We start from the raw sequence: 67,489 nt of genomic DNA, 5'->3' as shown, positions 1-67,489 counted from the left end.
CTCATCATCATCCCTCAAAACTCCACAAAATTCCCACAAAATTCCAGAAACATCCCACAAAATTCGTGAAATCTTCTCAAAACCCTAACAAATTCCAGAAACATCCCACAAAATCTTGACAACTTTCCACATAATCTCAGAAAAATCCCTCAAAATTCTTCAGGTCGCCTCAAAATTCCACAAAAATGCCACAAAAATCCCTCAAAATTCCAGATACATCCCACAAAATCTTGACAACTTCCCCCACAAATTAGGAAAAATGCATCAAAATTCATCAAGTCATGTCAATATTTCACAAAATTCTACAGAAATCCCACAGAATTCCAGAAACATCCCACAAAATCTGCCCAAATTGACACAAAATAAGAAAAATCCCTCAAAATTGTTCAAGTCTCCTCAGTATCCCAGAACATTGCAAAGAAATGCCACTAAATTCCAGGTAAATCTTGCAAAATTATTAAATTTTTTTCAAATACCCACGAAAATCCCACAAAATTTCTCAAACATCCCACAAATTGTGATAAACCTTGTGAAAACGCAACAAAATTCCAGAAACATCACACAAAATTCCCAAAATCTTCTCAAAACTCTTCGAAATTCCAGAAACATCCCACAAAATCTCAACAACTTTCCACACAATCTCGGAAAAATCCATCAAAATGCCTTAAAATCCCACAAAAATATTCCACAAAATTCCCGAAACATCCCACAAAATCTTGAGAACTTTCCACACAGTCTAGGAAAAATCCATCAAAATTCTTCATGTCTCCTAAAAATCAAAAAAAATTCCACAAAAAATTCCCACAAAATTCCAGAAACATCCCACAAAATCTTGAGAACTTTCCACATAATCTCTGAAAACTCCCTCAAAATTTTTCAGATTGCCTCAAAATCTTTCAAAATTCCACAAAATTACATGAAATTCCAGAAAGATCCCACAAAATTCTCGAAATTTTCTCAAAATGCTACCAAATTCAAGAAACATCCCACAAAATCTTGACAATTTTCCACACAGTCTAGGGAGAAGCCATCAAAATTCTTCATGACTCTTCAAAATCCCTCAAAATTCCACAAAGATCCCACAAAATTCCAGAAACATCCCACAAAATTCCCAAAATCTTCTCAAAACCCTACCAAATTCCAGAAACATCCCACAAAATCTCTACAATTTTCCACACAATCTAGGAAAAATCTCACAAAATTCCTTATGTCTACTCCATATCCAAAAAAATTCCACAAAATTCCCGAAACATCCCACAAAATTGCCAAAATTTTCTCAAAACCCTTCGAAATTCCAGTAACATCCCGCAAAACCTTGACAACTTTCCACACAGTCTAGGAAAAATCCATCTAAATTCTTCATGTCTCATCAAAATCCCTCAAAATTCCACAAAGTTCCCACAAAATTCCAGAAACATCCCACAAAATTCTATGAATCGTCTCAAAACCCTACCATATTAAATAAACATCCCACAAAATCTCGACAACTTTCCACACAATCTAGGAAAAATCTCACAAAATTCCTTATGTCTACTCCATATCCAAAAAAATTCCACAAAATTCCCGAAACATCCCACAAAATTCCCAAAATTTTCTCAAAACCCTTCGAAATTCCAGTAACATCCCGCAAAACCTTGACAACTTTCCACACAGTCTAGGAAAAATCAATCAACATTTTTCATGTCTCATCATCATCCCTCAAAACTCCACAAAATTCCCACAAAATTCCAGAAACATCCCACAAAATTCGTGAAATCTTCTCAAAACCCTAACAAATTCCAGAAACATCCCACAAAATCTTGACAACTTTCCACATAATCTCAGAAAAATCCCTCAAAATTCTTCAGGCCGCTTCAAAATTCCTCAAAATTCCACAAAAATCCAACATAATTCCAGAAACATCCCACAAAATTCGTGAAATCTTCTCAAAACCCTACCATATTCTAGAAACATCCCACAAAATCTTGCGAACTTCCCACATAATCTCGGAAAAATCCCTCAAAATTCTTCAGGTCGCCTCAAAATTCCTCAAAATTCTACAAAAATCCCTCAAAATTCCAGATACATCCCACAAAATCTTGACAACTTCCCCCACAAATTAGGAAAAATGCATCAAAATTCATCAAGTCATGTCAATATTTCACAAAATTCTACAGAAATCCCACAGAATTCCAGAAACATCCCACAAAATCTCCACAAATTGACACAAAATAAGAAAAATCCCTCAAAATTGTTCAAGTCTCCTCAGTATCCCAGAACATTGCAAAGAAATGCCACTAAATTCCAGGTAAATCTTGCAAAATTATTAAATTTTTTTCAAATACCCACGAAAATCCCACAAAATTTCTCAAACATCCCACAAATTGTGATAAACCTTGTGAAAACGCAACAAAATTCCAGAAGCATCACACAAAATTCCCAAAATCTTCTCAAAACTCTTCGAAATTCCAGAAACATCCCACAAAATCTCAACAACTTTCCACACAATCTCGGAAAAATCCATCAAAATGCCTTAAAATCCCACAAAAATATTCCACAAAATTCCCGAAACATCCCACAAAATCTTGAGAACTTTCCACACAGTCTAGGAAAAATCCTTCTAAATTCTTCATGTCTCCTCAAAATCCCTCAAAATTCCACAGTGTTCCCACAAAATTCCAGAAACATCCCACAAAATTCTATGAATCTTCTCAAAACCCTACCAAATTCTAGAAACATCCCACAAAATCTCTACAACTTTCCACACAATCTAGGAAAAATCTCACAAAATTCATTATGTCTACTCCATATCCAAAAAAATTCCACAAAATTTCCGAAACATCCCACACAATTCACAAAATCCTCTCGAAACCCTAACAAATTCCAGAAACATCCCACAAAAATCTCGACAACTTTCCACACAATCTAGTAAAAATCCGTCAAAATTTTTCATGTCTCCTCAATATCCCACAAAATTCCTAAAACATCCCCCTAAATTCTCAAAATCTTCTCAAAACCCTACCAAATTCGAGAAACATCCCACAAAATCTTGACAACTTTCCACACAAACTAGGGAAAATCCATCACAATTATTCATGTCTAGTCAATATCCCCCAAAATTTTACAAAATTCCCAAAAAATTCCCAAAATATTCTCAAAACCCTACCAGCTTCCAGAAACATCCCACAAAATCTTGACAATTTTCGAAACAGTCTAGGGAAAATCCATCAAAATTCTTCATATCTCCTAAAAATAAAAAAAAATTCCACAAAAAATTCCCACAAAATTCCAGAAACAACCCACAAAATCTTAAGAACTTTCCACATAATCTCTGAAAACTCCCTCAAAATTCTTCAGGTTGCCTCAAAATCCTTCAAAATTCCACAAAATTACATGAAATTCCAGAAAGACCCCACAAAATTCTCGAAATTTTCTCAAAACGCTACCAAATTCAAGAAACATCCCACAAAATCTTGACAATTTTCCACACAGTCTAGGGAGAAGCCATCAAAATTCTTCATGTCTCTTCAAAATCCCTCAAAATTCCACAGTGTTCCCACAAAATTCCAGAAACCTCCCACAAAATTCCCAAAATCTTCTCAAAACCCTACCAAATTCCAGAAACATCCCGCAAAATCCCTACAATTTTCCACACAATCTAGGAAAAATCTCACAAAATTCCTTATGTCTACTCCATATCCAAAAAAATTCCACAAAATTCCCGAAACATCCCACAAAATTCCCAAAATTTTCTCAAAACCCTTCGAAATTCCAGCAACATCTCGCAAAACCTTGACAACTTTCCACACAGTCTAGGAAAAATCCATCTAAATTCTTCATGTCTCCTCAAAATCCCTCAAAATTCCACAAAGTTCCCACAAAATTCCAGAAACATCCCACAAAATCTTGAGAACTTTCCACATAATCTCTGAAAACTCCCTCAAAATTCTTTAGGTTGCCTCAAAATCCTTCAAAATTCCACAAAATTACATGAAATTCCAGAAAGATCCCACAAAATTCTCGAAATTTTCTCAAAACGCTACCAAATTCAAGAAGCATCCCACAAAATCTTGACAATTTTCCACACAGTCTAGGGAGAAGCCATCAAAATTCTTCATGTCTCTTCAAAATCCCTCAAAATTCCACAAAGATCCCACAAAATTCCAGAAACATCCCACAAAATTCCCAAAATCTTCTCAAAACCCTACCAAATTCCAGAAACATCCCACAAAATCTCGACAACTTTCCACACAATCTAGGAAAAATCTCACAAAATTCCTTATGTCTACTCCATATCCAAAAAAATTCCACAAAATTCCCGAAACATCCCACAAAATTGCCAAAATTTTCTCAAAACCCTTCGAAATTCCAGTAACATCCCGCAAAACCTTGACAACTTTCCACACCGTCTAGGAAAAATCCATCTAAATTCTTCATGTCTCCTCAAAATCCCTCAAAATTCCACAAAGTTCCCACAAAATTCCAGAAACATCCCACAAAATTCTATGAATCGTCTCAAAACCCTACCATATTAAATAAACATCCCACAAAAATCTCGACAACTTTCCACACAATCTAGGAAAAATCTCACAAAATTCCTTATGTCTACTCCATATCCAAAAAAATTCCACAAAATTCCCGAAACATCCCACAAAATTGCCAAAATTTTCTCAAAACCCTTCGAAATTCCAGTAACATCCCGCAAAACCTTGACAACTTTCCACACAGTCTAGGAAAAATCAATCAACATTTTTCATGTCTCATCATCATCCCTCAAAACTCCACAAAATTCCCACAAAATTCCAGAAACATCCCACAAAATTCGTGAAATCTTCTCAAAACCCTAACAAATTCCAGAAACATCCCACAAAATCTTGACAACTTTCCACATAATCTCAGAAAAATCCCTCAAAATTCTTCAGGTCGCTTCAAAATTCCTCAAAATTCCACAAAAATCCAACATAATTCCAGAAACATCCCACAAAATTTGTGAAATCTTCAAAAAACCCTACCATATTCTAGAAACATCCCACAAAATCTTGCGAACTTGCCACATAATCTCGGAAAAATCCCTCAAAATTCTTCAGGTCGCCTCAAAATTCCTCAAAATTCCACAAAAATCCCTCAAAATTCCAGATACATCCCACAAAATCTTGACAACTTCCCCCACAAATTAGGAAAAATGCATCAAAATTCATCAAGTCATGTCAATATTTCACAAAATTCTACAGAAATCCCACAGAATTCCAGAAACATCCCACAAAATCTCCACAAATTGACACAAAATAAGAAAAATCCCTCAAAATTGTTCAAGTCTCCTCAGTATCCCAGAACATTGCAAAGAAATGCCACTAAATTCCAGGTAAATCTTGCAAAATTATTAAATTTTTTTCAAATACCCACGAAAATCCCACAAAATTTCTCAAACATCCCACAAATTGTGATAAACCTTGTGAAAACGCAACAAAATTCCAGAAGCATCACACAAAATTCCCAAAATCTTCTCAAAACTCTTCGAAATTCCAGAAACATCCCACAAAATCTCAACAACTTTCCACACAATCTCGGAAAAATCCATCAAAATGCCTTAAAATCCCACAAAAATATTCCACAAAATTCCCGAAACATCCCACAAAATCTTGAGAACTTTCCACACAGTCTAGGAAAAATCCATCTAAATTCTTCATGTCTCCTCAAAATCCCTCAAAATTCCACAGAGTTCCCACAAAATTCCAGAAACATCCCACAAAATTCTATGAATCTTCTCAAAACCCTACCAAATTCTAGAAACATCCCACAAAATCTCTACAACTTTCCACACAATCTAGGAAAAAACTCACAAAATTCCTTATGTCTACTCCATATCCAAAAAAATTCCACAAAATTCCCGAAACATCCCACACAATTCACAAAATCCTCTCGAAACCCTAACAAATTCCAGAAACATCCCACAAAAATCTCGACAACTTTCCACACAATCTAGTAAAAATCCGTCAAAATTCTTCATGTCTCCTCAATATCCCACAAAATTCCTAAAACATCCCCCTAAATTCTCAAAATCTTCTCAAAACCCTACCAAATTCGAGAAACATCCCACAAAATCTTGACAACTTTCCACACAAACTAGGGAAAATCCATCAAAATTATTCATGTCTAGTCAATATCCCCCAAAATTTTACAAAATTCCCAAAAAATTCCTAAAATATTCTCAAAACCCTACCAGCTTCCAGAAACATCCCACAAAATCTTGACAATTTTCGAAACAGTCTAGGAAAAATCCATCAAAATTCTTCATATCTCCTAAAAATAAAAAAAAATTCCACAAAAAATTCCCACAAAATTCCAGAAACATCCCACAAAATCTTAAGAACTTTCCACACAGTCTAGGAAAAATCTCACAAAATTCCTTATGTCTACTCCATATCCAAAAAAATTCCACAAAATTCCAGAAACATCCCACAAAATTCCCAAAATTTTCTCAAAACCCTTCGAAATTCCAGCAACATCCCGCAAAACCTTGACAACTTTCCACACAGTCTAGGAAAAATCCATCTAAATTCTTCATGTCTCCTCAAAATCCCTCAAAATTCCACAAAGTTCCCACAAAATTCCAGAAACATCCCACAAAATCTTGACAACTTTCCACATAATCTCTGAAAACTCCCTCAAAATTCTTTAGGTTGCCTCAAAATCCTTCAAAATTCCACAAAATTACATGAAATTCCAGAAAGATCCCACAAAATTCTTGAAATTTTCTCAAAACGCTACCAAATTCAAGAAGCATCCCACAAAATCTTGACAATTTTCCACACAGTCTAGGGAGAAGCCATCAAAATTCTTCATGTCTCTTCAAAATCCCTCAAAATACCACAAAGATCCCACAAAATTCCAGAAACATCCCACAAAATTGCCAAAATTTTCTCAAAACCCTTCGAAATTCCAGTAACATCCCGCAAAACCTTGACAACTTTCCACACAGTCTAGGAAAAATCCATCTAAATTCTTCATGTCTCCTCAAAATCCCTCAAAATTCCACAAAGATCCCACAAAATTCCAGAAACATCCCACAAAATTCTATGAATCGTCTCAAAACCCTACCATATTAAATAAACATCCCACAAAATCTCGACAACTTTCCACACAATCTAGGAAAAATCTCACAAAATTCCTTATGTCTATTCCATGTCCAAAAAAATTCCACAAAATTCCCGAAACATCCCACAAAATTGCCAAAATTTTCTCAAAACCCTTCGAAATTCCAGTAACATCCCGCAAAACCTTGACAACTTTCCACACAGTCTAGGAAAAATCAATCAAAATTCTTCATGTCTCATCATTATCCCTCAAAACTCTACAAAATTCCCACAAAATTCCAGAAACATCCCACAAAATTCCCAAAATCTTCTCAAAACCCTACCATATTCTAGAAACATCCCACAAAATCTTGCGAACTTTCCACATAATCTTGGAAAAATCCCTCAAAATTCTTCAGGTCACCTCAAAATTCCTCAAAATGCCACAAAAATCCCTCAAAATTCCAGATACATCCCACAAAATCTTGACAACTTCCCCCAGAAATTAGGAAAAATGCATCAAAATTCATCAAGTCATGTCAATATTTCACAAAATTCTACAGAAATCCCACAGAATTCCAGAAACATCCCACAAAATCTCCACAAATTGACACAAAATAAGAAAAATCCCTCAAAATTGTTCAAGTCTCCTCAGTATCCCAGAACATTGCAAAGAAATGCCACTAAATTCCAGGTAAAACTTGCAAAATTATTAAAATTTTTTCAAATACCCACGAAAATCCCACAAAATTTCTCAAACATCCCACAAATTGTGATAAACCTTGTGAAAACGCAACAAAATTCCAGAAGCATCACACAAAATTCCCAAAATCTTCTCAAAACTCTTCGAAATTCCAGAAACATCCCACAAAATCTCAACAACTTTCCACACAATCTCGGAAAAATCCATCAAAATGCCTTAAAATCCCACAAAAATAACACAAAATTCCAGAAACATCCCACAAAATCTTGAAAACTTTCCACACAGTCTAGGAAAAATCCATCTAAATTCTTCATGTCTCCTCAAAATCCCTCAAAATTCCACAGTGTTCCCACAAAATTCCAGAAACATCCCACAAAATTCTATGAATCTTCTCAAAACCCTACCAAATTCTAGAAACATCCCACAAAATCTCTACAACTTTCCACACAATCTAGGAAAAATCTCACAAAATTCCTTATGTCTACTCCATATCCAAAAATTTCCACAAAATTCCCGAAACATCCCACACAATTCACAAAATCCTCTCGAAACCCTAACAAATTCCAGAAACATCCCACAAAATCTCGACAACTTTCCACACAATCTAGTAAAAATCCGTCAAAATTCTTCATATCTCCTCAATATCCCACAAAATTCCTGAAACATCCCCCTAAATTCTCAAAATCTTCTCAAAAAACTACCAAATTCCAGAAACATCCCACAAAATCTCAACATCTTTCCACACAATCTAGGGAAAATCCATCAAAATTCTTCATGTCTAGTCAATATCCCCCAAAATTTTACAAAATTCCCAAAAAATTCCCAAAAAATTCCCAATATCTTCTCAAACCCCTACAAAATTCCAGAAACATCCCACAAAATTCTCTAAATCTTCACAAAACCCTTCGAAATTCCCGTAATAGCCCACAAAATCTTGAGAACTTTCCACACAATCTAGGAAAAATCCATCAAAATTCTTCTTGTCTCCCCAAAATCCCACAAAATCCACAAAAATCACACAAAATTCCCAAAATCTTCTCAAAACCCTACCAAACTCCAGCAACATCCAAGAAAATTAAAAAACTCTTCTCAAAACCCTTCGAAATTCTAGTAACATCCCACAAAATCTCTACAACTGTCCTCACAATGTCGGAAAAATCCCTCAAAATTCTTCATGTCGCCTCAATATCTCAAAAAATTCCAGAAACATCCCACAAAATCCTCGAAATCTTCTGAAAATCTTTCCAAATTCCAGAAACATCCCATAAAATTCTCTAAATCTTCTGTAAACCCTACCAAATTCCAGAAACATCCCACAAAATCTTGACAACTTTCTACACAAACTAGGGAAAATCCATCAAAATTCTTCACGTCTAGTCAATATCCCCCAAAATTTTACAAAATTCCCAAAAAATTCCCAAAATCTTCTCAAAACCATACCAGCTTCCAGAAACATCCCACAAAATCTTGACAACTTTCCACACAATCTAGGAAAAATCCATCAAGATGCCTTAAAATTCCAAAAAAGTCCCACAAAATTCCAGAAACATCCCACAAAATCTTGACAGTTTTCGACACAGTCTAGGAAAAATCCATCAAAATTCTTCATATCTCCTAAAAATCCAAAAAAATTCCACAAAAAATTCCCACAAAATTCCAGAAACATCCCACAAAATCTTGAGAACTTTCCACATAATCTCTGAAAACTCCCTCAAAATTCTTCAGGTTGCCTCAAAATCCCTCAAAATTCCACAAAATTACATGAAATTCCAGAAAGATCCCACAAAATTCTCGAAATTTTCTCAAAACGCTACCAAATTCAAGAAACATCCCACAAAATCTTGACAATTTTCCACACAGTCTAGGAAAAATCCATCTAAATTCTTCATGTCTCTTCAAAATTCCAAAAAATTCCACAAAGATCCCACAAAATTCCAGAAACATCCCACAAAATTCTATGAATCGTCTCAAAACACTACCATATTAAATAAACATCCCACAAAATCCCTACAATTTTCCACACAATCTAGGAAAAATCTCACAAAATTCCTTATGTCTACTCCATATCCAAAAAAATTCCACAAAATTCCCGAAACATCCCACAAAATTGCCAAAATTTTCTCAAAACCCTTCGAAATTCCAGTAACATCCCGCAAAACCTTGACAACTTTCCACACAGTCTAGGAAAAATCAATCAAAATTCTTCATGTCTCATCATTATCCCTCAAAACTCTACAAAATTCCCACAAAATTCCAGAAACATCCCACAAAATTCCCAAAATCTTCTCAAAACCCTACCATATTCTAGAAACATCCCACAAAATCTTGCGAACTTCCCACATAATCTCGGAAAAATCCCTCAAAATTCTTCAGGTCACCTCAAAATTCCTCAAAATGCCACAAAAATCCCTCAAAATTCCAGATACATCCCACAAAATATTGACAGTTTTCGACACAGTCTAGGAAAAATCCATCAAAATTCTTCATATCTCCTAAAAATCAAAAAAAATTCCACAAAAAATTCCCACAGAATTCCAGAAACATCCCACAAAATCTTGAGAACTTTCCACATAATCTCTGAAAAATCCCTCAAAATTCTTCAGGTTGCCTCAAAATCCCTCAAAATTCCACAAAATTACATGAAATTCCAGAAAGATCCCACAAAATTCTCGAAATTTTCTCAAAACGCTACCAAATTCAAGAAACATCCCACAAAATCTTGACAATTTTCCACACAGTCTCGGAAAAATCCATCTAAATTCTTCATGTCTCTTCAAAATCCCAAAAAATTCCACAAAGATCCCACAAAATTCCAGAAACATCCCACAAAATTCTATGAATCTTCTCAAAACCCTACCAAATTCCAGAAACATCCCACAAAATCTCGACAACTTTCCACGCAATCTAGGAAAAATCTCACAAAATTCCTTATGTCTACTCCATATCCAAAAAAATTCCACAAAATTCCCGAAACATCCCACAAAATTGCCAAAATTTTCTCAAAACCCTTCGAAATTCCAGTAACATCCCGCAAAACCTTGACAACTTTCCACACAGTCTAGGAAAAATCAATCAAAATTCTTCATGTCTCATCATTATCCCTCAAAACTCTACAAAATTCCCACAAAATTCCAGAAACATCCCACAAAATTCCCAAAATCTTCTCAAAACCCTACCATATTCTAGAAACATCCCACAAAATCTTGCGAACTTTCCACATAATCTTGGAAAAATCCCTCAAAATTCTTCAGGTCACCTCAAAATTCCTCAAAATGCCACAAAAATCCCTCAAAATTCCAGATACATCCCACAAAATCTTGACAACTTCCCCCAGAAATTAGGAAAAATGCATCAAAATTCATCAAGTCATGTCAATATTTCACAAAATTCTACAGAAATCCCACAGAATTCCAGAAACATCCCACAAAATCTCCACAAATTGACACAAAATAAGAAAAATCCCTCAAAATTGTTCAAGTCTCCTCAGTATCCCAGAACATTGCAAAGAAATGCCACTAAATTCCAGGAAAATCTTGCAAAATAATTAAAATTTTTTCAAATACCCACGAAAATCCCACAAAATTTCTCAAACATCCCACAAATTGTGATAAACCTTGTGAAAACGCAACAAAATTCCAGAAGCATCACACAAAATTCCCAAAATCTTCTCAAAACTCTTCGAAATTCCAGAAACATCCCACAAAATCTCAACAACTTTCCACACAATCTCGGAAAAATCCATCAAAATGCCTTAAAATCCCACAAAAATATTCCACAAAATTCCCGAAACATCCCACAAAATCTTGACAACTTTCCACACAGTCTAGGAAAAATCCATTAAAATTCTTCATGTCTCCTCAAAATCCCTCAAAATTCCACAAAGTTCCCACAAAATTCCAGAAATATCCCACAAAATTCTATGAATCTTCTCAAAACCCTACCAAATTCTAGAAACATCCCACAAAATCTCTACAACTTTCCACACAATCTAGGAAAAATCTCACAAAATTCCTTATGTCTACTCCATATCCAAAAAAATTCCACAAAATTCCCGAAACATCCCACACAATTCACAAAATCCTCTCGAAACCCTAACAAATTCTAGAAACATTCCACAAAATCTCAACAACATTCCACACAATCTAGGGAAAATCCATCAAAATTCTTCATGTCTTGTCAACATCCCCAAAAATTTTACAAAATTCCCTAAAAATTCCCAAAATCTTCTCAAAACCCTACCAGCTTCCAGAAACATCCCACAAAATCTTTACAACTTTCCACACAATCTTGTAAAAATCCATCAAAATTCTTCATGTCTCCAGAATACCTGAAAAAATTCCAAAAACACCCCATAAAATCCCCGAAATCTTCTCAAACCCCTACCAAATTCCAGAATCATCCCACAAAATTCCACAAATCTTCTCAAAACCCTACCAAATTTTAGAAACATTCCACAAAATTCTATAAATCTTCTCAAAACTCTTCGAAATTCACGTAATAGCCCACAAAATCTTGAGAACTTTCCACACAATCTAGGAAAAATCCATCAAAATTCTTCTTGTCTCCTCAAAATCCGCCAAATTCCACAAAAATCACACAAAATTCCCAAAATCTTCTCAAAACCGTACCAAACTCCAGCAACATCCAACAAAATTCCAAAACTCTTCTCAAAACCCTTCGAAATTATAGTAACATCCCACAAAATCTCTACAACTGTCCTCACAATCTCGGAAAAATCCCTCAAAATTCTTCATGTCTCCTCAATATCTCAAAAAATTCCAGAAACATCCCACAAAATCCCCGAAATCTTCTGAAAATCCTACCAAATTACAGAAACATCCCTCAAAATTCTCTAAATCTTCTCTAAACCCTACCAAATTCCAGAAACATCCCACAAAATCTTCAGAACTTTTCACACTCTCTTGGAAATATCCCTCAAAATTCTTCACGTGTCCTCAATATCCCTCAAAATTCCCAAAAATTCCCACAGAACTCTTGAAACATCCCACAAAATTCCTAAAATCTTCTCAGAACCCTACCAAATTCCAAAAACATTCCACAAAATTTGGACACCTTTCCACACAATTCAGGAAAAATCCCTCAAAATTCTTCATATCTCTTCAATATCCCCAAAAAATATTCCACAAAATTCCCACAATATTCCTGAAACATCCCACAAAATTCGCGAAATCTTCTCAAAACTCTTCGAAATTTCAGTAACATCCCACAAAATCTTGACAAATTTCCACACAATCTACGAAAAATCCGTCAAAACTCTTCATGTCTCCTCAAAAATCCCTCAAAATTCTAAAAAAACCCAAAGAAATTCTGGAAAATTCCCTCAAAAATTCCCAAAATCTTCTCAAAACCCTACCAAATTGTAGAAATATCCCACAAAATCTTGAAAACTTTCCACACAATCTCGGAAAAATCCATCAAAATTCTTCAGGTCTCCTCAAAATTCCCAAATAATTCCAGAAACATCCCACAAAATCCCCGAAATCTTCTCAAAACCCTCCCAAATTCCAGAAACTTCCTACAGAAACGAGAAAACTTTTCAACACAATCTAGGAAAGTCACTCAAAATTCTTCATGTCTCTTCAAAATTAAACAGAAATTCCACAAAATTGCAGAAAAATCCGACAAAATTTCTGAAATCTTCTCAAAACCCTACCAAATTCCAGGAATATGCAACAAAATCGTGTCAAGTTTACCCACAATCTCGGAAAAATCCATCAAAATTCTTCAAGTAAATTCAATATCCCACAAAAATCCAGAAACATCAAAGAAAATTCTTGAAATCTTTCCAAAACCCTACCAAATTCCAGAAACATCCCACAAAATCTTGACAAATTTCCACACAATATCGGAAAAATCCATCAAAATTCTTCAAGTCCCCTCAACATCCCACAAAATTCTAGAAAATCACACAAAATTCCAGAAACGTCCGACAAAATTTCAGAAATCTTCTCCAAACCCTACCAAATTCCAGAAACATCCCACAAAATCTTGACAACTTTCCACACAATCTCAGAAAAATCCATCAAAACTCCAATTTCACAGGCCTATTTAACATTTTATCCATCAAAATCAGTCCTTTGATTTGTGTTTTGGAAACTTGTTCATCTTGGGGTATTTGTCATCTCCTCAGGGTATTGAAGGTCCATCAAATGCTGCAGGTTTCATTCTTCCTTTAATATGGTCTATGTGCTGGAGTTTGACTCTTAAGCAGAACTCATTTTTTATTTTGCAGCCTAGCAGTTCTACTGTGGGGCTCTGGGCAGGTGAATTCACTTGAGAACGATGGGTAAATCAGCTCCTGGGAAGCTGTGCACGGCCTGGCCCCGATGCTTCAGCATGCTTGAGGTCAGCTTGGCTGTCTTGGACTGTCTAATAATAATGCAGAATAATAGAATTAAGTATTCATTTTAATTGCTGATCAATAAGATTTGTTTTCATCTAAATCTGCGTGCTAGTTTCTAAACCACTACAGTCTGTTTCATCAATGACCTTCCTGATTTTTGCTTTCTAGTTTCTGCCGATCTCATTTTCTCGCCTGTCCCTGGAAGAGGAAGGGATGATGGCTGGAGGTTTGGCAGTCAGCGAGGGCCTGGCCACCACTACAGTTCTGGACACTCAGCCTTGGAGATGTGATCAGGAATCTGCTCTTAGTTCCCAGTTTTGTATTGCAAAGACTGACCATGCTGCCAGCACTGTGTTTTATGAGTGAATTTTCATTTGGTCAAACTCCAAAGCAGCCTTAATTTTAAGGTGGAATTCTTTGTGGATGAGGCTGTGAAGAATATGGTGTTTATACTCCCATCCTACCGGCAGTACAGTAGAACAACTCCTAACGGATTTGGTAATAAAGACCTAGTTTTTCTTAACTAAACCTGCCCTAGCAAAATTCATAAGCTGGTGATAGCTATCTCTGGAGTGGAAAATCTTTATTGAGTTTATGGACAATTTAATATACTTTGTCAAGCTTTGCTGCTTAGTTTCTGTTTATCCAGAGACACCTGGGGCTACCTTTGCTTCCTAAGGGATTAAACTAGCAAGCACTTAGAATCAGATTTTGGGAAGATGGGTGCAGGAGACTTGGTAATTCACTTTAGAAAAATATAACAATGATGAACACTTCAGATGGAAATGATAGTATTTGACATACTATGTGAAATGCTTTTAAGTTATTTTTTAGTTTTTCTTTAATTTTTAATCCTGGATAAATTAAATGAGGCTTTTGGGGAAAGCATGAGCTGGAATTTATATTGTATTTATATTGCCCCGCCGTCACCGAGGACAGGGCTGTCCAAAGAAGTTGATGCAGCTGCTGAGGCAGAACCGTGACCTGATGCGGCTGCACCTTCGTTACTGCTCTCAGCCGAGGCCAAGAACCAAGTCAGCGGCAAAAGTGGGCATTGGGAGGAGACTCCGCATCTCCCCTCAGTTCTGACCTCCAGAGCATCAAATCAGCTCTTTGACTCACAGCTCACCACAGACCTCGAAACAGGAGGCAAAGATCTACACCAGTTGGCCTTTCACAACTTCTCACCCATCTATTACCTTTCTGTGGCCAGCTTCAGAAAATGGGGGGGAAGCCATTCCAAAGAATACGACCAAGGAAATCACACAGCACTCAGGACTTTTTCCAGACATCAAATTTTTAATGGATGATGTGAAGTATCACAGAAGCAATTCCTGTCCACAGAAAAAAAGATTTCAAATGGTTTTGTCTCAAAGACAATCACTGGATGTTGAAAATTTCTGCTGCTGAAAGTTACATTAGGTCCTCAACACTGAGCAATCAATATCCCCACAATCTAAACCGTGAAATTACCACCTCGGCAAGGAGAAAATTTTCAGGATTTGCAACTCATCTCAAAACTTCAGTAGAACTGAACCAGCAGAATTTCCCTGAGATGCCATTGTGTTCTGGAACCCCTCAAATACTCACTAAAACAGACTTTACTTTCAGTAGGACAGCTGTTGATGAAAATCTGCGGTAAAACCTATGAGAAGTGGCCATGTGCACGCATCTTCCTTCCCACAGCAGGCACAATCAAATCCTCCTTTGAATGGCCTCAAAGTTGAGCAGCACTCATTGGCACAGCCTCTTCTCCCACAGACAGGCCAGTGAGCAACACGGCAGCGCCAGCCAGATGGGCAAGGACAAGAGCAGATGCCAACAAGGCTTTGAAGCTGTGCCAAGGGAGGTTTACGCTGGGCGTTGGCAAGAACTTGTGCCCAGAAAGGGCCATTAGATCCTGCAATGGCCTGACAGGGGGCTGCTGGAGTCATCCTTGTGGCAGGTGGGCAAGGCAAGCCAGGCCGCAGCGCTTGGGCCCCGCTCTGCTGGCCATGCTTGCCGCCATGGCTCACAGGTTGGACTCAACATTCTCTCAGGGCTCTCTGAGGCCAGGGCGTTCTGTGCTTCTGTGACATCACAGCCTCTGGCGACGGCACGGTGCCTGGCAACTGTCGCCAGCTGTTGCTGCGCCCCAGAGCCCAGGCAGACCTGCTTGCAGAGAGATGCCCAGAGCCTCTGTGCTGCCGGCAGAGCTCTATGGCTGCTCACGGCTCTTCCTCGCTGCTGCAGCTTTACGTGCTGCTGCTCTTGGCCCATCCCCTCGACCCTTCCAGCAAACTTGAGCAGAGCACGGATGCCTCTCCTATGCTTCCGGAGGATTTCTACCCGGAGGAGACGGACCCTGAGCAGATCCTGTGGGTGTCCTGGGCAGTCCTGCTGGTTGGCGTACTCATCATAGGCATGGCCATGGGATGGGCCCTTGAGAGAAGATTTCGGAGATGCCGGGGAGAGGTGAGGCGGGGCTGGGGGGGTCAGGGAGGCGGGATGGGGCAGACCTTGAGGGCCTCTTGGGCACCCTTTGGCCAGTGCCCTGTGGCAGAAGGGGCCTGAGCTCCTGGCTGGGGAATCCAGCACAGGGGCTGAGCCCCATGCACAGCACCAAGCAGAGGCGGCCAGAGCTCTGCATGCTGCAGCCTCTTCCCCGGGGCAGCCCAGCCCAACTGAGCCCGAGTCTCTGTCTCCGAGGCCAAAGGCAGCCCCACTTTGTGGGTGCCGGCCCCGCTCTTCCCCTCTGCCTCTTCCATGGGGATCCCTGCGCTTTGCCTTGCAGCGGAATCTCCGGAGCCCTTCAGGCCGTGCAGGGCCCCGCCGCCATCGAAGACACGGCTGTCCAAAGAAGTTGATGCAGCTGCTGAGGCACAACCGTGACATGATGCGGTTGTGCCTTCGCTCTCAGCCGAGACCAACAACCAAGACGGCGGCAAAAGAGGGCATTGGCAGGAGACTCCGCACCTCCCCGCAGCTCTGACCTCCAGCGTGGCACTCCGAATTCAGAACCTTACGGGGAATGTGTGACCAGTGCCCAGCCCAGGCACTGCGACGTTCCCCATCTTAGAAGTTAGCCACACCCCTATTGTTAGTTGTAGGATTCCCCACCACGTTTCCCCCAAGAAGTTGACCTTTCCCTTAGTGTTCAATTCTAAACAGTTGAAGTATTGAAGTATTTTAGGCTTAAGATTCTTACCCCATAGTCTTCAAGTAACGTTGTAGTGTAGATTTTAGAAGTAGTCAAGTGAATAAAGTTCACGTTTTCTACACGTTGCTGTGTCATTTTCTTGATGTTGCACCTGAGACCTGGGGACTCCTTGAGAGATGGGTTTGCATGGCAGCTCCAGACTGCCTGCAATGGAGAGCCCGAGTGCCCCAGCAGGGTTTGCAAGAGTATGGAGGGCAGCGGGAAAGAAGAAGGTGGCCAATATTCACCTGCCTCCACCTTCCAAGGAAGCTTGGAGTCAAACCCTGTCTGCACGTCAGGGGGGACCCTAAAGGCCCCGGCAGGCATCAGGATGGCCCCAGGACGGGGGGCTCGCAGGACTCTGGGGCACCATGAAAGGAGCAGGATCATCCCTGGAATGCTGGGAGAGAAATGCAGAGACGTCTCCCCTGGGATCCAGGCAAGGGCTGAATTCAGGCAGGCAATTAGATCCACAGGCTGCCTGGGCTATGGCAGCTATCAGTCCTGCTTCATAGATTTCTGGGGGGAGTTTATCTATATAGATCTGTATTTAGTTCTTTCTATTTATCCTGTTGACCCTCCAAATAGGATTAGATTTCATTTGCCTACAAAACATCCGTTTTTTGATTTGTAGGAATCAACTATCTGTGCTCCCAGTTTCAATGACTTCTCTCAAATTCATTCTGCATCTTGCTCCTTTACAGCACCATCAAATACCTCTGTTAAATAAAAGGAGTATCAGTGGAAGGACGACAGTCTTGTTGCTTTCTGAAGAAAGTTAACTTTGATGACATATCTACTTTTAAAAATCCCATAGGAATAAAACTTACAGATCAGCTTTAGAATTTCAGAAGCTGGTTCCTCAACTCTTCCACACCACTTTACTTTTTGGGGACATTCAGCAGCAATAGCAAACAAGCACAGCAAAGAAATGGAAGAAGAAATGCAGATCATCAGCAGCAGACCACCTAGCAAAATCCATTTTAAATACAGCTCCAAGTTCTCAAAGAGCAAGTGTGAAGTGTAAATGGAGACACTCACACCAAATTACTACCAGTTGGTACTTTTGGCATTTCCACTGGCTTTCCTCTTCACTTTTTTATCTCTCACCTAAGGGAAGAGAAAAAAACCCAAACAAACACAACCTTTCAGGCAGAGAAAAGATGTGGTTGCTCTTGAAGAAAGCATTTGATTCTGCCTGTAGAAGAACCTGTTGGGAAAAATAGTAGCTTTTAGCAAAATGCCACTGTGCTCTTGCACTTGTTCTACCACTGTGAGAAAGAACAGGCACGTCTGTAAGGCTCCTGCAGCTCACCCTGGCTGAGGGTCATTGACCACTTATCACTGCAGGGGTCACTGGCAATAACGATGGTGGAAAATGTGGAGGGAGCTGGATAAATAAATGCTTGCCATTGCCTTAGCAGAAAAAAACCCCATCAAAACCAACCCACCCTCAAAACAAAGCAATGAAAATAGTTTGCCTCTGAATGAAAAGAACTTTAATTAACTATATGATGTCTGCTTTTGGTTCAGCATTCATCAATCTGAATTTGAATATGCATAGGGTAATTCAAGGTAACGGAAGCTTAAAGATCATGTCTATTTACTTGTGCATAGCCCATACTGAAGCACATTAGAAAGCCGTGTTTTGCTTGAAATCTGCGCGGTATTAACTTCATTCCCTCTTATACTCACTAGGTAATTAAATACATGAAGAAACAGATTTTTTTTTTTTTTATTAAGAATGCATTATAAATTAGGAAGGCATGGCTTTATCAGTCTGCTGATACCAACATTACTCAGCTAAGTTGAAAGTATTAACACAAGAACTTGATGACAGAAGCAATGTTCATCAGAGCCTCAACAATAAAGTTGCAGTTCCAAGTTTTTCAGATGTCCTACACTTGCTAAGGCATCTCCAGAAAGAAGAGTCACCAGAAAATAGCAGAGGAAATTTGAAACCCATTTCTCTTTTGGTTTTTTTTTTTTTCAGAACTTTCTTGTGGGCAACAGAAAACTCCTAATATGTGGAATGAAACGTAGTTTTTTTGCCTGAGTCATGAGTCATCCCCTCAGTTCCAACCTGATCCAGTGGTCACTTGAATCTTGGAAAGGGTCAAATCAGCAATATGAAATTTCAATTGTATTCATGAAAGTAGCTCTTTTTTCTCCATTCCCCTCCCTCTCCCAAATATATCAACACCAAGTGAGAAAGGCTTGATTTGAAAGATAATTATTACAGAATTAAACATGGACATAGCTAGTTTGCTACAAGTCCCAGCAGATAGAGAAACGAGAGCAGAATCAGAGGTTATCAAACTCAATATAAAATCCAGCTCATGCTTTCCCCAAAAGCCTCGTTTAACTTATCCAGGATTAAAAATAAAAGAAAAATGAAAAAATCATATAAAAGCATTTCACATAGTATGTCAAATACTATCATTTCCATCTGAAGTGTTCATCATTATTATGTTTTTCTGAAGTGAATTACCAAGTCTCCAGCACCCATCTTCCCAATATCTGATTCTAAGTGCTTGCTAGTTTAATCCCTTAGGAAGCAAAAGTAGCCCCAAGTGTCTCTGGACAAACAGAAACTAAACAACAAAGCTTGACAACATATATTAAATTGTCAATAAACTCAATAAAGATTTTCCACGCCAGAGATAGCTATCACCAGCTTATGAATTTTGCTAGGGCAGGTTTAGTGAAGAAAAACTAGGTCTTTATTACCAAATCAGTTAGGAGTTGTTCTACTGTACTGCCGTTAGGATGGGAGTATAAACACCATATTCTTCACAGCCTCATCCACAAAGAATTCCACCTTAAAATTAAGGCTGCTTTGGAGTTTGACCAAATGAAAATTCACTCATAAAACACAGTGCTGGCAGCATGGTCAGTCTTTGCAATACAAAACTGGGAACTAACAGCAGATTCCTGATCACATCTCCAAGGCTGAGTGTCCAGAACTGTAGTGGTGGCCAGGCCCTTGCTGACTGCCAAACCTCCAGCCATCATCCCTTCCTCTCCCAGGGACAGGCGAGAAAATAAGATCGGCAGAATCTAGAAAGCTTAAGCTAAAATCAAGAAGGTCATTGATGAAACAGACTGTAGTGGTTTAGAAACTAGCACGCAGATTTAGATGAAAACAAATCTTAGTGATCAGCAGTTAAAATGAATACTTAATTCTATTATTCTGCATATTATTAGACAGTCGGAGACAGCCAAGCTGACCTCAAGCATGCTGAAGCATCGGGGCCCGGCAGTGCACAGCTTCCCAGGAGCTGATTTACCCATCGTTCTCAAGTGAATTGACCTGCCCACAGCCCCACAGTAGAACTGCTAGGCTGCAAAATAAAAAATGAGTTCTGCTTAAGAGTCAAACTCCAGCACATAGACCATATTAAAGGAAGAATGAAACCTGCAGCATTTGATGGACCTTCAATACCCTGAGAAGATGACAAATACCCCAAGATGAACAAGTTTCCAAAACACAAATCAAAGGACTGATTTTGATGGATAAAATGTTAAATAGGCCTGTGAAGTTGGAGTTGTTAGGTTGCACATGAAAGAAGGGAAAAAAAACACACCCCAACCCTCAAATGCAATTTTAGATCCCTCTTGGAAAATTTGCTTTAAAAAGAGAGGAATAGATACAATCTTCCCCTCACCTGGAGATTTTAATGAATTCAAGCGAGAAAAGAACCTCTTTTGACACCAACCATCCTTAGTAGCAACATTTTGCAGCACGCAATTTGCAAAAGTTAACCTGCCAGGCAATAATACAGAAAAGAAAAATGAAAAGGAGGGCAAGGAAAATCATCTTCTGCTGAAACTGCTCTTCTACAAAAACAAAGTGATATTAAGATTCAGCCCGTGAAGAACACATACCTCAACCATGAGAGAAAAACACAATTCTTAAAAATTTCTTTGCTACATTAGAGATAGAAAATTGACTACAAATCAGGTGTTCAGTACTTGTTGCTTGTTCAGTACTCAGACATCATAATTACTACCACAATATTAGAAGAATAATCCAATAGACATATCTCAGGGATGCATTTTAATTCATTTGCTGGTGCCAGCCATGCTGTGCTTTGGTTCTATCCATCCATCCTGCTGCAAAAAGGTTCAATTTTGTTTTCACCAGCTGAGACAAATCAGCTCTTTGACTCACAGCTCACCACAGACCTCGAAACAGGAGGCAAAGATCTACACCAGTTGGCCTTTCACAACTTCTCACCCATCTATTACCTTTCTGTGGCCAGCTTCAGAAAATGGGGGGGAAGCCATTCCAAAGAATACGACCAAGGAAATCACACAGCACTCGGGACTTTTTCCAGACATCAAATTTTTAATGGATGATGTGAAGTATCACAGAAGCAATTCCTGTCCACAGAAAAAAAGATTTCAAATGGTTTTGTCTCAAAGACAATCACTGGATGTTGAAAATTTCTGCTGCTGAAAGTTACATTAGGTCCTCAACACTGAGCAATCAATATCCCCACAATCTAAACTGTGAAATTACCACCTCGGCAAGGAGAAAATTTTCAGGATTTGCAACTCATCTCAAAACTTCAGTAGAACTGAACCAGCAGAATTTCCCTGAGATGCCATTGTGTTCTGGAACCCCTCAAATACTCACTAAAACAGACTTTACTTTCAGTAGGACAGCTGTTGATGAAAATCTGCGGTAAAACCTATGAGAAGTGGCCATGTGCACGCATCTTCCTTCCCACAGCAGGCACAATCAAATCCTCCTTTGGATGGCCTCAAAGTTGAGCAGCACTCATTGGCACAGCCTCTTCTCCCACAGACAGGCCAGTGAGCAACACGGCAGCGCCAGCCAGATGGGCAAGGACAAGAGAGAGCAGATGCCAACAAGGCTTTGAAGCTGTGCCAAGGGAGGTTTACGCTGGGCGTTGGCAAGAACTTGTGCCCAGAAAGGGCCATTAGATCCTGCAATGGCCTGACAGGGGGCTGCTGGAGTCATCCTTGTGGCAGGTGGGCAAGGCAAGCCAGGCCGCAGCGCTTGGGCCCCGCTCTGCTGGCCATGCTTGCCGCCATGGCTCACAGGTTGGACTCAACATTCTCTCAGGGCTCTCTGAGGCCAGGGCGTTCTGTGCTTCTGTGACATCACAGCCTCTGGCGACGGCACGGTGCCTGGCAACTGTCGCCAGCTGTTGCTGCGCCCCAGAGCCCAGGCAGACCTGCTTGCAGAGAGACGCCCAGAGCCTCTGTGCTGCCGGCAGAGCTCTATGGCTGCTCACGGCTCTTCCTCGCTGCTGCAGCTTTACGTGCTGCTGCTCTTGGCCCATCCCCTCGACCCTTCCAGCAAACTCGAGCAGAGCACGGATGCCTCTCCTATGCTTCCGGAGGATTTCTACCCGGAGGAGACGGACCCTGAGCAGATCCTGTGGGTGTCCTGGGCAGTCCTGCTGGTTGGCGTGCTCATCATAGGCATGGCCATGGGATGGGCCCTTGAGAGAAGATTTCGGAGATGCCGGGGAGAGGTGAGGCGGGGCTGGGGGGGTCAGGGAGGCGGGATGGGGCAGACCTTGAGGGCCTCTTGGGCACCCTTTGGCCAATGCCCTGCGGCAGAAGGGGCCTGAGCTCCTGGCTGGGGAATCCAGCACAGGGGCTGAGCCCCATGGACAGCACCAAGCAGAGGCGGCCAGAGCTCTGCATGCTGCAGCCTCTTCCCCGGGGCAGCCCAGCCCAACTGAGCCCGAGTCTCTGTCTCCGAGGCCAAAGGCAGCCCCACTTTGTGGGTGCCGGCCCCGCTCTGCCCTTCTGCCTCTTCCATGGGGATCCCTGCGCTTTGCCTTGCAGCGGAATCTCCGGAGCCCTTCAGGCCGTGCAGGGCCCCGCCGCCATCGAAGACACGGCTGTCCAAAGAAGTTGATGCAGCTGCTGAGGCACAACCGTGACTTGATGCGGTTGTGCCTTCGCTCTCAGCCGAGACCAACAACCAAGACGGCGGCAAAAGAGGGCATTGGCAGGAGACTCCGCACCTCCCCGCAGCTCTGACCTCCAGCGTGGCACTCCGAATTCAGAACCTTACGGGGAATGTGTGACCAGTGCCCAGCCCAGGCACTGCGACGTTCCCCATCTTAGAAGTTAGCCACACCCCTATTGTTAGTTGTAGGATTCCCCACCACGTTTCCCCCAAGAAGTTGACCTTTCCCTTAGTGTTCAATTCTAAACAGTTGAAGTATTGAAGTATTTTAGGCTTAAGATTCTTACCCCATAGTCTTCAAGTAACGTTGTAGTGTAGATTTTAGAAGTAGTCAAGTGAATAAAGTTCACGTTTTCTACACGTTGCTGTGTCATTGTCTTGATGTTGCACCTGAGACCTGGGGACTCCTTGAGAGATGGGTTTGCATGGCAGCTCCAGACTGCCTGCAATGGAGAGCCCGAGTGCCCCAGCAGGGTTTGCAAGAGTATGGAGGGCAGCGGGAAAGAAGAAGGTGGCCAATATTCACCTGCCTCCACCTTCCAAGGAAGCTTGGAGTCAAACCCTGTCTACACGTCAGGGGGGACCCTAAAGGCCCCGGCAGGCATCAGGATGGCCCCAGGACGGGGGGCTCGCAGGACTCTGGGGCACCATGAAAGGAGCAGGATCATCCCTGGAATGCTGGGAGAGAAATGCAGAGACGTCTCCCCTGGGATCCAGGCAAGGGCTGAATTCAGGCAGGCAATTAGATCCACAGGCTGCCTGGGCTATGGCAGCTATCAGTCCTGCTTCATAGATTTCTGGGGGGAGTTTATCTATATAGATCTGTATTTAGTTCTTTCTATTTATCCTGTTGACCCTCCAAATAGGATTAGATTTCATTTGCCTACAAAACATCCGTTTTTTGATTTGTAGGAATCAACTATCTGTTCTCCCAGTTTCAATGACTTCGCTCAAATTCATTCTGCATCTTGCTCCTTTACAGCACCATCAAATACCTCTGTTAAATAAAAGGAGTATCAGTGGAAGGACGACAGTCTTGTTGCTTTCTGAAGAAAGTTAACTTTGATGACATATCTACTTTTAAAAATCCCATAGGAATAAAACTTACAGATCAGCTTTAGAATTTCAGAAGCTGGTTCCTCAACTCTTCCACACCACTTTACTTTTTGGGGACATTCAGCAGCAATAGCAAACAAGCACAGCAAAGAAATGGAAGAAGAAATGCAGATCATCAGCAGCAGACCACCTAGCAAAATCCATTTTAAATACAGCTCCAAGTTCTCAAAGAGCAAGTGTGAAGTGTAAATGGAGACACTCACACCAAATTACTACCAGTTGGTACTTTTGGCATTTCCACTGGCTTTCCTCTTCACTTTTTTATCTCTCACCTAAGGGAAGAGAAAAAAACCCAAACAAACACAACCTTTCAGGCAGAGAAAAGATGTGGTTGCTCTTGAAGAAAGCATTTGATTCTGCCTGTAGAAGAACCTGTTGGGAAAAATAGTAGCTTTTAGCAAAATGCCACTGTGCTCTTGCACTTGTTCTACCACTGTGAGAAAGAACAGGCACGTCTGTAAGGCTCCTGCAGCTCACCCTGGCTGAGGGTCATTGACCACTTATCACTGCAGGGGTCACTGGCAATAACGATGGTGGAAAATGTGGAGGGAGCTGGATAAATAAATGCTTGCCATTGCCTTAGCAGAAAAAAACCCCATCAAAACCAACCCACCCTCAAAACAAAGCAATGAAAATAGTTTGCCTCTGAATGAAAAGAACTTTAATTAACTATATGATGTCTGCTTTTGGTTCAGCATTCATCAATCTGAATTTGAATATGCATAGGGTAATTCAAGGTAACGGAAGCTTAAAGATCATGTCTATTTACTTGTGCATAGCCTATACTGAAGCACATTAGAAAGCCGTGTTTTGCTTGAAATCTGCGCGGTATTAACTTCATTCCCTCTTATACTCTCTAGGTAATTAAATACATGAAGAAACAGATTTTTTTTTTTTTTATTAAGAATGCATTATAAATTAGGAAGGCATGGCTTTATCAGTCTGCTGATACCAACATTACTCAGCTAAGTTGAAAGTATTAACACAAGAACTTGATGACAGAAGCAATGTTCATCAGAGCCTCAACAATAAAGTTGCAGTTCCAAGTTTTTCAGATGTCCTACACTTGCTAAGGCATCTCCAGAAAGAAGAGTCACCAGAAAATAGCAGAGGAAATTTGAAACCCATTTCTCTTTTGGTTTTTTTTTTTTTCAGAACTTTCTTGTGGGCAACAGAAAACTCCTAATATGTGGAATGAAACGTAGTTTTTTTGCCTGAGTCATGAGTCATCCCCTCAGTTCCAACCTGATCCAGTGGTCACTTGAATCTTGGAAAGGGTCAAATCAGCAATATGAAATTTCAATTGTATTCATGAAAGTAGCTCTTTTTTCTCCATTCCCCTCCCTCTCCCAAATATATCAACACCAAGTGAGAAAGGCTTGATTTGAAAGATAATTATTACAGAATTAAACATGGACATAGCTAGTTTGCTACAAGTCCCAGCAGATAGAGAAACGAGAGCAGAATCAGAGGTTATCAAACTCAATATAAAATCCAGCTCATGCTTTCCCCAAAAGCCTCGTTTAACTTATCCAGGATTAAAAATAAAAGAAAAATGAAAAAATCATATAAAAGCATTTCACATAGTATGTCAAATACTATCATTTCCATCTGAAGTGTTCATCATTATTATGTTTTTCTGAAGTGAATTACCAAGTCTCCTGCACCCATCTTCCCAATATCTGATTCTAAGTGCTTGCTAGTTTAATCCCTTAGGAAGCAAAAGTAGCCCCAAGTGTCTCTGGACAAACAGAAACTAAACAACAAAGCTTGACAACATATATTAAATTGTCAATAAACTCAATAAAGATTTTCCACGCCAGAGATAGCTATCACCAGCTTATGAATTTTGCTAGGGCAGGTTTAGTGAAGAAAAACTAGGTCTTTATTACCAAATCAGTTAGGAGTTGTTCTACTGTACTGCCGTTAGGATGGGAGTATAAACACCATGTTCTTCACAGCCTCATCCACAAAGAATTCCACCTTAAAATTAAGGCTGCTTTGGAGTTTGACCAAATGAAAATTCACTCATAAAACACAGTGCTGGCAGCATGGTCAGTCTTTGCAATACAAAACTGGGAACTAACAGCAGATTCCTGATCACATCTCCAAGGCTGAGAGTCCAGAACTGTAGTGGTGGCCAGGCCCTCGCTGACTGCCAAACCTCCAGCCATCATCCCTTCCTCTCCCAGGGACAGGCGAGAAAATAAGATCGGCAGAATCTAGAAAGCTTAAGCTAAAATCAAGAAGGTCATTGATGAAACAGACTGTAGTGGTTTAGAAACTAGCACGCAGATTTAGATGAAAACAAATCTTATTGATCAGCAATTAAAATGAATACTTAATTCCATTATTCTGCATTATTATTAGACAGTCGGAGACAGCCAAGCTGACCTCAAGCATGCTGAAGCATCGGGGCCCGGCAGTGCACAGCTTCCCAGGAGCTGATTTACCCATCGTTCTCAAGTGAATTGACCTGCCCACAGCCCCACAGTAGAACTGCTAGGCTGCAAAATAAAAAATGAGTTCTGCTTAAGAGTCAAACTCCAGCACATAGACCATATTAAAGGAAGAATGAAACCTGCAGCATTTGATGGACCTTCAATACCCTGAGAAGATGACAAATACCCCAAGATGAACAAGTTTCCAAAACACAAATCAAAGGACTGATTTTGATGGATAAAATGTTAAATAGGCCTGTGAAGTTGGAGTTGTTAGGTTGCACATGAAAGAAGGGAAAAAAAACACACCCCAACCCTCAAATGCAATTTTAGATCCCTCTTGGAAAATTTGCTTTAAAAAGAGAGGAATAGATACAATCTTCCCCTCACCTGGAGATTTTAATGAATTCAAGCCATTTCAAATCTGTCAAGAAAGCCCTACCACAGTCCCCATCAAACAACATTTTCTTTCATTTTTTTCTTCTCATTACTACTTCAGAGCAGTCTAAACAACAGCAAATAAGGAAATTCAAGTTGCAATTCAAACACTGAGCTCTGGAGTCCTACATTGCCTTCAAACACCTGTATGAAACACTAACTTCATGCTTAATGCTCTCCAATACATAGAAGCCATTTATTTGCATATCCTTTGGCTGCTAAAGCTGTAACTTGCATTTCTCTCAGCAGATGGGCCTGATTCTCACCTTCCCCTGATACACATGAGCAGTGTGGGCCCTGACTTTCTGGGCAGCTCACACTTCCTTGATTCAAACTCTTGACTTTGCTCTCTGTAACACGGCCCTTCCTGAATCCAGCCTAAGGTACCAAGCAGCCACACACCTTCTGAAGTTTCCATTATTGATATCTGCCTCTCCCCATTAGAATGCTTTGCAAAAACAATTAAGATCCAATGTTGCCCGTGTCTGCTGCAAGGAGGGGCTCTCTGGCTTTTTTACTCCTATTTTTAGAACATTCTCTTTCTAAGGTCATGACAGCTGGGTACAAATCCAGAGCAACACCTTGAAGCATTAACAAACAGAAGCAACAGAAAACAGAAGCTGCTGCATTTCCTGCGGCCATTGGAGGGTGCAATTGCAAGTGTGAAAATATTGCAGTTCTGTCATTCAGTAAGAAGTACACGTTCCAAAGGAAATCCATTCAAAGCAGATTATACAGCATAGATTTGTTGTCCATTTTAAATTGTTACTGGAAGCCAAAGAAAGATTTCTTTGGGAGCCTCACAGGTTTTTCTTCAGAATTTATAATGGAACAGTTACTCTGCTTTAAATTTAAGTGTTTTTTTTCCCCAACAGTTTCATCTACCTCCTCACCAAGCTGATACAGAATAGAGGAGCACAGATAGTGGAACAGATTTGGAATTCCATAAATGGACTTCTCATGTGGCTAGAACTGATATTTCCAGCTCTGTGGGCTTAGAGCATCCATCCAATGTCCTGCCAGTCCAGCACTTCCTGATGGTATTTGCAGCCACTGGCTCCACAGAAGTTAGATCAATGCGCTTCTCCTTGGATGTCATGTGGCTGCTGCAAGTGCAACAATGGAGCCACCAATTTCTAGTTGCAAGGTCAGGATTGCAAATTTAAAACCTTACTGTTACAAGATGTAAAGGCTCTCCAATCCTGCTGTAAACAAGAGCTTTTAAGACACTTAACTCTTCCAACTTCAGCTTGCTTCCAAGTTTATGGTATTAGCTTTTTTAGATAATAAAGGATTGTCTGTAGATTACTGTGGATTAAAATTATAACTGCAGACCTGAGTATTAGTCTCAAGTTTGATGGCATGAGGAAGTTGATGGTCTTCTTATCCATCCCTGGAATCACCCTGATGCACTGTCTCAACTATCTCCCAGAGGTATTTATTTTTTTCAACATGGATTATCTATTTTATGAAGTTTGGAACAGGGAGAATGGCTGCCTTCCATACAAATCAAACAGGTTGGATTTTCAAGTGATTCGAATTGTATCAAAGTCTTCAGACCCAAATAGGTGTAGCCTCTGTGAAATACAGAAGCCCTTATGAAAGGCTCACTCAGAAGGTGTCAATAGAATAAATAAGAAATTCATCATAAAAAAATGAAGAAGGAAAAAGCCTTCATTCCCTAACTCTGCAGAATCCCACCCGAGTAAAATCTCACTCACTTTACAATGAAAGGAAAATAGTTTAGTGGTGGTGGCAGGGACAAGGCGAGGATATACGGTGCCAGGGAGGATTCTACACTTAGAGATGCTGAGTATCCAGCCAAGAGACAGAAATTCATAGCAGAATAAGCTTCTACAAACTGAAAATATGCTTGGCTCAGGTAGATTTCAGGCCACAACTTTGATTCTCCAGAGGCAAAAGTAAAGAACAGTTCAGTCCTTTTTCCTCCCCAACTCATTCCTAGGTCCGCTCCTGCACAGTTTGTAAAAGAAAAAAAGAGTCTCATTCAGAACAAGGACGTAGGACCTTTTCCCCCTGTTGCAATTAATGTGAAAAAAAAATAAAGAAAAATACCTGCTCTGCATCTTGTGTTTATCTGCCATTTTAAACCACATTCTGAGCTCATCTCTTCTCAGAGGTACTTCCTTTCTAAATTTTACTTTTATTTTTTGGGTCCAAAAAGTATTACTACAAGTAAACTTCCCCTTGAACAGCCTGCCAGAGAAGAAGAAACAGCAGTGTTTGCTATCTGCCACCAAATTTTACATCCTGTCCTATAATCTTATTTTCATAAGCTCAAAGTCATTGGGGAAGGCAGAGAGAGATCTACATTTGTGCATCCTAGCAGGATGCTGTGCTGGAAAATATCTCTACCGAGTGTTCTTGGGTTAGTGGATCCCAATGACTTGATAGTACTGAGGGTCTGCACTCATTTGTACTAAATGGATGTAGGGACATTGCCATTGGAAATACAAATTTACAAAGGGACTGCCCCATAGGCTTGTAGGAGTAGTTTTAGTTTAGGGGCATTATCCGATGATATGACTGACGATATCATATGGTCTCTGTGTTACCAACACAGCCCTACAGCCTTGGAATAAAGTTTCTAACAATAAAATATTTGGCATGCAATATGGAATGGTGGACAAAAAGAAAATTAATGTCATCAAAGTTAAGGACCCTAGCAACATTTTAAGAGAAGTCTTATGAAGATGAAATTCTCTATTTCAGCTCATTATGTGTTGATCTATTTTATATATTAGTAAGGGCCTGTCTGCACAAACCAGTCTTTGAAATACGTCGTGATATTAAAGGCTAAAGTCCTTGAAACCTTCCTGCAGGAGAGAGAGTAAAGCAAAACAATATCCGTGTGTACAGGACAAAAAATGTAAACCTGCGTGCATTAGCCAATAGTAGCTTGCTTAGCCCACAGACCCTGTAAAACCCCATATAAGTGTGCAAAAGGTAGAAATAAAAGGCGTTCACGTTTACTTCTGTGAAGGCTGGTGAATAGCTGGTGGTCTCGCAATAATTTTGTGGCATTTTGAGAAAATTTTAATAATTTTGCGGGATTTTCCTTGAATTTTATAGGATTTTTTTGGAATGTTGCGGAATTTGATAAGATTTTGTGGAATTTTGAGAACACTTGAGTAATTTTGAAAGATTTTTCATATATTGTGTGGAAATTTGTACAGATTTTGTGGGATATTTCTAGAATTTGGAAGGGTTTTGAGAAGATTTCAGGAATTTTTTTCTTGAAATTTTTGGATTATTGTGGAATTTTTTGGAATATTGAGGAGACATGAAGAATTTTGATGGATTTTTCCTAGATTGTGTGGGAAGTTTTCTTTTATTTGTAAGATGTCTTAGGAATGTCGTAGGGTTTTCATAAGGTTTTGGGGATTTTGTGGGATGTTTCTGGAATTTTGTGGGATTTTGAGGAGACATGAATAATTTTGATGGATTTTTCCTAGATGGTGTGGAAAGTTGTCGAGATTTTGTGGAATGTTTCTGGAATCTGGTAGAGTTTTTAGAAGATTTTGGGAATATTTTGGGATGTTTCAGGAATTTTGTGGGATTTTTTGTGGGAATTTTGTGGGATATTGAGGAGACATGAATAATTTTGATGGATTTTTTCAAGATTGTGTGGAAAGTTGTCAAGATTTTGTGGGATGTTTCGGAAATTTGGTAGGGTTTTGAGATGATTTTGGGGATTTTGTGGGATGTTTCTGGAATTTTGTGGGATTTTTTGTGTAATTCTGTGGGATTTTGAGAAAATTTTAATAATTTTGCAAGATTTTTCTGGAATTTTATGGCATTTCTTTGTAATGTTCTGGGATGTTGAGGACACTTGAACAATTTTGAGGGACTTTTCTTAGTTTGTGTGGAAATTTGTGGGGATTTTGTAGGATGTTTCTGGAATTTTGTGGCATTTTTTTGGAAATTTGAGGGATTTTGAAGAGACATGAAGAATTTTTATGGATTTTTCCTAGATTGTGTGGATATTTGTCAAGATTTTGTGAGATGTTTCTGGAATTTGGCAGGGTTTTGAGAAGATTTCGAGAATTTTGTGGGATCTTTCTGGAATTTCATGTGATTTTGTGGAATTTTGAAGGATTTTGAGGAGACATGAAGAATTTTGATGGATTTTTCCTAGATTGTGTGGAAAGTTGTCAAGATTTTGTGGGATGTCTCTGTAATTTGGAAGGGTTTTGAGAAAATTTTGGGAATTTTGTGGGATGTTTCCTGAAATTTTTGGGATGCTTTTGGACTTTTGAGGGATATTGAGTTGACTTGAAGTAGTTTGAGATATTTTTCTGAGATTGTGTGGAAAGTTGTGAAGATTTTGTGGGATGTTTCTGGAATTTGGTAGGTGTAAGAGACGGTCTGAAGATTCCCTCATCTGTCTCACAACCGTCTCAAGGACAGAGACTGAGACCCTGAATATCACAAGGGACTTGGTTTGGGGCTTTGGGCCTAGCTGAGATGGATGTTTGCTCAGTGATTGCTTGCAGGAGGTTGCACGGTACACTGCCCTCGTTCCTGCTGGTGAACAGAGGCTTGGTAACCTGCGCAACGAGTTCTCCAGGACTCATGGCTCTCGTTCCTGCTGGTGAGCAGAGGCTTGTGCGTGGTACCCTGTGCAATGGGTTTTCCACGACACCTTGCCCTCGTTCCTGCTGGTGAGCAAAGACTTGCAAGACATGGATCGCTCTGTACCCTACACCTGCTCCCCGCGCAATGGAATTCATCACAATGATCATCAATCTCCTCTGGCTTTGGCCCTGCGCCCCTCGCTTTGCAGAAGACCATAAAATTATACCCCAAACTTACCTTCCTTTGAGATCTCCCCAACGGACAGAAGACTCTGCATCGTTGGACGGCTGAGTGGACTTTGACGTTGGTAGCTCTAATCCCCTTACTCTCTTTTCCTTATGCTTTGCTTTCTCCTTTCTCTCCCTCTATCGCATATTAGTGCTGATGAGCACTCCATAAAGTGTGTTTTGCTGTTTAAGTCCTTGCTTTGCTGATAATCTTTTGTACTCTAAGACCGACTAAAAGAACCACATCACGAATCCCACCTTGCGGATCGTGACAGGGAGCTGCATCCAGATTATTTCATGTGAATCCCCTGAGTTGTCCAGCTGCCTCTATGCCCCGTCCTCGGGAGTTTGTGGCCCAGGCACGACGTGCAAGAGCTGTGGCACACCATGGGTAAATGAAATTAAGTGGTAAGGCTGACATGCCAAAGCAGCATTTTCTAGGCACAGCTCCTAGGAAACTTCACAGGGAATTGCATACAATATTTGTGGCATTAGAAAGTGTTATAATTCACTGCTCTTATATGACCACCAGCTGCTAGCTCAAACCTACTACAATTTCTGCTCTAGAACAACCAAGCTGAAAGGTAGAATTAAACTCCTTGTGATGGTAATCCCCTTTTTCATATATTTGCACAATATCTAGTGCAGTGGGGCACTAATAACAATAGGAAGTTTTAGCTTTTAATTTTAACCTTCAGTCTGTCTGGGTTAGCATTTGCCTTTAAGGTGACTTAACATTTTGCATGTAATTACAGTCTCTGGATCTTTGAAAAGAGCTGTTTCTCTTGAGTTTTCTGAGTGGAATAAAATACATTTATTAGCCTGTAACCTTTTTTAAATCCCTCTCCCATATGGTATTCATGTGGCATCACATATAACAATGTAGGATAATAACCTGCATAAGATGGGCTATCATGAATATTGATGAACAGGGTAATGAAGATCTCTGTGTATGGTGCATGACTACATATGGGCAACCTATTGATGCAATTTCTTAAGATTAAATCAAAATAATAGACGATAAACATAAGAGTTCTACCGGCTTATCTGATATTTCAATCCATTTCATGTTTGGGGAGAACTGAAATATTAATAAGCAGAAAGATCTGTTATTCAAATTAATTCTAGCAGGAAAGAAAACAATTTCGCCCTTTTTTTCTTTACCTGTTGACTTGTGGGACGGATGACAAGCTGATATGTTTCCCTGGAGGCTAACATCTCATGTTCCAGAATACAGGCTTTCATTAAAAAATGATGACTTGTGAGGAGATGTTCATATTCATGTGAACACAGTGCAGGTGCTCATCTTCTCTAGTGCCTACAGAGAGCCTGAAACAACCAGTGTGACAAACAAAGCACAGCTGAAACAGCCGACAGCAACTCCAGCATCAGTGATGAGGATTTATTCGTGTTCTTGTTGGGTTTGATCTGCCAGCACTATAAAAACTCTGGGGTCACTGATGGATAGATGCTCTGAATCCTCCATCAAGGCCGGTCCAGCACCGTGATGAGCAATGTGTGATGGTCACTCAAGCTCCATCTCCAGGTTAACCACACTTTTTGCCCTCACTGCTCACAGGACGCGTCTGCTTCACTCTGGTGATTTAAGGGCTTCTTCTAATTTCCATCCTAACTTTCTGCACCAATTTTACCCAATTGTTATTATGCCAAAAATCTCTTTTTCTTAAATAGTTGTGAGCTACCACTGCATATTAATGTCTCCCCCTTGAGTGCTGCAGCTATATCAGCTCTCAACCTTCACCTCGACTATCATGCTGTGTATTCACCTGATCATGGGGACAGCTCTTCTCTCCACCTCTTCCGCTTGGAATCACTTTCCCCAAACTTTAACCAGCCTTCCAAGTGAGGGTGGACCTCAGCCATATGAACAAGCATCAACACTTCCATACATCCACCTCTTCTTTTCCTGTCTGAAAACTGCTTGCAGTATTTTCCAGACAACTCACTTTGGCTGCTGACAGACAATCCCTAACTTTGACTGGTCCCTACGTCCTTTCTCACCTCAGTGATTGCCAGCTGATGAGCTCTCAGTTTGGAGCAGACAGTGCTATCATTGATCCTGCAGCGTTACCTTGCATGCTGAGTAGCCTCCCTCTGCAAACTCCTCTGGTTCTTGCTCTTTGTTTGTTGCCACAGGGAAGCGGGGCTGTGCTTTAGGTGCTGCGTGTTCAGGAGCACACAAGGCAGGGGGGATTTTTTATACAGGAGAAAGTGAAGGGTGTGAGGAAGTTGAAGGCAGTGCTAAAGCATTCGGTTTTTTTTTTAAAAAAAAAAATCATCTAAATTACCCATTTTCTCCAGAGTTACTTCTGCCAAGGGAAAGGAAAGATGAAACTGTGATGATTTTTCCAGCTGACTGTGAATGACATTCTGCTTTGGGAAGTGCTTGGATTACTGCTTACCTGAAGTGCTGGATATGGCAGCATGTTTTCCCTCTTTGCAATGTACAAGACTATTTTAGAACTTCTCTTTTGTTATTGGTGTGGAAAACAAATGGATTTTAGGGTAATAATACAGATTCTTAACTCTATTTTATTACATATTCTAAAATCAATTTTTAACAGAAGTTTTAATTATACATTACTTTCTTTAAAAGGGCAGAGGTACTTCAGATTGTTGATTGTGCTTGCAGAGACTTGGTTTCTTTTTCATTTTCATTTTCTATCCCCATTATCCCTTTCCTGTAACCAATTTCAGTATTGCTAAGGAGCTTTCACTCAAATTGACAAACATTCGTAAAAACTCACTAAAATTAATACATTCTGAATCAATGCTGCTATTTTTTTTTTTTTTGTATATTTATTAACTTGGAACCTCTGACCCTGATATAATGGGAAGGAAGAGTCTTTTCTCTCTTTTCATAAGCAAATTTCTTGGTAAATTGCAGCAGAAAATGCTCAGTCCTCCTCATTAATGGATCTGTCTTACACTTCACATGGCATGACTTGAGCAGTAAAGGGTGGGTTTGCAGCTTACACCATACACACCTAATGAATTCCTGAGCTGCTTGAATTGCAGAGCTGCCCATTTGATCATTGTGCAAAGATGACAGTGGTCTCGATACCCTGATTAACGTGGAACAAAATATATTTATAACAATAGTTTATTCTAAGCCTGGAGATAAAACTGCCTTTCTGCTGCCAAGCAGTCAGCACCCACGGCATGCAATTAGCAACTTCCTTCCACTGCTTTGAAAGACATCACTATCATGTATGCAGATAGTGGGATTTTTTAGGCTAAGTTATTGAAAATTAAATAGAAAGTTGTGAAAAGGAACAATAAATGGGTTTTCCATCTGAAAGCCAGTGGCTTTATAGGGAAAATCCGTAAGTGTGGCTGGTTTCCTGTATTGTTTGTTACAGAATAGTCATGACACACTTCACAAGTGAAGGGTATTGTAATCACAGTAACGGAAAAATGTAGCTCAGTTGTTAACTTGAACAGTGTTGGGGTTTTTTCGTTTCTGAGATAGCCTCTTAGCTGATTACATTTTTGACCACAAGCATTTCTTAAATGTTAGGCCACATTTTTCTCCTCATTATATAGATGAAACTTGTAAAGAAAACCTTTTCCAGTTTCACAAGTTTCTGATTAATCCAAAGAGCATTATAAATCTACAATAAGTTTGCCTTTTGACTAGCAGCATTTGTAATAGCTTTAAAAAAGTAATCATTAAATGACTAATAACAAGCAATTGCCTTGATGCTCCTTGTTTTCAAATACCTATCTCAATTTAATGTCTTCCTGCAAGAAATTGTCAACAAAAATAATACAAATAAAAATGAGTGTTTGGTTAAAAGATGTCTCTAAACTTTGAAGTGGCAGGACTGGAAGAAGTATTTCTTTATTAATGGAAAAGTGTTGCTATTACAAGTAACGCTCCAAACGATGACGACCCTTCTGACGTGTAGTGTAATCAGTCTGTACATGGTATGAGCAATCTGTGCTGGGAGTTGGAGTAATGATCACCGTACCAAAAATAACCAAAATTTTGCACAGGTTTCAGCAGGACCAGGCGTTCATTTGCAGATGTAGAGCCATGCAGGGCTTAGAACCATTTCTTGCAGCAATTGCCTGAAAGTGCTAAGACCCTGAGACAGAGTGGGATTCAGTTCATTTGAGGAAGAGAGATTGCTGATGGTGCAGAAGGATGTGGAACAGGTGAAGACTTGAGCTGGAAGCAAAACATGAATGGGAAAGGGAGCATTTGTGTGTAGAGACCGGCAGTGAGAAAGGCAGAAAGCTGAGTCCTTAGTTCACGGTGGAGTCTAGCAGTTGTCTAGATGTGCCTCTGGTTTGCCTGCACTTCAGTAGGTTTTCCTCCTCCCTAATTTCTTGTCTGGATTTACTACTCATTTTCCAATTTTTTTGGTCAAGTACTGTGTGCCAGGCAGAAATGCTGGCCAGAAGCGCAGTCAGCGGTGTCCTAAGATGTATTGCTCAAAGAACGGCTAAGACATCACTCCCAGTTCACACTGCATTGACAGCTCAAGAGCAAAGAGCCTGAAAAGTAGAACCAAGGATGATGAAAGCTGTTCATATTCCTGCCAGAAGCGCATGGCGCTGTAGCTGGTGACGCTCTGCGCCACAGCCCTCAGCTGTGAGGTGTCTAGCACATCTCGGTGAGCAACCAAGTGCTTCCGAGGACAAGCGCTCTCCCACACGTTTCTGTCCAGGCTGGCCAGCGATAGCCTAAAAACAGCTGCTCAGAGAGAAGGGTAGGAGAGAAACTGTGAGTTTGAGCTCACAGCTGAGAATTTTAGTCACTTGACTTCCACCCCATGCTTTCTAGCCTTTTCTAAGAAAAGTAGAGTCCCCAGTACAAGACTCTGTCAGGATATTCTCCCAGTGGAGAAGCTTATGTACAGTTAACGTTCTTATCCCCTTTGTAAACTTGTACCCCTTGTTTACTCCGATGGTTATTAGTAAGGTTAATTACTTACCAGTTTCTGAAGTGTTTTAAAGGTTCTTATGAGACATTCCTGTACCCTTTCCCTCACTTCCTTGCTATTATATAACAAAGCAGCTCCCATAGAAGCTGTGCCACACTAGAACAAAGAAACTCCCAGGAAGCTGTGCAACTGAGTAGTGTGCAAACTAAGGCATGCAAGGCACCAAAACAACGAGCTAAGAGAGGAATAAAAGGACAAGGAAACATATTCTAGCAAGCTATGATGAAAGATCATCTCCCTGCATCACCTATACCCGCTTAGAAACCATCTTCCTGCATCACCATGACCTAAAGAGGACAGGAATGGACTGACACCCCTAGACAGTGAACCTGAACAAGAGGCCTCCTGGCTACTTTCCTGAGGACGGAAGCCCCAGCTCTGCAGTGTGTGCTGCAAAGCTGAATTGTGTCTCCTCCTTGGAGCTGACAGTGTGGGAATGGCCATGGTGCAAGCAACCCCTTGGCCCCCCCCCCACCCCAAGAGCCAAATCCTAAGAAAGGCATCAAACAGGAGTCTTGCCTCCTGGCCAATTTGTTTCAATTACCGTGTGCCGCACGGGCCGCGGCCGAGGGGGCCTGGACCCAGCCGGAGCTCCTCCCGGAGCCCAGCGGACTCCAGCTCAGCGGGGGCCGCAGGGGGGCACGGCTTAGGCTTGGCAAGGTGTGAGCAGCCGTGGTCCGGCCCAGCCTCAACCGGGGTCCCGCAGCCTCCCGTCCCCACCCGGTCACTGCCAAGGCTGGCCCGGCCCCACCAGGCCGAGCCTGTGTGACTCAGCCCTTCTGGGACACAGGGCCAGAAAGACTTCAGCCCTGAAGCAGCAGGCTTTGAGTTCAAGCCTTGGGAAGCGCTTGCCAAAGGCTTGATGGCAATTCATACGTTCATCAAGTCACCCCACTGAAAGTTATGTTTCTAGAATCTTCCCGTATCTCTCCCCAGATTGATTGCAATTCATCACAGTATTTTGCAGCTTTCTAACCCCAGCCTGTGTCTGGACCCATGCCCTCAGACTGCGCCCTCACACCTCCCCTAGATATTGTTCTGTCTGCCCCTAGTCCTGGTCTTTGCACTTTGTTCCTGTGCTGCACAGGCTTTATGGGCCTCATCCCTACTTGATTTTCCTATTCCAGTTGGTTTTGGGGACTCCACGGCACTCGCTCCTTTAATTTTCTCCTCGGTTGTCTGGGTGTCAGGGGACCCTGAAGTTTTAAGGATTGTTGCGGCCACTGTCAGCACGACTGTAAGGGCCGCAGTGCAGCGGGGCCTGGCCCGACCGGCAGCCGAATACCTCCTCAAAGGTGGAAGCAAGAGAGAGATTTCCCGGGCTTGCTTGTCTGCAAAATGTCAATCTCACAGAGGTGGATCCAGCTTTTTAAATGCTTTAATAGGTAGTCAGTTCCCACAGCCAGCCAGCTCTTGGATTTTGTTTGGCACAGAGGCAGCTCTCGCTTAGCAGCTCCTCTCAGTAACATCATTTCCATGGGGGGCTTCTTCCCTGCTCACCAAACAGCAATTCATGCAAAAGCAGCACAAACTGTTCTTCCTGTCCTCCTGTCTTTGCTAGAGAGTGCCTTTCAAAGGGATAATAATTGGGAGCGAGGGGGTTTACATTTTCCATTGCAAAGGAGCCTCCTGCCTCCCTTAGCAGGCCCCTGTCTTTCAAACAAAGACACACACGGTCTCCTTTTGCACCTTCACTTGGCCCCAGCCACTCCTGATCATTTGAAGGAGCGACTCAGAAAAGGGGCGGCAATCCCCCAAGGCCAGAGCTGCTCCCGGCTGCTCCTGGTGCCTTGGGCTTTTGAAGGGGTGCCGCGGTGGCCTTTGTGACACAGGCACGGGGTGCCGCGGTGGCCTTTGTGACACAGGCACGGGGTGCCGCGGTGGCCTTTGTGACACAGGCACGATGCGTCAGGGGCTGTGGTGACGCGGGACCTTGCGGTGCCCAAAGTCCATTGTGACATGGCAGAGCCCCTCCCCAGCTGGGGAGTATATAAAGGGCTTGCGGGGCCCGGGTCTGTCCCAGGACAGTGGCTGTGTCCAGGTACCTGTGTGCGCCAGAGGACTGCAGGCATGCAGGAGGAGAAGGCAAAGCCCAAGTCCCAGCCCCACAGGCCCTGGCCCGGCTCACAGAGAGCCCAAGCCTTGAGGGAGCAGCAGGAGGAGGCTGAGAGGGCAAGCAGAGGGAGGAGAGGAGCCGTGGAGTCCTGCGCTGAGGAAGAGGCAGAGGTCTGCCAAGGAGAAATGAACAAGTTCCAGCAAGGGACTCCAGGGGAAGCCTGCACTCAGCCACAGCTGTGCCCAGGAGAAGCCCATAGCTGCCAGGAGCTCTCTGAGTGGGAAGAAGGCCTTGAGCAAGAGCTGGTCCAAGTATGGGGGAGCTCCTGGCATTTCTGGGACTGGGATGAGGGCAAGGAGCAAGAGCCCTCCCCAGTTGTCTCCGAGTGGGACGAGTGCAGGGAGCAGGAGCTGTGGCAGGCAGACAGCGATCACTGTCAGGAATTTTCAGATTGGGAAGAATCTCCTGAGCAGCGGCTGTCCCCAGGAGAAGGCACGAGCTGCCGGGCACTCTTGGACTGGGAAGCTTGCCACAAGCAAGAGCTGTCCCTGGATGGCCAGGAGGTGACTGGAGGCAAAGCAAAGAGAAAATCCTCCAGGTCCAGCTGGGATGATGACACTGATGGAGAACTGGCTCAGGACAGCAGGGAATACTGTGACATCCTGTGCAGCCAGCTCAAGCCCTGGCAGCGGGAGGACGATGACTGGGATGAGGTGAGCGTCCTGGAGCTGCACGAGGAAGGAGAAGAGGCCAGGCAGCAGAGACTGGCAGATTTAGCCCAAGAGGAAAGCCTGCTGCCTGTCCCTCGAGAAGCTTGGGTGGAGAGCCAGGAACCCGAGCTGTGCCCACAAGAGCAACTCTGTGCCGGGCCTGGCCCTCTGGCAGCCCAAGCCACAGTGGAAGATGTCTCTTCTCCTGGGCAGCCACTTCCCCACAGGAAAGGCCGCTCGCTCTTGAGGCGGGGGCTGCGGGGGCTGCGGGGGCTGTTCCGCTGCCCCTGCCTGGCGGCACAGCCACAGGATTAGCGCCCGCTGGCAGCAGCACCAGGCTGCAGATGGCGGCTGCCCCGCGGCCTGCCCGGTGCCCCGAGGTAGCCGCACGGGCTGCCCCGGCCTGCGCTGGCCCTGCGGCCGCTCTGCGGCACCCCCGGGGCGGCTCCCCGAGGGCACACGGCAGCCCAAAGCGGCACCCAAAGGGGGACCCTCACTGCCGGGGCTCAGCGCCGCATCCCGGCCCATCATCCGGCCAGGAAGGCACCTGGAAAGTCATCGGCTCCCAGCGGCAGCCTGGCACTGCCAGTGGCACCCCTGCACCGGGTCCCCAAGGGCCACAGCCACACGGCTCTTGGCCCTTTGCAGGGACACTGGCTCCAGCTCCTCCCTGCTGGACTCCAAGGCCATTTCCTCTCCTTCGGAAAGGACTTTGCTGATCCTGTGGCACTTTGGCCATGAGGAATGGACACAGGCAGGAGGTGTTGCTCCCAGGACATGACGGCGGCCTGCTGGACTGCAACACACACAATTCTAACAAAAGAAAAGAAAGTTGTATTTAGGAAGTAGTAGTAGGAAAGAAAAAAACCCAACCCCCGCCCCCCCCCCCCCCCCACTAAAACCTGCATAAGACCCTCCAGAAACCAAAAAATGATAAAGAATAAGAATAGGAATATTAGGAAGAAGAGGTGGAAGCTGAAGTAGATCAAGACATAGTAGTACTTAAAACATGGAAAATTAAGAATAAGAATAAAATGTTGGAGTCTGGAATACAGAGTGTGTGCCCTTGTTTCTGATACTTAGTTATAAGATCCAGTTTTAAGTTCCCCCAGGCAGGGCAGGTCCCTGGGTGCTGCCCCTGGCTCCAGATAGTTTTCAGATGGGAAACACTATCAGAAGTAAGGTTTTAGAAGACAAAATGTCTTCCCTGCTGACAGCACCGTAAGGAATAGCTGCAGGGCAGAGTTTTAAAAACAGAGGTTGTCTTGACCTCTCTACAGCCTTGCATGGTTCTCAGCATGATAGATCAGGGGAAAAAATATTATAGTGGGTCGGACACATCACATTGCAACAGAGATGCAACAGCACCCCTGATTTTTCCATGGTTCTGGATGACAAGAACTAGGATACTGTTACCGCTGAAGATGAATAGATCATGCGGACACAGGTGGAGGTGTGCTGAAAAGAAGAGCAGAGTTTATAGTTTATTTCCTCCCAGGATTTATAGGCTTCTGACCACAGCCAGGGATTGGATGGTCAGGATAACATTTTTCTCACTGCACTGGCCATGAGAGATGCCCATCACAAGACGTGTAACAGAAAGAATGTACACATATCTATGTTTACAGCTACTCTCCTGGGAAAGTCCTTAGAAAACCATGTCAGCAAGCTCAGAAGCTGAGTTTTCAGGGCTACATCCCCCTTTTTTGGTTTAACAAAAAGAAAAGAAAAAAGAAAAATGAACAAAGAAACTAGCAACATTATAAACAATCAAAAAGATAAATAATAGGAAAATACAATACTCCATACAATCAGAAGGCTGTAATTTCAGGGTGATAGCTCACCCTTTCATTATTACAAAAAGAAACTTTTTTTTTTTTTTGAAAAAAAAGCAGAAAACCAACAAAACTCAAAAATAAATGAAACAATTGTCCAACATCAACACCTGCTTGTGGATGGCTCTCAATCTGGTCACAGAGGCAGAATCCATGGCCAGATTGAAAGGCGCCTGGGAAAACTTATGAAATGCTCTGACAGCAGCCTGTAATTCCATCAATTGGGCTGATCTAAACTCATGACTCTCCAAAAAAATAAAACAAAAACCACCAACCTAAAAACAAAACAGTGACATCAATGGAAAGATTAATCTAATAAACTTGAGGAGCAGAAACTGCTTGCAGAACCTCCTCCAGCATCTACAGTGCCTCTGGGGTCAGTGTCAGAGGTGACTTTAAATCAGAGTCCCCCTTTAATAGACCAAACAAGGGAGACAGTTTAGTCGTGGTCAGTCCCATATGAGGACACAACCATGTAAAACTCCATTAATATTTGGACATCATTCATGCAGTGTCTGCACTGAATGCAAAAAAAAAGAATTGCACCTCCAGATGCGGGACTGTTCGTCCCAAAAATTATTTTGACCCTCAAATAATTTCAAGGAGGTTGTTTCTGGAGTCACTTGCAGCTCCATATCATTGGCAAATGCCAGCAAATTTTGCAGGCCTTATGGCAAAATCTCCATTGATATCTCTGTGTGGGCTCAGCATTAATGATAGCTGGCACCAGAAAGGCAAATTTGGGTCTGTCATCAGGATGCAAAGGAATTGCAAAGAACAATCCTTCAGATCCACAATGAGGACTAGCCAATCAGCAGGAAGCATGGCAGGTGAAGGCATGCTAGCCTGCAACATCCCCATGCTTTCCATCATAGCATGAACTTTCTGGAGGTCTTGCAATAACTTCCATTTCCCAGACTTGTTCTTGACACAGAAAACAGGAATGTCCCAGGGACTGGTTGAAACTCCAGATCACTGTGATCCAACTGTTCTTGCATCAAGTCACGGAGGGTGACTAGTCTATCATGGGAAAGGACAACAGAATCTGCTGAACAAAGAGTCAGTCTCAAGTTCTTCTTTGCATAGAATCTGTCAGCATCGGCTCCAAGGGTCACTCTGGGGCCCATCAGCAAACCTGACAATCGTGATGTCCATGCCAGTGTCAAAAACCCGCAGAAGCTAATCTCTGACAGCACCTCACCAAGGATGGACAGGAGATGGATGGTGTAGACCCATTCAGGATGATCCCTGGCTGTCAGAACAGCAGTCCAGTGACCCAGGGAGGTCCAGGGAACCCGAAGCCACCATCTCCCCACAGCTGGTTCTCAGCTCTGCGAACATAAAACTCAAAAGGCACAAGGTGAGCAAATCCAGGTCCTGCAGGGATAGGAACAGGAGGGGTGAGTGTGGAACCCATGGCAGAAATGCACCCCAGGAATTTCGAATCAACGTCCCCTGGGTGAGCAATAGTGCCTTGAGCATGAACACGGTATTCATCCACGCCACAAGAAGAGCACTCATGCCTTCACCCACCGGACCAAAGCATTCAGAAACACATGGAATGCCTGATACGCTCAGCTGCACAGTCATCTGACAAGAGGACAAGGTCCACAGGCCAGCTGAAGAAGCTCCAGCAGCCTGGGACCCCTGGCCCATCAAGGCCACTGACTTCGCCCCTGCGGCAGCACCACCCGAGCCAGTGGTAACTAGCGCAGGACCTTGGTCTGCCGCGGCCGCAGGAGGCGGCGGGGGAGGGCCGGCTCCAGCCGCAGGCTCGGGTGATGCCCAGGAACCCGAGGCGGGGGGGGCTGGAGGCAGTTCAGCACAGCCCACCTCCAGCGCCGGGAAGGACCGAGGCGCCGGTAGAGGCACAGCCTGCGAAGCCGCAGCACCGTCCTGCTCTGCTGCAAGGGGACAATCCAGGCTCGCAGGATGGGAATCCGGCAGCATGGGGCTGGCAGAACACAGCTTGGCATCGGCACCACTCTCAGAACCCGCCCCCACCCCCCACGAATCCGGCGCGGGGCGGGCAGCGCTCAGAACTGCCCCTAACAGCGTTTCTTCGGGGCGAAAGGTCCAAGAAGCGGTGCCAGCCGCTCCTCTGCTGGAAAAGCGTGCGCGGCCACCGGCGTGGAGCCCGGGCCCTGCCCGTCCCCCACCGCGGGGCAGGGCATGGCCCAGCCGCAGCAGGGACATGGGACCGGCCCTGAGGCATCCCCCAGGGTGGGTGCCGTCCCCCGTTCAAGCACCCCCCCATCGGTCTGTGCCAGGAGGGCACACGGAGGAGGCGAGTCCGCCCCGGGCTTCCACCGCCGGGGCATGGGCCGAGGCGGCGTTACACCCCCTGGGCCCGCAGCGCTCCCAACGGCCTGCTGGCAGGGATCCAACCCCGCCCCGGGCCTACACCGCCGGGGCGCCGGTTGAGGCGGGGTCACACCCACCGGTCCCGCGGCGGCCCCGTTCAATCCGTCGCACCTTCGCCAGATCCCGAGCAGCCGGAGCAGCCGGGGCTCATAACCGACCAGCAGAGCCTCAATCAGGGAATCGCCTAAAGGGTCCCAAGCTGACTGTGAAAAAATCGCTTCAACCACAGGGAAAAACCCCTCAATTCTCCCATACTCACACAATCGCTGAAAGTCAGCATATGAAACATCAATCCCTCTCTGATCAGACACCGCATGCCATATTTCCAGAACCAGGCCTTCGCTGAGAGAAAGCCCAAAACCATCCATAGCCACAGGCTAGACAGTACCCTGTAACACACGTGCAAGACACGTCGGGGTTCCCCAGATGTTACCGCTGAAGATGAATAGATCACACGGACACAGGTTGAGGTGTGGTGAAAGAAAGAGCAGAATTTATTTTTCCTCCCAGGATTTATAGGCTTCTGACCATGGCCAGGGATTGGATGGTCAGGATAACACTTTCTCACTGCACTGGCCATGAGAGATGCCCATCACAAGACGTGTAACAGAAAGAATGTACACATATCTATGTTTACAGTTACTCTCCTGGGAAAGTCCTTAGAAAACTATGTCAGCAAGCTCAGAAGCTGAGTTTTCAGGGCGACAGTCTATCTCAAGGCCATTTTCATCTCGGGACATCACTTATCTTCCAGACTACATCCTGTACCTCAATTTTAACATGTAACATCTGTAAAGCGCTGCATCTGCCTTGTAACACTGATTCTTTTGATTGCTTCGAATAATAACTTCAATAACAGTTACTATTTAGTTAGGACAAATCAATTCCTTTTACTGCAATCCCGCATTTCTCTTTTTGACCACATTGATTCATGCTTTTAAAAAAAACCAACTTGAATCTTAGTATTTTTTCTATATTCTCAATAATCTCATTTTTTGCATTCACTTTATTTCCATTTCTAATTTCTTTAACATTTCTTGTGCTGCATCAAGTTTTTTCCACTCTCTCTCAAATTTGGTTAACATTTTTTTGAGCTATTATAGTTACTTTCTGTTCAGTATTCCTTGAATTACTGAATGGATTATGGAATCATACAAGGTAGAAACAATAATCTTAAGGTAAAACACAATATCAAAAATTTTAACTTTTTCCACTATGTACTTTATAAAGGTTATCTCACCTTTGAAATGAATATTGTAGCTCACAGAACTGGGAGCAGGAGTCTCCTGTGGCCCACGGTGTGTCCATTCAGCCATTGTTAGATCGTCCAGTTGGAGCTCAGCCCGGTGCAGCCCAGGCACAGGCACCAGGCTGGTCCATTTCAGCATCCCAAAGTCTTTGTGGCTCCCTGTGCACCCATTGCTTCCTGAATCCATTCTTGAATTCCCAGTTACTGCTGTGCAGGACATGAGAACACAGGAATAGCTTGTTTGGCTCATTCTTGTGTTTGCTGCTCCTGCCTAAAGGAATCATCAGGACTATATGCTGATGTCATGGTATAGCCCAACAGCAAAGACTTCTTCTGTAGTGTCTAAAACTCAAACCTTGTGTGACTGTTCAGACACTCTAAAATCCAGGGTGAAGATGACAGCTTTGGTATGGAAGAATCCTAGAAATTTTGATATGTGATTTTTCTAGTCAAGGATTTGAATGCCAATGTGGAAACTACAAAAATCTTCAAACTGGTTTTCATTGGCAACCCCTTTGAAATGGCATCAGCACACCTACAGGGGACAGGGTATGACAGCGGGGACAGTACTTGGCAATTCATGGCTTCAAGTGTGGGAGATAAATATTTTGCCCGGGTTCAACCTGAAGTTCAAGTTTTCCCAGGATTTTGATTGATTGGTCATTGCAGGTCAATTTAATAAATGCAAAAGGATGGAAAAGCACAATTTCTGGAGATTGTGCACTAGGGAGAAAATAGGAAGAAAACCTTGAAAACAGTCGGCAGGCTTTGGAAAAATTCTAAAAAGATGTGGGCTTTGGCTGCCCTCTGGCACAGAAGCCCCCCAGGGGTACAGGTCTCTGGGGCAGGAGACGAGTGCCAGCACTGCCAGGGCTCGGGTGGGGTGGCAGGTCTGCCTTGGCGGGGACTCTGCCACACCTGCTGATTTCAGTGCTGGCCGGGCCCCAGGGCTCAGAGCAGCATTCGTGCCCTGGCCCACACGTTCCTTGTCTGTGTCACACCTGCAGGTTTAGAATGGCCACCAGCTGGGACGTGTCCCAAGGAGGCCGTGCCAGCTTCTGTGCAAGGCCCCGTGCCCTTCCTGCTGCGGCTGCGTCGGCAGCCCTGGGGGCTCCTTCTGCTGCCCTGAGCCTGCAGAGCAGGGCAGCGTTGGCTGATGGTTTGAGGCATTCCTAAAGATCCTGTTGGGCTGTCTTAGACCCTTTGGGCAAGAGATTCCTCCCAACCTGGGCCATTTTTGGGGGGATGGGGGCAGGGGGAACCAGGGCAGCTGGCAGGGTGCGTGAGGGCCCTTTGTGACATATGGTCACCATGGGATGGAAAGGGATAGGGTGTCAGAGGGCCCTTTGTGACATGTGGTGGCATAGGAGCTGGCGGTGACAGGACCACGCCACAGTGCTCGGTGCACGCGACGGGACAGGACGCGTCAGAGCGGTGCTGTGAGGAGCCCCCGCACAGCACACTCGTTTGTGTCGGACCCGGAGCTTTTCCGAAGCGTTATTCCAACAGGTGACCTCGAGGCCAGACCACAGGGCTTGCTGACCTGTGGCCTTGCCGAGGCTTCTTTCTTAAGGTTCTGTCAAGGGCAGACCGTGGGACTTGGTGACCCGGGGCTTTTCCGAGGTGTCGCCCATCCCTGCAGTCACTGCCCTTGAGACCAGACCTCAAATCTTGACGAGGAGCCTCCTGTCCTTGTGGCAGGAGCCCTCAAGACACAAGTGCAGGACTTGCTGTCCTGCCGTCTTGCCAGGACTTGAGTCTTGCAGGTGCCTTCCAGGCACGACTGCAGCACTTGCTGACCTGTGGCCTTGCCGAGGCTTCTCAAGGTTCTCTCAAGGCAGACCGTGGGATTTGGTGACCCGGAGCTTTTCCGAGGTGTCGCCCATCCCTGCAGTCACTGCCCTTGAGACCAGACCTCAAACCTTGACGAGGAGCCTCCTGTCCTTGTGGCAGGAGCCCTCAAGACACAAGTGCAGGACTCGCTGTCCTGCCGTCTTGCCCGGACTTGAGTCTTGCAGGTGCCTTCCAGGCACGACTGCAGGACTTGCTGACTCGGAGCTTTTCCGAGCCATCTCTCCTGCAAGTAGCTATAAATCCAGTCCCTGCCATGGAGCAGCGACCCCCAAGAGTGCCCAAGTTGGCCTGGGTTGAGGAGGAGGAGGAAGGAGAAGGCCCTGGAGCTGTCCTGGCACAGGAGACTGAAGAGGTGCAGGAGTTCCAGGCACCACGGGAGGGTGAGTTGCAGAGCTCGGCCTTAGGGCTAGCGCCTGTTGCCAGCTTGGCCCCATCCCATTGCATGCCATGCCATCCCCTGGTGCTGTTCCTATGGAAAGGATGGGAGAGTGTTGAAGATGATATGGAGCAGCGACCCCCAAGAGTGCCCAAGCTGGCCTGGGTGCAGGAGGAGGAGGAGGAGGAAGAGGAAGAAGGCCCTGGAGCTGCCCCAGCACCAGAGACCGAAGAGGTGCAGCAGTTCCGGCCGCTGGAGGAGGGTGAGTGGCAGAGCTGGGCCACAGGGCTGGTGCCTGCGGCCATCTTGGCCCCATCCCATCCCATTGCATCCCATCTCATCCCATCCCACCCTGTCCTGTGGAGACACACCCATGGACAGCATAAAAGAGGGGCTGGGGCTGCCCCCCCAGCAGTGGCCGTGCTCCATCCCCTGGGGCATCCGCGGGGCTGTCCCTGCCTGGGGATCGCAGGGCTGGGCTGCGTTCTCCGGCCTCTCCCGCAGCCCCTCAGCTCTGGCTGCTCTTTGCCAGATGCAGCCATGGCCCAGACACAAGAGCAGGACCTTGGCGGTGGCCTCTTCCGCAGAACAGCGCAGGTACCTGCAGCCATCCCCAACTGGGCTGGGCCTGCTGGCACTGCTCAGCCCAGCAGCACGCCTGGAGCACTCCATGGAACATCCCCGATGTTTCTGTCTCCTGCCCTTCTCCTACAGCTGGTTTGCAGCTTCATCAAGAGAATTCGGGAAGAAGGGACCAGCGCCGTGGCCACTGGGCTCAGACCTTATTCATACATCTTCAACACCAAGGCCACTGCTGCCCTGCTGGATATGCTTGTAGAGGAGGGTTTTTACAGTCAAAAGCAAGTAAGCAGCCTGTGGCCAGGGTTTGATCCTCCAGGGATCGCTTGGCCTCCCAAGCCACGCTTGCTGATCACTCGAAGCCTTTGAGGCCATTGCAGCGTGCTGAGAAGGGAAGCACTTCTCTGGGGAAGCTGGGGACATTCCTGACTCCCTGTGGCAGCTTTCCAAGTCTCCCCTTGTGCTTTCTCCAGGTGCCTGCCATGGTGAGGTACATCCACCAGTGGCTCATGGCCAATCAGTTCTCTGAGCACAGGCTGAACAGGACCCTGCTGGATCTGAGCGAGGCACAGCCCGCTGACGTGGTCATTGCTCTCCTGCGTGTGGCCCCAACGTGTGACAGGTACGGGGCCCACGTGCCCAGAGGGCTCAGGGCTCCTCAGCCCATCAGCCTGCACAGCCTGGCCCAGGTGTCTGACCAACAGAGACTTCCAGGGTCCTGTCTACCTGGGACCTTTCCCAGCCCTGCTACATCGGTCCCCGAGCCTGCTGCCATGCCATGGCCCTCAGGGCCCTGTCCCCACAGGGCTGGGCTGCCTGGCTGCTGCTGCTGGCGAGGGGCAGCAGGCAGAGGCAGAGCTGGCAGCAAGCTCAGCTCCCCCCCACTGCTGCCCAGGCCACGGGGATGTGTCTGAGACCCCCGTGAGACAGAGCTGTCGCCCCGCAGAGCTGCTATGACCATGTGGAAGACCATCTTGTGCTCGCCCAGGACAGCGGAGCGGGCATACCGGATAGTCCTCGATGTGCTGGGGAACTGGCCAGAGCACAGCACGCGCACCTCTGATGGAGACAACACGGGTGTCTTTGCCCTGGCTGTGAGTTTCTGCAACTGGCCTTTGCTCAGCCCATGGCAAGCCACCTCTTCAGCAGCTCAGTTTCCTCCTTCCCCAACTGCATCTCCCTGCCTCAGGCACTGGGCTGAAACCTGGCCTAGGGGCAGCTTCAGGGGCACCAGGCGTGGAGCTCCCCAGGGGTTTCCCCTGACCGCTCCCTGCCACGCTCAGGCCCTGCCACCCGCACACCTCGGCACTGAGCGCTGTCTCAGGGTTCTCTGTCCTCTGCAGGCAACTGTGCTGATGTGGAAGATCCTTCAGATGCCCTGCGTCCCACATGTAGTGACGGTGCATTTCCCCCGCCTCTTTGTGCATCTGCTCTTCCAAGTGTTCTTCAGCACTTTGGAGATGCCAGAGGATCTCAATGCCTTCTGGAAGGGATGCCAGGAGCAACACGGCCTTGCCATCAGCCCCAACAGGTGCTCTATCCCACTCCTCCTGTCCCTGCCATGTCTCCACGGCACGAGCCAGTGCTCCCAGCGTGACCTGGGCTTTGCTGTGCACACAGCTTTGCAGTGCAGGCCCTGAAGTCCCTGCTGTGCCAAATGCATCGTGAGGAAGTGGTGGTGGAAATGGAACACAAGCGTGGCTGGGACAAGCTGCTCTCTGCTGACACCCACCACTATGCCGTGGGTCTGCTGGCCAGGTGAGACCCCCTTCTCCCCACTGCCTCTGGCATTTGTGCCCCGTGCTGAGGTTGCCCAACACAGTCCCCACTGTCGTGGGCCAGAGGGCCTCGTCACCGAGGGACGGCTAGGGAGACTGGAAAAGGCTGGGAAAGGAGGGTGCCCACAAGGAGTCACCTCCCCAAGGGCCCAGGTCCCCTATCCTTGCAGGATGGTGCTCAAAGATGTGAACTCTGTCAGTCAGTCCTGGGAGATGTTTGTCCTCCCAGCTCACAGTCTGGGCTACTTTTTCACCCTGGCAGGGAGATGTCGTCTGCCTCTATCCCCTTGTGTTCCCGCATCGTTCCCTACCTGCTCCAGCTGCTCAGCACACAGGAGGCACGCTGGGATCTGCCTGCCCTGGCATTCCTTGTGGAGGTGAGCCTGATGGCCAAAAGTGCCTCCCTGCAGAGCTGCCTGCCACCTCTCTGCCCTCTCATAGCTGAAGCTGCCTGGGACGGTGCCCATGCCTTGTGCTGCTGCCCGGGCCCTGTTTCCTGTCTTGTTTCTGGGCTCCTGCCGGCTGCCTCCCCTGTCACTGCCCTGTGCCTTTCAGATCCTGGACTACCTGGACTTGAGCGAACGCAGCGCTAACAGAGTCCTGGAAATCTTCTCAAGGCACCTGCGGAGCGAGAGCAGGGACAAGCGTCACCTGGCGCTCAGGGCCCTTTTCAAGTTGATTGACGATCCCTCGATGGTGAGAAGTGGGCAGTGGCTGAAGCTGCGCCGGGAAACGCAGTCCCTTGGGCTCGGCTGGGCTTCGGGCCCCGAGGCAGCTGCTGCCAGCTCTCCTGCCTCCTGCTTCTTCCTGAGTGCTTTGGGACAGGCCTTTGGCCTCTTGGCCCTGTGGCAGCAGGGTGGCGTTTCACAGACTTGTCTTCCACACAGGCTGAAAAAATGCGGAGCCTGACTGAAAGTCTTGTAGATTTCCTGTGGGATGCAGATGGAGAGATAGTCAGGATGACAGTCATGGTGCTCAGCTTTATCGTCTTGGACAAGGACATGCTGATACCCAGCCCCATTGCCCTGCAGCTGGCTGAGGCGCTCCTGCCACTCTTTGACCACGTAAGGCTCTGTGCCCCCAGCCGAGGCCACTGGCTGCTGCCCAGACACTTGGTGCCCGGGGGATTCTCAGGCCTGCGCCCTGCTGAGCCCCATGCAGACAGGGCTGAGGTCTTTTTTCCTTCCTTTCATATAGGATAATAGCCAGGTGCAGCTGGTGTCCATATTATTCTTCCGATCATTGATGACTCTTCTAACAGAAAAGGAAAAAAAGGCCCTGAAGTCACACGTGCACCACAGCCTGCTGCCTCTCTTCTTCCACTGCCATGACGAGAACCAGCAGGTGGCAGAGGTGAGGATTCCTGGGCTGCTGCTGTCACCCGGGGAGGGGGCTCGGCCGCCTCCTGCCCTGGCACCTTGCCGGCTGCAGCCTCCTCCTGGCCTTGGCACACGAATGCGGGCGGGTCCTGTGTCCTGACTTGTGGGGCCATCTGCGGGTCTCTGCTGCTCTCCAGGCTTCTTGGGCAACGCTGCTTTGTGCGGCCGAGTTCCTGAAGAGGAGAGATCTTGAAAGACCTGTGAAAAAGAAGAAGCTGTGGATGATCACCGAGTGCCTGGTAAGGACGGCTTGGAAGGCCCAGCCTCAGCCTGGAGAAGCCCCCTGTCCCCAGCGCTCGGTGTGTGGGGCTGGCAGCTGCGCCCCTGCCCAGTGCCGCCCCCGGGGGCCGCACGGCTTCTTCTTCAGGCTCCTGTGGTCCCGAGCCTGGTTCCGATGGAGCCCCGATCCACTGGGGCTGCAGGGCAGGGCGGCACCGCGGCTCCCTGGGCAGCAGCCGGCCCTCTGCCCCTTGCAGAGCTCGGCGCCAGCGGCTGCTGGCCGGGCCTCAGGGTTGGCCGGGCAGGCAGCGCCTGGCCGAGGGGCAGAGCCCGCGCCAACCCCTCCCTCCTGCCGCTCTCTCCAGCTGGCACAGGACAGGAACCGAGCGGCGGAGGACCTGCGTCGGGCCCTGCCGTACCTGCAGAGCCCACAGGAGCCCCTGCGAGCGGCGGCCATCAGGTTCATCGGTGAGCCACGAGCCCGGGCTCCCTCCCCGCCCCGCCACAGCTCGGCCCCGGCCCCGACTGCTGCCCCGGCAGCGGCACCCGGGCCCGGTGCCCTGGAGCCCCGCCTGCCCTCGGGGCTGCTGCTGCCGGCCTCTGGCAGCCGTGCCCTTGGGCTGAGTCAGGATGCGGCACGGGCCCGGGCTGAGCCCTGCCGGGGCGGGAGGGCGTGTGAGCACAGGGCTGGCAGCGCCGCTGGCAGGGAGCTGTGCCGCTGGGGCCCTGACAGGCTCTGTGTTCCCAGGGATGGCCGGGCGGCTCCTGAGGCGGCAGAAAGAAGACCTGCAGCTAATTTACAAATGTGAGTGAGGGCAGCGGGCTGTCAGCGGGGCTGCTGGGTGGAGCTGCAAGTCCTGGACTGTCTGCGAAGGTCTCTGCTCAATGTGCGGATGAGGGGCGGCGTGGGTGGATCACTCCGAGGTTTCACGTGGGGCATTCGTGGCCAGCAGCTTCGGGCTGATCCCCTTGGTCCCTGCTCCCTGCTGGCCATGGCAAGAGCCGGCTGGGATGGCCCTGGCCGGGGGCTCTCCGTGGGCCTCCGCAGGTCTGGGAATCTGACCGTGGCTCTGTTCATCTCTCTTCCAGCCCTTAAGAACGTGGTTTGTGACACCAGCCCTGCCATCGGAAACCTGGCAATTCAAACATTTTACATCACCCAGGCAGTAGAGACGGCTCGATATTCCATCTTGGAGAACCTGCAAGTTCAGCTGCGCAGGGCATGGAGGACACGGCCTCGTCTGTTGGGCCTCAGCTGGCTGCGCTGCTGGAGCTCTGCTGGCAACTGACCCGGCAGGCTCTGTCTGCTGGGGCCACCTGAACCAGCAGAGATTTTTTTTTGTTTCTTAAATATTGTTCTTTTCTTCTTTTCATTTTCTTTTAGGATATAAATATAGTATATATTATAATAGGCAGTCACTTCCCAAGACCTTTATCTTGCTGCCCATGGTGTACAGGGCATAGAGGAAGCGGGGAAAATGTGATTCCACTTGGGGAATCACAGCTCAGCAAGCTGCCCAGGCATGCAGTGGTGCAGGGAAAATGGCCAGAAACCCTTGGCCTTTGGTGGTTCTGCTGAAGGCACAAACGCTGTCTCAGCCAGGAAGCGCCGCCATCTGTGTCCTCGTGCCCGTGTGGTGCTGGCTGGGTTACTGAGGGCTCCCACGTGCCTCTTGATCCTGCTCCTCTGGAGCTCCTGTGGGGCTGTGGCGCTGCTGCTGGTCCACGCTGGGGGAGACTCTGAGGGAACAGGGCACTGGGAGGCTGTAAATGGATGAGGGTCTGTGGAGGCCCAGGCGGGACAAAAGCGTGGGAAGGCGTGAGGGGCATGTGTGGAGGCTGGAGGCTCCAAAGGGGACAGGAGGCCCCTGAAAGGCCGGACCGGTGGGAAGACCTGAGGAATTGGGTGTCAGAGGGCATAAGCAGCCCCCGGGCAGCCACCTTTTTCCTGACAGCCGGCCGACCTGGCACTTCCCCAGAATGTCTCCCAGGCCTGCAGCAGAAGCCCTCGAGGCTGGGACAACACCCCTCCAGGAGGGTGCGGACAGCCCAAGGTGTGCCCAGGCTGGGCTGGCTGGGGACATGCAGGGCAGGGGGGTGCTGCCAGGCCACGGCCACTGGGTGCCTGCGATAAGGGGCAGTGGGCAGAGGCAGGGCTGGCCGCCAGCCCGGGCCCTCGCGGCTGCCCAGGACACGGTGCTGTGACTGAGGCTCCCCTGACACAGAGCTCGGGGTCCGCAGAGCTGCTGCCACCAAGGGGAGGGTGGTGATGTCTCCTCCAGCAGGGCTGCCCAGTCGCTGCTGCTGAAGCGACTCAGGAGCCCACAGAAACAGCAGCAGAGTGTGCACAGGAACAGCAGCAGAGTGTGCACAGGAACAGCAGCAGAGTGTGCACAGGAACAGCAGCAGCCCCAACGTCGGCACCTGCAAAGTGAGGCGTCCGCAGCAGCCGGGTGCCAAACCGGGGGAGGCTGTGGGCACAGTTGCCTTTGGTTTGGCAGAAGGCTTCAGCAGAATTGGCCACAATGGCTTTCTCTTCATTTGCCAGCCTCACAGCAACGCTTGACAGCTTCAGCTGCAGCCTGTGCCCCTGACTGACTTGGATGGCCGTGCTTGAGGGCGGGCTCGCCTTCCACACTCAGGTGTCCCAAGGCAGCGGCATCAGCGCCATCGTGAGAGAGAGAGTAAGAGACTCTGATGGGACATGAGCCCTGTGCTGCAGCTGCCCTCCCTCTCTTCTGTCCAGGCACCTTAAAGACACATGAAACAAAATCCTGGACTTGATTGGAACAAAGGAGTAAGCAGCATGCACTGAAAAAAAGCAGGGACTTACATGGCTTAGTTTTCCACTCCACTTGGAGAATCACAGAATCTCAGAACATTTTGTGTTGCAAAGTATCATAAACATCATCCACTTCCAACCACCCTGCCATGGGCACAGGTGGTGTGCAGACACAACTGTCACTAGAATTGGAAGAACACTTCTCCATGTTGACCTTTTCCTCTCCTGGATTTCAAGCAAAGATGAAAAAATCATCTGGTGAATCACAAATGAATATTGTAGCTCACAGAACTGGCCGCAGGAGTCTCCTGTGGCCCACGGTGTGTCCATTCAGCCATTGTTAGATCGTCCAGTTGGAGCTCAGCCCGGTGCAGCCCAGGCACAGGCACCAGGCTGGTCCATTTCAGCATCCCAAAGTCTTTGTGGCTCCCTGTGCACCCATTGCTTCCTGAATCCATTCTTGAATTCCCAGTTACTGCTGTGCAGGACATGAGAACACAGGAATAGCTTGTTTGGCTCATTCTTGTGTTTGCTGCTCCTGCCTAAAGGAATCATCAGGACTATATGCTGATGTCATGGTATAGCCCAACAGCAAAGACTTCTTCTGTAGTGTCTAAAACTCAAACCTTGTGTGACTGTTCAGACACTCTAAAATCCAGGGTGAAGATGACAGCTTTGGTATGGAAGAATCCTAGAAATTTTGACATGTGATTTTTCTAGTCAAGGATTTGAATGCCAATGTGGAAACTACAAAAATCTTCAAACTGGTTTTCATTGGCAACCCCTTTGAAATGGCATCAGCACACCTACGGGGGACAGGGTATGACAGCGGGGACAGTACTTGGCAATTCATGGCTTCAAGTGTGGGAGATAAATATTTTGCCCGGGTTCAACCTGAAGTTCAAGTTTTCCCAGGATTTTGATTGATTGGTCATTGCAGGTCAATTTAATAAATGCAAAAGGATGGAAAAGCACAATTTCTGGAGATTGTGCACTAGGGAGAAAATAGGAAGAAAACCTTGAAAACAGTCAGCAGGCTTTGGAAAAATTCTAAAAAGATGTGGGCTTTGGCTGCCCTCTGGCACAGAAGCCCCCCAGGGGTACAGGTCTCTGGGGCAGGAGACGAGTGCCAGCACTGCCAGGGCTCGGGTGGGGTGGCAGGTCTGCCTTGGCGGGGACTCTGCCACACCTGCTGATTTCAGTGCTGGCCGGGCCCCAGGGCTCAGAGCAGCATTCGTGCCCTGGCCCACACGTTCCTTGTCTGTGTCACACCTGCAGGTTTAGAATGGCCACCAGCTGGGACGTGTCCCAAGGAGGCCGTGCCAGCTTCTGTGCAAGGCCCCGTGCCCTTCCTGCTGCGGCTGCGTCGGCAGCCCTGGGGGCTCCTTCTGCTGCCCTGAGCCTGCAGAGCAGGGCAGCGTTGGCTGATGGTTTGAGGCATTCCTAAAGATCCTGTTGGGCTGTCTTAGACCCTTTGGGCAAGAGATTCCTCCCAACCTGGGCCATTTTTGGGGGGATGGGGGCAGGGGGAACCAGGGCAGCTGGCAGGGTGCGTGAGGGCCCTTTGTGACATATGGTCACCATGGGATGGAAAGGGACAGGGTGTCAGAGGGCCCTTTGTGACATGTGGTGGCATAGGAGCTGGCGGTGACAGGACCACGCCACAGTGCTCGGTGCACGCGACGGGACAGGACGCGTCAGAGCGGTGCTGTGAGGAGCCCCCGCACAGCACACTCGTTTGTGTCGGACCCGGAGCTTTTCCGAAGCGTTATTCCAACAGGTGACCTCGAGGCCAGACCACAGGGCTTGCTGACCTGTGGCCTTGCCGAGGCTTCTTTCTTAAGGTTCTGTCAAGGGCAGACCGTGGGACTTGGTGACCCGGGGCTTTTCCGAGGTGTCGCCCATCCCTGCAGTCACTGCCCTTGAGACCAGACCTCAAATCTTGACGAGGAGCCTCCTGTCCTTGTGGCAGGAGCCCTCAAGACACAAGTGCAGGACTTGCTGTCCTGCCGTCTTGCCAGGACTTGAGTCTTGCAGGTGCCTTCCAGGCACGACTGCAGCACTTGCTGACCTGTGGCCTTGCCGAGGCTTCTCAAGGTTCTCTCAAGGCAGACCGTGGGATTTGGTGACCCGGAGCTTTTCCGAGGTGTCGCCCATCCCTGCAGTCACTGCCCTTGAGACCAGACCTCAAACCTTGACGAGGAGCCTCCTGTCCTTGTGGCAGGAGCCCTCAAGACACAAGTGCAGGACTCGCTGTCCTGCCGTCTTGCCCGGACTTGAGTCTTGCAGGTGCCTTCCAGGCACGACTGCAGGACTTGCTGACTCGGAGCTTTTCCGAGCCATCTCTCCTGCAAGTAGCTATAAATCCAGTCCCTGCCATGGAGCAGCGACCCCCAAGAGTGCCCAAGTTGGCCTGGGTTGAGGAGGAGGAGGAAGGAGAAGGCCCTGGAGCTGTCCTGGCACAGGAGACTGAAGAGGTGCAGGAGTTCCAGGCACCACGGGAGGGTGAGTTGCAGAGCTCGGCCTTAGGGCTAGCGCCTGTTGCCAGCTTGGCCCCATCCCATTGCATGCCATGCCATCCCCTGGTGCTGTTCCTATGGAAAGGATGGGAGAGTGTTGAAGATGATATGGAGCAGCGACCCCCAAGAGTGCCCAAGCTGGCCTGGGTGCAGGAGGAGGAGGAGGAGGAAGAGGAAGAAGGCCCTGGAGCTGCCCCAGCACCAGAGACCGAAGAGGTGCAGCAGTTCCGGCCGCTGGAGGAGGGTGAGTGGCAGAGCTGGGCCACAGGGCTGGTGCCTGCGGCCATCTTGGCCCCATCCCATCCCATTGCATCCCATCTCATCCCATCCCACCCTGTCCTGTGGAGACACACCCATGGACAGCATAAAAGAGGGGCTGGGGCTGCCCCCCCAGCAGTGGCCGTGCTCCATCCCCTGGGGCATCCGCGGGGCTGTCCCTGCCTGGGGATCGCAGGGCTGGGCTGCGTTCTCCGGCCTCTCCCGCAGCCCCTCAGCTCTGGCTGCTCTTTGCCAGATGCAGCCATGGCCCAGACACAAGAGCAGGACCTTGGCGGTGGCCTCTTCCGCAGAACAGCGCAGGTACCTGCAGCCATCCCCAACTGGGCTGGGCCTGCTGGCACTGCTCAGCCCAGCAGCACGCCTGGAGCACTCCATGGAACATCCCCGATGTTTCTGTCTCCTGCCCTTCTCCTACAGCTGGTTTGCAGCTTCATCAAGAGAATTCGGGAAGAAGGGACCAGCGCCGTGGCCACTGGGCTCAGACCTTATTCATACATCTTCAACACCAAGGCCACTGCTGCCCTGCTGGATATGCTTGTAGAGGAGGGTTTTTACAGTCAAAAGCAAGTAAGCAGCCTGTGGCCAGGGTTTGATCCTCCAGGGATCGCTTGGCCTCCCAAGCCACGCTTGCTGATCACTCGAAGCCTTTGAGGCCATTGCAGCGTGCTGAGAAGGGAAGCACTTCTCTGGGGAAGCTGGGGACATTCCTGACTCCCTGTGGCAGCTTTCCAAGTCTCCCCTTGTGCTTTCTCCAGGTGCCTGCCATGGTGAGGTACATCCACCAGTGGCTCATGGCCAATCAGTTCTCTGAGCACAGGCTGAACAGGACCCTGCTGGATCTGAGCGAGGCACAGCCCGCTGACGTGGTCATTGCTCTCCTGCGTGTGGCCCCAACGTGTGACAGGTACGGGGCCCACGTGCCCAGAGGGCTCAGGGCTCCTCAGCCCATCAGCCTGCACAGCCTGGCCCAGGTGTCTGACCAACAGAGACTTCCAGGGTCCTGTCTACCTGGGACCTTTCCCAGCCCTGCTACATCGGTCCCCGAGCCTGCTGCCATGCCATGGCCCTCAGGGCCCTGTCCCCACAGGGCTGGGCTGCCTGGCTGCTGCTGCTGGCGAGGGGCAGCAGGCAGAGGCAGAGCTGGCAGCAAGCTCAGCTCCCCCCCACTGCTGCCCAGGCCACGGGGATGTGTCTGAGACCCCCGTGAGACAGAGCTGTCGCCCCGCAGAGCTGCTATGACCATGTGGAAGACCATCTTGTGCTCGCCCAGGACAGCGGAGCGGGCATACCGGATAGTCCTCGATGTGCTGGGGAACTGGCCAGAGCACAGCACGCGCACCTCTGATGGAGACAACACGGGTGTCTTTGCCCTGGCTGTGAGTTTCTGCAACTGGCCTTTGCTCAGCCCATGGCAAGCCACCTCTTCAGCAGCTCAGTTTCCTCCTTCCCCAACTGCATCTCCCTGCCTCAGGCACTGGGCTGAAACCTGGCCTAGGGGCAGCTTCAGGGGCACCAGGCGTGGAGCTCCCCAGGGGTTTCCCCTGACCGCTCCCTGCCACGCTCAGGCCCTGCCACCCGCACACCTCGGCACTGAGCGCTGTCTCAGGGTTCTCTGTCCTCTGCAGGCAACTGTGCTGATGTGGAAGATCCTTCAGATGCCCTGCGTCCCACATGTAGTGACGGTGCATTTCCCCCGCCTCTTTGTGCATCTGCTCTTCCAAGTGTTCTTCAGCACTTTGGAGATGCCAGAGGATCTCAATGCCTTCTGGAAGGGATGCCAGGAGCAACACGGCCTTGCCATCAGCCCCAACAGGTGCTCTATCCCACTCCTCCTGTCCCTGCCATGTCTCCACGGCACGAGCCAGTGCTCCCAGCGTGACCTGGGCTTTGCTGTGCACACAGCTTTGCAGTGCAGGCCCTGAAGTCCCTGCTGTGCCAAATGCATCGTGAGGAAGTGGTGGTGGAAATGGAACACAAGCGTGGCTGGGACAAGCTGCTCTCTGCTGACACCCACCACTATGCCGTGGGTCTGCTGGCCAGGTGAGACCCCCTTCTCCCCACTGCCTCTGGCATTTGTGCCCCGTGCTGAGGTTGCCCAACACAGTCCCCACTGTCGTGGGCCAGAGGGCCTCGTCACCAAGGGACGGCTAAGGAGACTGGAAAAGGCTGGGAAAGGAGGGTGCCCACAAGGAGTCACCTCCCCAAGGGCCCAGGTCCCCTATCCTTGCAGGATGGTGCTCAAAGATGTGAACTCTGTCAGTCAGTCCTGGGAGACGTTTGTCCTCCCAGCTCACAGTCTGGGCTACTTTTTCACCCTGGCAGGGAGATGTCGTCTGCCTCTATCCCCTTGTGTTCCCGCATCGTTCCCTACCTGCTCCAGCTGCTCAGCACACAGGAGGCACGCTGGGATCTGCCTGCCCTGGCATTCCTTGTGGAGGTGAGCCTGATGGCCAAAAGTGCCTCCCTGCAGAGCTGCCTGCCACCTCTCTGCCCTCTCATAGCTGAAGCTGCCTGGGACGGTGCCCATGCCTTGTGCTGCTGCCCGGGCCCTGTTTCCTGTCTTGTTTCTGGGCTCCTGCCGGCTGCCTCCCCTGTCACTGCCCTGTGCCTTTCAGATCCTGGACTACCTGGACTTGAGCGAACGCAGCGCTAACAGAGTCCTGGAAATCTTCTCAATGCACCTGCGGAGCAAGAGCAGGGACAAGCGTCACCTGGCGCTCAGGGCCCTTTTCAAGTTGATTGACGATCCCTCGATGGTGAGAAGTGGGCAGTGGCTGAAGCTGCGCCGGGAAACGCAATCCCTTGGGCTCGGCTGGGCTTCGGGCCCCGAGGCAGCTGCTGCCAGCTCTCCTGCCTCCTGCTTCTTCCTGAGTGCTTTGGGACAGGCCTTTGGCCTCTTGGCCCTGTGGCAGCAGGGTGGCGTTTCACAGACTTGTCTTCCACACAGGCTGAAAAAATGCGGAGCCTGACTGAAAGTCTTGTAGATTTCCTGTGGGATGCAGATGGAGAGATAGTCAGGATGACAGTCATGGTGCTCAGCTTTATCATCTTGGACAAGGACATGCTGATACCCAGCCCCATTGCCCTGCAGCTGGCTGAGGCGCTCCTGCCACTCTTTGACCACGTAAGGCTCTGTGCCCCCAGCCGAGGCCACTGGCTGCTGCCCAGACACTTGGTGCCCTGGGGATTCTCAGGCCTGCGCCCTGCTGAGCCCCATGCAGACAGGGCTGAGGTCTTTTTTCCTTCCTTCCTTTCATATAGGATAATAGCCAGGTGCAGCTGGTGTCCATATTATTCTTCCGATCATTGATGACTCTTCTAACAGAAAAGGAAAAAAAGGCCCTGAAGTCACACGTGCACCACAGCCTGCTGCCTCTCTTCTTCCACTGCCATGACGAGAACCAGCAGGTGGCAGAGGTGAGGATTCCTGGGCTGCTGCTGTCACCCGGGGAGGGGGCTCGGCCGCCTCCTGCCCTGGCACCTTGCCGGCTGCAGCCTCCTCCTGGCCTTGGCACACGAATGCGGGCGGGTCCTGTGTCCTGACTTGTGGGGCCATCTGCGGGTCTCTGCTGCTCTCCAGGCTTCTTGGGCAACGCTGCTTTGTGCGGCCGAGTTCCTGAAGAGGAGAGATCTTGAAAGACCTGTGAAAAAGAAGAAGCTGTGGATGATCACCGAGTGCCTGGTAAGGACGGCTTGGAAGGCCCAGCCTCAGCCTGGAGAAGCCCCCTGTCCCCAGCGCTCGGTGTGTGGGGCTGGCAGCTGCGCCCCTGCCCAGTGCCGCCCCCGGGGGCCGCACGGCTTCTTCTTCAGGCTCCTGTGGTCCCGAGCCTGGTTCCGATGGAGCCCCGATCCACTGGGGCTGCAGGGCAGGGCGGCACCGCGGCTCCCTGGGCAGCAGCCGGCCCTCTGCCCCTTGCAGAGCTCGGCGCCAGCGGCTGCTGGCCGGGCCTCAGGGTTGGCCGGGCAGGCAGCGCCTGGCCGAGGGGCAGAGCCCGCGCCAACCCCTCCCTCCTGCCGCTCTCTCCAGCTGGCACAGGACAGGAACCGAGCGGCGGAGGACCTGCGTCGGGCCCTGCCGTACCTGCAGAGCCCACAGGAGCCCCTGCGAGCGGCGGCCATCAGGTTCATCGGTGAGCCACGAGCCCGGGCTCCCTCCCCGCCCCGCCACAGCTCGGCCCCGGCCCCGACTGCTGCCCCGGCAGCGGCACCCGGGCCCCACGCCCTGGAGCCCCGCCTGCCCTCGGGGCTGCTGCTGCCGGCCTCTGGCAGCCGTGCCCTTGGGCTGAGTCAGGATGCGGCACGGGCCCGGGCTGAGCCCTGCCGGGGCGGGAGGGCGTGTGAGCACAGGGCTGGCAGCGCCGCTGGCAGGGAGCTGTGCCGCTGGGGCCCTGACAGGCTCTGTGTTCCCAGGGATGGCCGGGCGGCTCCTGAGGGGGCAGAAAGAAGACCTGCAGCTAATTTACAAATGTGAGTGAGGGCAGCGGGCTGTCAGCGGGGCTGCTGGGTGGAGCTGCAAGTCCTGGACTGTCTGCGAAGGTCTCTGCTCAATGTGCGGATGAGGGGCAGGCGGCGTGGGTGGATCACTCCGAGGTTTCACGTGGGGCATTCGTGGCCAGCAGCTTCGGGCTGATCGCCTTGGTCCCTGCTCCCTGCTGGCCATGGCAAGAGCCGGCTGGGATGGCCCTGGCCTGGGGCTCTCCGTGGGCCTCCGCAGGTCTGGGAATCTGACCGTGGCTCTGTTCATCTCTCTTCCAGCCCTTAAGAACGTGGTTTGTGACACCAGCCCTGCCATCGGAAACCTGGCAATTCAAACATTTTACATCACCCAGGCAGTAGAGACGGCTCGATATTCCATCTTGGAGAACCTGCAAGTTCAGCTGCGCAGGGCATGGAGGACACGGCCTCGTCTGTTGGGCCTCAGCTGGCTGCGCTGCTGGAGCTCTGCTGGCAACTGACCCGGCAGGCTCTGTCTGCTGGGGCCACCTGAACCAGCAGAGATTTTTTTTTGTTTCTTAAATATTGTTCTTTTCTTCTTTTCATTTTCTTTTAGGATATAAATATAGTATATATTATAATAGGCAGTCACTTCCCAAGACCTTTATCTTGCTGCCCATGGTGTACAGGGCATAGAGGAAGCGGGGAAAATGTGATTCCACTTGGGGAATCACAGCTCAGCAAGCTGCCCAGGCATGCAGTGGTGCAGGGAAAATGGCCAGAAACCCTTGGCCTTTGGTGGTTCTGCTGAAGGCACAAACGCTGTCTCAGCCAGGAAGCGCCGCCATCTGTGTCCTCGTGCCCGTGTGGTGCTGGCTGGGTTGCTGAGGGCTCCCAGGTGCCTCTTGATCCTGCTCCTCTGGAGCTCCTGTGGGGCTGTGGCGCTGCTGCTGGTCCACGCTGGGGGAGACTCTGAGGGAACAGGGCACTGGGAGGCTGTAAATGGATGAGGGTCTGTGGAGGCCCAGGCAAGACAAAAGCGTGGGAAGGCGTGAGGGGCATGTGTGGAGGCTGGAGGCTCCAAAGGGGACAGGAGGCCCCTGAAAGGCCGGACCGGTGGGAAGACCTGAGGAATTGGGTGTCAGAGGGCATAAGCAGCCCCCGGGCAGCCACCTTTTTCCTGACAGCCGGCCGACCTGGCACTTCCCCAGAATGTCTCCCAGGCCTGCAGCAGAAGCCCTCGAGGCTGGGACAACACCCCTCCAGGAGGGTGCGGACAGCCCAAGGTGTGCCCAGGCTGGGCTGGCTGGGGACATGCAGGGCAGGGGGGTGCTGCCGGCCCAGGGCCACTGGGTGCCTGCGATAAGGGGCAGTGGGCAGAGGCAGGGCTGGCCGCCAGCCCGGGCCCTCGCGGCTGCCCAGGACACGGTGCTGTGACTGAGGCTCCCCTGACACAGAGCTCGGGGTCCGCAGAGCTGCTGCCACCAAGGGGAGGGTGGTGATGTCTCCTCCAGCAGGGCTGCCCAGTCGCTGCTGCTGAAGCGACTCAGGAGCCCACAGAAACAGCAGAAGAGTGTGCACAGGAACAGCAGCAGAGTGTGCACAGGAACAGCAGCAGAGTGTGCACAGGAACAGCAGCAGAGTGTGCACAGGAACAGCAGCAGCCCCAACGTCGGCACCTGCACAGTGAGGCGTCTGCAGCAGCCGGGTGCCAAACCGGGGGAGGCTGTGGGCACAGTTGCCTTTGATTTGGCAAAAGGCTTCAGCAGAATTGACCACAATGGCTTTCTCTTCACTTGCCAGCCTCACAGCAACGTTTGGCAGCTTCAGCTGCAGCCTGTGCCCCTGACTGACTTGGATGGCCGTGCTTGAGGGCGGGCTTGCCTTCCACATGTCATGTGTTGTTGTAGTGCGTCTAAAAATCTTGGTATCTCCCAAGAGTAAAACTCACCTCTGTTTTGTGTAATGTTAGTTTTTACCTGAGAACCTTCTCCCTTCCCCCTTCCTATTGGCTGTGACCTCTCTGTATCCCCCGATCACCCGCACCCCTTTGTATAAGAGATAAGACCCAGGGCATTTCTGTCTCTTTCTTGCCCCGGATGGACGACAGACAATAAACCTGCAATTTGGATTATTCCAGCAAGTTTGGGCCTCCTGTGTCTAGATACTTTGAGTCCGTGTTGTATCCACTTATCCCTCCGGCCCCTGTTCCCCAGGGAGAAGGGGCAGGGAGAGAGAGAGTTACACCCCTTGCTCCTGCAGAGGGGCAGGGAGAGGGGTGTCCCGGCCCTGCCTCCCGATGGGGGGGTGCCAGCCTACCGAGCCTGGCGTGGCAGGGTGCGGGCCCCCGCCTGGCTCCTGCAGGGGAGGAGCTGGGTCTCTCCACAGGCTTGGTGAGGGAATGGAGCCCCCAGAGCCCGGCGTGGGGGGGTGCAGGCAGAGAAACCCAGGGAATACCAGCCCTGGAGAAGATGAAGGTATGCTAACAGCGACTCCTGTAGTATACAATAGCAGCTGATATTCAAGTCAGTTATGTTAATATTAACCAGCTGCCATCTGATAGTTTCTTACAGTTTGTAGATCGACTGAGACTACAGATACAGAGACAAGTTAAAGAACCAGTGGCCCAGACAGAACTGCTTCAAGAAATGGCCCAAAGAAATGCCAACGACGCTTGTCGTAGAGTAATTCTGAGTCTACCTATTAACCCTCCACCCACCATAGCAGATATGATTGAAGCCATGTGCCCAGAAAGCAGACTTGTACAGTGTACACGGCAAGAAACCAGGCAACCCAAGGACAGTGGCAGCAGTGACAGCAGGAATGAATAAGCCACAGATGTCACCAGAACAGCTGCAGCACATCGTCTGTTTCCAGTGCAAGAGGCCAGGACATTTTGCAAGGAACTGTCCTCAAACCCAGCAACAAGGGAAACACTAGAAAGAAGCTCTAGCCAGTCAACCAAGAAACTAAAGTCTCAGCGCTTTTCTGTCAAGCGCAGAGACATAAAAATGACAGACCTGAAGCAGAAAAAAGACTCTATTTTAATGGGAAAAGGGGAGGAAAGGGAGCGGGCTGAGAGGCTGCAGAAATATAATTGTGAGGAAGGTTTGCCTAATAAGGTCTGGCAACCGCAAAAGTGATTCAGTAAGTGATTTGTAACTTGTCATGAGGTGACTTTACCTTTAAGGTGGTTTTAAGAGCTAAGGAAGTTGAAGTTGCTGGTGGCTGACGAGAGTCTTTTCTCCTGACCAATTATCGGTCATTACTGGGAATTGACAGCAGTTTTGAGCATTGAAAAGGGAGATCAACTTGTGAACCCTACCTTAAGATGTAAAGTCAGAGCACTCTTGGGCTCTTTGTTTCCTGGCTGTGAAAGGTAACAGAGCTCCAGGCCTCCCGTTCTCTGCCCGGCCATGTGGCCGGGCGGGGGCTGGGCTGGACCCAGCGGCTCTCGGCCGGGAGATGGGGGCTTGCGGGGGGCTTTCCCCGGGCTCTGGCCAAGCCAAGCCGATCTCTGGCTCGGCTGCAGGTTTTGCTGTGACTAAATTTACTAGAGACTGCCGAGTGAAGAAAGAAAGAGGCTCTGAACCTGCGGCGGGCTAAGGCGGCGACTACACTTTCCAGAACAGCCATGAGGAATCTTCTATCAATGACAGCTCCAGCTCCTGCACTGACAGAAGTCACAGAACCATCTACAAAGCCTGGGCAAGATTTTAACCCTTTCATTACCCAGATGAGACTTGCAGATTAATCTTTTTATCCAGAGAGGGAAAAAGAGATTGATCAACATGAAAAGAGACTTTATAAACTACCAGTGACAGAAAAGAAAAGAAGCTTCAGAAAAGGTAGAGAATAAGGAGATGCTTTAATTAAGATGAAATATTTTTCTGTTCAAGCTATGGAGATGGACAATAAAGTCCTGAAAGAACTCCTTTAATTCATGATAGAGTATGTAGGGAGGAATAAAGTGTTCAAAGTGTAAATTTTGAGTAAAAAGTAGAGTAATTGTGGTACAGTGAAGTGCTGGAGGATTTGAAGCCTTGAGAGGCAATGAGAAAACTGTTTTCTAGTGAAGCTTACAGAGACAGATGAAGAAGACTTTTGCTTTTGAATAACTCATCCTTAAAATACCATCCCTAGACTCATGGCCCATACACACTTCAGAGTGATGTGAAATGGGAGGAGTGAGCTCTGATAACAGCAGTTCTGGGCAGCTGACATCAGGGCAATAGAAAACTATAACAGAAGTAGTTTTCTAGTGAGAAACTCCATAAATTAACAGAAAGAGACTTCTGTTTCTCTACAAAGACTGGTGAAAAAACTGTAGCAGGAATTGGGACTGTTCTAACCATCCAAGTTCCAAAGTTTTTGTCTCTGTGGTCATGTGAACAAGGGAATAGTGGGTAGTGGGGGATAAAAAAGGTTTTTCTGGAAGTTTATTCTGTTGTTCTTATTATTGTAGTTTGTGAATAAACGTTCTTTATTCCTTTTAAGTTTTATGCCTGTTTTGCTCTTGTTCTAATCCATATCTCACAGCAAGAAATAAGTAATTTTCTTAGTTACTGGTTTAAAACCACAACATAACTTCTAAAGCTTTTTGCTTCAGATCTGATCGTTGGACTGTCATTGGAGTAGACTTGCAGGATAATCCACAAGACCCGTCTGGACTGGATAGTAGGTATTTTGCTATTGGAGACACAGCACATTCACCAATAGAGATTGAGGTGGCTCCCATGACAATTAAGGGAGACCTAACACACCTCACTCTCTTAGCTAGGTGCCCTCAACCACCTTTCTATGTAGACAAAGGGCAGGTAATAGCCCAGGTGATCCCTGTTCCAACAGAAATCCCAGTAGATGACAAAGCACCAGGAGTCTACTGGGCAGAAGTAGTGGGTGAAGACAAACCCATTATGGGATGGAACTTAACACATAAATCAGAACATCTCCATGTAGAAGGGTTAATTGATACTGGGGCAGATGTGACTATCATACCTGAAAAGGTGTGGCCCTCACATTGGGAACTGTAACCCATGGCAGGAAAAATACAGGGTGTTGGAGGAATGAAACTGGCTAAAATTGCTAAAGGTATCGTCCAGATTGAAGGTCCGGAGGGTAGGTTAGCCAGTGTCCGACCTTTTGTTATTGACTACAAGTGCCCGCTGTGGGGAAGAGACACCATGTCCCAGTGGGGAGTGAAATTATCAATTCCTGAGACACCTCTGGATTTTTGATGGAGGCCACTGTAGAGTGTCCGGTCCAAAAGTTATCTTGGTGTCCTGGTTTAGGGCAGATTTGGGAGAAAACCTCCAGTGGGGCTCCCCCAGGGAAGCAAACCCACGTGGCCCTTTTCTCCCACCCTCCAACCGGTTCGGGAAGAGATTTCTCTGAGTGAAGTGGAAAAAACCTGTTTATTTCACATCCACAGCACTACCCGGCACAAGAATGAACAATATCAAATTACAAAACCTCTTGCCGTTCAGAAGAGATGACAAACTTCAGAGGGTCTCTTTGCTGTGGGTGTTTGCTCTGTTATCAGTCTCTCTGGTGTTGGAAAATGCCGCTGCCCAGGCTGGGCTCCCGGTAGTCCACGGGTGCAAGCTCCCGGTGCTCCCTCGAGTCCCCAGTTCAGAGCAGGTTCGATTCGTTTCAGAAAAGGGGAAAGAAAACAGTCCAGGAAGGCCTCTCTGCTCTGGCTAGCTGGAAAGCCAAAGTGATCTGTGTCTTGTTGTCTGTCTGTGTGGAAGTCAAAACTCCCGATGCAGGGGGAGCAAGTACAGTCTCTGATAACAGACTCGGTGCTTCTTTTCCACTCACTTTTACTCTTAGATGAAATTTTAAGAATACAGAACCTGTGTCTGGGTTAGGTGGATGAATGGGGATACAATTTAACCTCCTAATCAACCCAAGACACTTGGGTAGATAATAATCCAGTTTGAGTGAACCAGTGGCCTCTCAGCAGACAGAAACTTGGGGCGCTAAAAAAGTTAGTAGAACAATAATTGGCCAAATGACACATAGTAGAA

The 67,489-nt window shown here is 47.5% G+C and overlaps 2 protein-coding genes and 2 long non-coding RNA genes across 17 annotated transcripts; all 4 read left to right on the top strand.

Moving 5' to 3' along the window:
• The first annotated feature begins 16,263 nt into the window (after positions 1-16,263).
• Positions 16,264-17,379, top strand: LOC147645697 (uncharacterized). Its single transcript, XR_015282209.1, has 2 exons — positions 16,264-16,573; positions 16,893-17,379. It is a non-coding gene; the product is annotated as an uncharacterized LOC147645697 (long non-coding RNA).
• A 5,080-nt stretch (positions 17,380-22,459) lies between these two features.
• Positions 22,460-23,613, top strand: LOC147645696 (uncharacterized). Its single transcript, XR_015282207.1, has 2 exons — positions 22,460-22,807; positions 23,127-23,613. It is a non-coding gene; the product is annotated as an uncharacterized LOC147645696 (long non-coding RNA).
• Positions 23,614-44,107: 20,494 nt separating this feature from the next.
• Positions 44,108-52,861, top strand: LOC147645695 (maestro heat-like repeat-containing protein family member 7). Of its 8 annotated transcripts, XM_086874313.1 has the most exons (16): positions 44,108-47,495; positions 47,595-47,753; positions 48,024-48,088; positions 48,206-48,355; positions 48,544-48,692; positions 49,017-49,164; positions 49,414-49,601; positions 49,691-49,828; positions 50,111-50,225; positions 50,404-50,544; positions 50,736-50,912; positions 51,046-51,201; positions 51,365-51,466; positions 51,812-51,914; positions 52,195-52,251; positions 52,536-52,861. In XM_086874313.1, exons 1-16 carry the CDS (start codon positions 47,369-47,371, stop codon positions 52,733-52,735), a joined length of 2,175 nt encoding a protein of 724 aa, XP_086730439.1. In that variant the 5' UTR covers positions 44,108-47,368; the 3' UTR covers positions 52,736-52,861. The 8 variants fall into 8 exon arrangements, with proteins under 8 accessions (XP_086730439.1, XP_086730437.1, XP_086730431.1 ...); XM_086874311.1 differs by having other exon boundaries at positions 46,622-47,495; positions 49,017-49,601; XM_086874312.1 differs by having other exon boundaries at positions 47,277-47,753.
• Positions 52,862-53,812: 951 nt separating this feature from the next.
• LOC147645694 (maestro heat-like repeat-containing protein family member 7) lies at positions 53,813-62,107 on the top strand. Of its 7 annotated transcripts, XM_086874320.1 has the most exons (18): positions 53,995-54,130; positions 55,867-56,265; positions 56,518-56,733; positions 56,833-56,991; positions 57,262-57,326; positions 57,444-57,593; positions 57,782-57,930; positions 58,255-58,402; positions 58,652-58,839; positions 58,929-59,066; positions 59,349-59,463; positions 59,642-59,782; positions 59,974-60,150; positions 60,288-60,443; positions 60,607-60,708; positions 61,054-61,156; positions 61,437-61,493; positions 61,782-62,107. In XM_086874320.1, exons 3-18 carry the CDS (start codon positions 56,607-56,609, stop codon positions 61,979-61,981), a joined length of 2,175 nt encoding a protein of 724 aa, XP_086730446.1. In that variant the 5' UTR covers positions 53,995-54,130; positions 55,867-56,265; positions 56,518-56,606; the 3' UTR covers positions 61,982-62,107. The 7 variants fall into 7 exon arrangements, with proteins under 7 accessions (XP_086730445.1, XP_086730446.1, XP_086730443.1 ...); XM_086874319.1 differs by having other exon boundaries at positions 53,813-56,733; XM_086874317.1 differs by lacking the exon at positions 53,995-54,130 and having other exon boundaries at positions 55,889-56,733; positions 58,255-58,839.
• Positions 62,108-67,489: the final 5,382 nt, after the last annotated feature.

The sequence above is a fragment of the Cyanistes caeruleus genome, unplaced genomic scaffold, assembly GCF_971803275.1.
Source record: "Cyanistes caeruleus unplaced genomic scaffold, bCyaCae1.hap1.1 HAP1_SCAFFOLD_191, whole genome shotgun sequence".
Taxonomy (NCBI): Eukaryota; Metazoa; Chordata; class Aves; order Passeriformes; family Paridae; genus Cyanistes; species Cyanistes caeruleus.
The sequence above is the reverse complement of the archived record's forward strand: the minus strand, read 5'-3'. Positions and strand labels throughout refer to the sequence as shown.

What these genes read in the sequence shown, in the direction of transcription:
- LOC147645694 (XM_086874314.1), top strand. Translation starts at nt 56,607, where the DNA reads ATGGAGCAGCGACCCCCAAGAGTGCCCAAGTTGGCCTGGGTTGAGGAG. An exon ending in GTTTTTACAGTCAAAAGCAA is followed by an intron (nt 57,594 to 57,781) that starts GTAAGCAGCCTG and finishes TGCTTTCTCCAG; the next exon opens with GTGCCTGCCATGGTGAGGTA. An exon ending in GTGGCCCCAACGTGTGACAG is followed by an intron (nt 57,931 to 58,254) that starts GTACGGGGCCCA and finishes GTCGCCCCGCAG; the next exon opens with AGCTGCTATGACCATGTGGA.
- LOC147645695 (XM_086874310.1), top strand. Translation starts at nt 47,369, where the DNA reads ATGGAGCAGCGACCCCCAAGAGTGCCCAAGTTGGCCTGGGTTGAGGAG. An exon ending in GGATGATCACCGAGTGCCTG is followed by an intron (nt 51,467 to 51,811) that starts GTAAGGACGGCT and finishes CGCTCTCTCCAG; the next exon opens with CTGGCACAGGACAGGAACCG. An exon ending in GGCGGCCATCAGGTTCATCG is followed by an intron (nt 51,915 to 52,194) that starts GTGAGCCACGAG and finishes CTGTGTTCCCAG; the next exon opens with GGATGGCCGGGCGGCTCCTG.